Genomic DNA, 72089 nt, shown 5'->3' with positions numbered 1-72089 from the left:
AAATATTGGGTCTTCCTCTAAACTGGTTCATGGGTAGAAGAGCTATCTATTCAGCAATCCACTTACCGTGGTCAGAAACAGCAAGTACAGGTACATTATGCTCGGCAAAAAATTGTAAACATAGGGGGCATGAGAACTACTAAAACCAATAGTCCTCAGTGGGTACCGTCATCGATGACAACAACCGACCGACTAGGTCTAATAGAGGGAAAGTAATACTAAATTGCTAAATGAAAAAGGATACGTAAAACTGCAATAAGAAATTATCACTATTACACCTCTAAACTAGATGTCAAATGAATGCATGCATCATATAGAATGAAACTAAACTGCTAATAATGCTGCTGAAGAATACAATCTACCGACTGACTCGAAGGACCAGTCAAGCCGGCTGTCACAGTCTTAGCGTTTTTGTTTGTAAAACCCATGCGGCGCCCACCTTCCTCCACGAAGATAGATAAGCCTTTATCCATGTTGCTAATCCGGAACTTCACGTCCTACAATTACTTAGAAAAGAGGATTACAACACATACACACTCTTTTATATTTTAGCCTTGGCCACACCCAAAATTTATAGGCCTAGAGATACAATAAATCTAGCCACCATAACTCACCCACTAACTTTCTTATTAACACACATAATGAGTCCTCATAAAAGTTAAGCCCAAGAGTCTCTCTCATGACTCTTGGCAGTTTTTTATAAGGGATAATGGGGCATAATGGCAACAATTTTGCAATCCTTTACTCTCCTAAAGTGGGTCAGATTCGGGTCTCATTAACAACCAGTTTCAACCCATTTCAGCTTGTGGAGTTGGGCCACAGGACCGCGCTACATAGAATTTTTCTAGGTCCCCGACACTCTCCCCCACCAAATGCGCAAGCGTCCTCATCGCGCGCTTCTTCTGGAACTCATCAATTTGTGCTTGGTATTGTCAAAATGTATCCGTCTTATTCCAACTAGCCTCGCCATAGGGGAGATTCTTCCAATTCACCAAGTATTCTAGACTTAGCAGAACTCCACGTCACCTAATGAGCCGAGTGTCAGGATGGACTCAGCTTATTTGTCGAACGAAGTGACCATGGTCGCAAGTGCATGCTGCGAACACGGCAGCTCCGATCCTCCACGTCCTCGTGGTATAATTTCAGTCTACTAACATGGAAGACGAGGTAGATTTTGAGATTCGCAGGTAACTTCAGCTTGTAGGCACCCTTGCCAACACACTTGACGATGGTAAATGGGCCTTCACACTTGCACAGTAGTCCCTTGTGCACCTTGCGCAGGACTTTGAATTGCCACGGCTGAAACTTGACCATCACGCAGTCTCCCTCAGCAAACTTCCGAGGTCGCCGCTTTTCGTCAACCCACTTCTTCATTCATTGAGCCACTTTCTCCAAGTTAGCCCTCACAATTTAACCTTTTTTCCTACAAATTAGAGGTAGATTGAAAAGCAACAGGGCTGCGAAACTGCTCTCCCTCAGCAGCCGTGTGTGGAGTGAGCAGTTGTCGCCTCATCGCTAGCTCAAAAGGGTTGCCGCCTATAGACTCGCTGCGCAGCAAGTTGTAGAAAAACTGGGCAACATCTAGGTGATGCACCCAATCGTTCTAGTTGGCATTCACATAGTGTCGCAAGTACTCCAACAAAGAATTCACTCGCTTTGTTTGCCTGTCCATTTATGGGTGAAAACTGGTGAAAAAGAGCAACTCAGACCCCAAGATTTTGAACACCTTAGTCTAAAATTTGCCAATAAACCTGGGGTCGCGGTCACTCATGATACTCATGGGAATCTCCGAAAGCTTGACAATGTGGCTAACAAAGAGGCGCGCCGCTTCTTCAGTCATGCAATCGGTTGGTGTAGCGATAAAGGTCCCGTGCTTAGAAAAACGATCAACCACCACCAGAATGGACCCAAGCTCCCCTACCTTTGGCAAGGCGGAGATGAAGTCCATAGAGAGACTCTCCCACGAACGGCTAGGCATAGGCAAAGGCTCTAGGACTCCACTAGGTTGCTAGTGCTCAACTTTATCTTGTTGACACACCAAGCAGGTTCGCACATAGGCCTCCATGTCTTCATACATCCGCGGCCAAAAGTAGATAGCCTCGAGCAATGCCAGGGAGTCATGGCACTCTTTGATGAGCTTGTGGCGAAGGTTGCCCCACTTGGGCATGTACACCCATCGCCCCTTAGTGAGGAGCAACCCGTCGCTCAGCCAAAACCTTCGCATTTTGCCTTCCTTGACAGGTTGCACAAATTTTGAGCGATATAGTCCTCATTGGTTCCCGAGCAAAGTCGATTGCGGAGTGTCCCGTGAAGCTGCCACATTGCCGCTAGTTCAACCTTGCGGCTGAGTGTGTCAGTCACACAATTTTCCTTTCCAGGCTTGTATTGCATCTCCATGTCGAACTCCGCCAAGAAATTCTGCTACCTTGCCGCTTAGGCGACAACTTCTTCTATGAATGAAAGTAACTCATGGCGACATTATCAATTCGCACCACAAACTTGCTCCCAAGCAAATAGTGGCCACCAGGTTCGCAAGCAATGCACCACAGCGGTCATCTCCTTCTCCTAGACGGTGTAACACTGCTCGATGTCATTGAGCTTGTGGCTTTCGTAGGCAACGGGTGTCCATCCTACACGAGGACACCACCTATGGCAAAGTCAGAGGCATTAGTGTGTACCTCAAAGGTGCAACCCTAATCAGATAGTCACAGCACTGGATTCTCCGTCACTACTCGCTTAAGGTCCTCGACTGCCTCTGCGCATTGAGGTGTCCAAACCCACGAGTGGTTTTTTTCAGTAGATCCATCAGCGAGGATGCTCTCACGGAGTAGCCCGTAATGAAGCGGCGGTAGTAGTTAATGAGCCCAAGGAAAGACCACAACTCAAACACATCGTTGGGGTCTCCCATTTGCAAATGACTCGAACCTTATACTAGTCTATGCGAATTAGGCCCTGGCCTATCCAATGGCCAAGGAAGTGCACCTCTTCCTTCGCGAATAGGCACTTTTCCTTCTTAAAGAACAGCTGGTTCTCTCGCAGCTTGGAAGACGGTTCGCAAGTACTCGATGTGCTCGTCCAAGGTGTTGCTGTATACGCGATGTCGTCGAGATACACCACCACAAAGTGATCGAGGTAGGGATGGAACAACTTGTTCATGAGCGTGCAGAAGGTCGCTTGCGCGTTCATAAGGCCGAACGGCATGACAAGGAACTCATAGGCCCCATACCTCATCACGCACATGGTCTTTTTCTCGCCTCTTTCTACTTGATAGTACCCGGAGCGAAGGTCGACTTTGGTGAAGTATTTCAAAAACAAGTACTACGCCCAACTAGTCTAAGAGATCTGCAACCAAAGGAATGCAATACTTGGTTTTGACTGTTACTTTGTTGAGCGCCCTGTAGTCGATATAGAGCTGCAGGCTTCCATCGCTCTTTCGCTAGAACAAAACTGGTGCTCCATAGGGTGCTTTGGACGGTTGAATAAAGCCGGCATTGAGGAGATCCTTCAACTGCTTTTGCAGCTCCTCGAGCTCTAGCAGGGCCATTCTATATGGCGCTTTTGCTGGTAGTTTGGCTCTTGGCTCGAGCCCGATGGCATGATCCACCTCCCGCTTAGGTGGAAGTTGCTTAGGCAACTCCTTGGACATGACATCTTGAAAATCTGCCAAGACTGCTTTAATCTCTGTTGGAAGGCCCTCCTCCTCGAGGCCCTCGTCACTCACCTCGTGAATGACCACAAGGTAAGTCATCTCCCCACGGTTCACACCCTTTCGCAATTGCAAAGTAGAGAGGGTCTGGGTGCTTAGGGCCATGCATGGGGCCACCTTCTCCATAATGCTCAAGGCCCTAAGGTGTGGCATTAGGACCGCCTTTGACGAAGCCAAGAAGTCCATACCTAGTATAACTTGGAAGTCGTCGATGGGTGCAGTGGTGAAATTTACAATGCCCCTCGAAGGTCCCACCACAATGGCCACACCCGCAACAGGTCGTGCCTCAGAATTGATGGCCTTGATCCTGCTTGCATCTTTCTCAAGGAGAAGGCCTATCCGCTTGGCCTCTACCTTGGCTATGAAGTTCTGTATGGCTCCTATGTCCACAGCGCTTGTGTGGCCCTGCCGTTGAGGGTCACATCGATGTACAAGAGCTCTTTGTTGAGGGGCTTGCAGCTGCTTGCCAGTCCTTGAACAGTGTTGACTACCCTAAGCACACCTATCTTCATCGGTTTCGCATTGCCTTCGCCCTGCTCAGTCTGGACAGCATTCACCAATTTTTTCTTTGGGCAATCCGGTGGTACAGGACCTCTCTCACGGCCCCTGCGCTCTTCTAGTTGTGGCGGTTTCCTCCACCTTTCCACCTTTGGCCTTACTCGCTTTGGGTGTCTTGCTGCGAAATGGATCCACCCTCTCATACTCTGGCAGTTTCTCCACCAAGGCAATTGTGGAGGCCACATCCTTGACATCGCACCCCACAAGCTCCTTATTCACCCAAGGCTTGAGCCTGTCGAGGAAGAGAAATAAACGATGTTCATCCGCCATGTTGGTGATGGACAATATCAACTTGGAGTATTCTTTGACATACTCCTTGAGCATCGCGGTGTGTTTGAGCCATCGTAGTTGCCTCCTTGCAAGGTATTCGATGTGCTTAGGATAGAACTACGCCTTAAGCTCTCGCCCAAAGTCCTCCCATGTCTTTAGGCTGCATTGGCCTTTCTCGGCCTCTATAGAACATCGACGCCACCATAGCATCGCGTCGTCAGCAAGGTAGATGGACGCGGCTTGAACTTTTTCCTCCTCGTCGTCCAACCGCAGCGCCTTGATGTAGCACTCCATGTGCCACAGAAAGTTGTCGATCTTCTTTTCATCGCAAATACCTCTAAAATTTTCAGGTTCGAAACACATACCTTCGAAGCAAACTCTCTTTGTGGTTCAAGATCACGCGCTATCGCTTTCTCAAGGATCATTACTCGCGTCTTGAGGTCCTCGACCTTGTCAACTCGAGCAACAAGTTCCTCAATCAGCTTCTTTCGCTCCTCGTCACGACAAGTCATATTGTTCTGAAGCTTTTTGAGTTCGCTTCAAAAGGTCGTCATGGCACTAGCGATGCTTTGTTCTATGCTATGGACTTCATCATTAAACGAGTTAAAAGATTCAGCCATTTCGGCGTACCTTTCACCCATTTTCAACAAGATGTCCTTCAACGGCGCAAGGTGATCCTCTAACGGTGCGGCATCCCTCGTGATGGCCCGTGATTCAAAGGGAAGAAAAGAGAGAGATAGAGGTTAACCCAAAAATACTAAATACTCTCAATTACTTAGAAAAGAGGATTACAACACATACACACTCTCTTGTGTTTTGGCCTTGGCCACACCCACTATTTATAGGCCTAGAGATACAATGAATCTAGCCACCATAACTCACACACTATCTCTCTCATTAACACATATGATGAGCCCTTATAAAAATTAAGCCCAAGAGTCTCTTCTATGATTCTTGGCAGTCTTTTCTAAGAGATAATGGGGCATAATGGCAGTAGTTTTGCAACCCTTTACTCTCCCAAAGTGCGTTGGATTCGGGTCTCATTGACAACTCGTTTCAACCTATTTTAGCCTGCGGAGTTGGACCAGGGATCGAGCTATGCAGAATTTTCTAAGTCCCTAACACCACGCTAACCTCATGTCTAATCCCTACTAAAACCAGTGGGTCACCAACGTGAAAATAATAATGCTAAATCAAGCCACCTATCTCTGGAGTGGCACTCGAGGGGAGCAACCCATTCGCGAATCAAAATAACCAGATCAAGTGTAAAATAGGTTATAATTGGTGCAAATGATCAAGTAGATCACACTAACCGCTACTAAAGCGATCTCGGTGCAATCTGATGCATAAATTTACTACCTAGTAACGCCGTCTACTCCGACGGCTAGAGTAATCAAAATGAGTCTAATAATCCGGTACCACCCAAACCCTATACACACAAGATAATCCGCACTATCACTAGTCCATGCCAAACAACCTAAGCAAATGGAACCAACCCAATAGTTACAACAGTTCAACTATCCAAGTTCAGTTTGCATACAATCTGATAGTGCATAAATATTAACATTTGCAAGTTATCAATTACGAAGTTGAGAGAATCCAAACCAAGACTAACCCGTAATTATGCACAATGAATTCTCTATTTAATCAAACATAAACAACCAAATACTGGGTTTCATGCATGTTAATTGATGCTAACGACACATATGGACATAATAGAAAGTTCAACGTATTCGATGCTTTAAACCCACCTCAAAATGCATTCCTATTGAAAGAAGATGAAGTCAGTCTTTCCTCAACTCAGGAATCCAGCAAATATCACCAATTTAAACTCCACAACCTAACAAAGTGCTACAACTAAACCATATCCAGCATTGGAACTAAAATCTGCCATTTCTAGCAAAAAATTAATTTTTTGCAAAACTGGCTAACATACCTGCTCTAAACAGCAATTCAAACCACCAGCACCTTCCATAGCACGAAATCAACTAGAAAAAAAAAAGAAAATCTAGCTCCTAGCAAGAATCTAGCTGGAAATGAAAATCCAATAAAAAAATCTAATGAAAATGTCTTTTGGTGCCAAATATTCAAATTAACATGTAAATGATCTTACTAACCTCTAAACAAGCTACAACCAACTGCAAAACCATGAGGAATGGAGGAAAAACCAGTTAGGACTCAACCAACTCACTGCTAGAAAGAAGCAGAATCAAAACTCCACAAGAAAACTCAAGAACATCAAATTTCAGCTCATAAATTGATATTTCAGCATTTAACCCAATTCTAACCTAAAATTTAGATGACAGCCTCCAAACTCTCATTCAATATCTAATCCACGAATACAATCCAATCTAATAGTAGATAGCATCTATTTAGCTTAAAATCCTAACTAGCTACTATTGGTTCAACTGCTACTTCCAGCCCACAGGGAGTGGATTTCGGAGAAGAAGATAGATTTGGGAGTTAAAAGATGGTAGAAATGAGTTTCCCTATTGAGAAACTCAGATTATGGCGCCCAAAACCAAATCTTAGAGGTCCGGATCCTAATCCTACATCCATAACCCACCAATCGCAACCACGTATCAAGAATGATTGTTAATCATTAGAGAAACTGCCAAACCCAATTCGAGTTCACATCTAGGCACTCGAAAATTGGACTAAAATGACTCCAATAACAAAGACCAAACTGCACATTGGATCTGGGTGCCAAGTTCCAACATCTAGGCGCCAAAAGTGTCAAAACTTCAATTTGGCTTATTTGAGTGCGTCAAGTCCGTTTTCGCATTTATTTTGCGTCAAAACGACTACAACTCATCCCAACGCTCTACAGATATGTCAATCGGTTGCCGACACTATAGTTATTTCAATAACTAACCTCACAAGACACCATATCCTCCCTCATTACAAAAAGTTTCATCCTCAAAACTTATACCATACCTCAAGAAGAACTCTCAAACAAGTAGGACTCCAACATCAAAGCCTCTGGCTCCCAAGTGGCCTTGCGCTTCTCGTGATTGCTTCACACTACTTTTATATAGGGAATGGCCCGGTTGCGCAATTCTTTCACCTCTCGACCAAGAATTCACAGTGGTCTTACCTCATATCTCAAGTCCTCACTGTAAGGAAGTGAATTCTCGAAATCCGAGAGTTGGACTTCGTGCAGGATCAACTAATTGTCGAGTGGGTAGACTTCGGAGGAGCTAAAGATGTCCAAAACACAAAAAGTTCTTTGGAGTCGAGTCCGCGAGAGCAAATGATGCAAAATCTGCACTTGGCAGATTCTGCTCTCGGGGACTGGTCCCTGGCGGCGAGGACCGGTTCCCGTAAGCAGGAATTCTGGCAGAGGGGAGGTCTGCGCAAAACTGCTCTCGGGGATCGGTCCCTAGTGGGAAGGACCGGTTCCCGTAGCTGAGGGTTGCGGCAGGCGCCCGATGCAACCGATCTCTCGAGCAAGGACCGGTCCTCCAGGGTCTGGTCTCTCCAGTAAGGACCGGTTCCCGTACGTGTGTTGCGGGGAATTGCTCTCGGGGACCGGTCCTCCCGTTGAGGGACCAGTCCCTCCGCGCGAAAATTGCCCAAGCAGGGCAGGTTGAGAGAAATAAAGTGGAGGGGCTTTTATGCAAAATGCCATGAGTTGAGGGGTATAGAGGGGCTGAGCCTTCTCCTCTCTCTCATTCTCACGCTCACTCTCACTCTCTCTCTCTCACTAAACTCTTTCTCTCTCTCCCTCTCTTGAGCAAGGTAGAAGGAGAAGAAGAAGATGAAGAAGAAGAAGAAAAAAAAGGTGGAGAAGAAGAAGGAGATCAAGGAGCCCGCGAGGGTGAGCTAACTCCAAAAACCCGTCCTCAGTTCGGATTGCAGGCTGCAACTCACCTGCATGAAGCCAGAGTCGCTAGTAATCGCCGGTCAGCCATACGGCGGTGAATTCGTTCCCGGGCCTTGTACACACCGCCCGTCACACTATGGGAGCTGGCCATGCCCGAAGTCGTTACCTTAACCGCAAGGAGGGGGATGCCGAAGGCGGGGCTAGTGACTGGAGTGAAGTCGTAACAAGGTAGCCGTACTGGAAGGTGCGGCTGGATCACCTCCTTTTCAGGGAGAGCTAATGCTTATGCTTGTTGGGTATTTTGGTTTGACACTGCTTCACACCCAAAAAGAAGCGAGCTACGTCTGAGCTAAGCTTGGATATTGAAGTCTTCTTTCGTTTCTCGACGGTGAAGTGAAGTAAGACCAAGCTCATGAGCTTATTATCCTAGGTCGGAACAAGTTAGTTGATAGGATCCCCTTTTTTACGTCCCCATGTCCCTCCCGTGTGGTGTGGCGACATGGGGACGTAAAAAGGAAAGAGAGGGATGGGGTTTTTCTCGCTTTTGNTTCCTTTACCCAAGAAAAAGTATTTCTATTTTGCATGTCCAATCATGGATCTCGGAATTTCTACAATAAATTAGATAGCGAACTAGTAAAGTTCCCTATGCACGAGTCTGTCATTGTACTGGAATAGTTGTACTGGAATATAGGACGAATACCTTGAACCGGTAGAAATAAAATATAAAGAATTAAGTAAGATTCCAAATGCTTTCTTTATAAAGGAAGAAAGATTCTGATTTATTTGATTGATATCAGGAGATCAAATGAGTTCTTCATTCATTCATTGAATGATAAATGACTACAAGCGAAGGAGATACACGATTTAAATAACGGAAAATCCAATATTTCACAATTGTATCTAGAATAACTGGAAAGGTGGAAACAAGACCAGATATAATTTGATCGTTATGAGCCAATCCAAAATCGTTGTAGAACGAACCAATTATTAGTTCCCAACCATGAGTTGAGTGAAATCCAATCCATAAATCAGTAACTAAAAGAATCGAAAAAGCTTTTATTGTGTCACTTAAGTTATAGAGGAATTCCTGAACCCAAGAATTAAGAATGACAAGTTCCTCATTACCCAAAATAAAATAACCACTTAGAATAGCGAAAGAGATTATATTTGTCGAGAAATGCAAAATGATATGGAGATGATATTCATTGTGTGTTTTGACCAATTGTATCGTTTCCTTGTGTATTCCTATACGAAGTTTTTGTATATGTGTCTCCGGGTACTCCTTTATCATTTCGTCCAACAGAAAGAGTTCTTCTAATTCTATGAATCTTTCTAGAACGTTTTTCTCTTGAATGATATTCAAGAGAGTTTCGGATTGCCCGGTATTCCACCAATTAGTAACCCAAAGCTCCAGACATTTATTAAATGAGAGAGAGACCCACCAGGGCAAAAATACTATAGATACAAGATATGGGAAAGAAGGCAATGCTTTCTTTTTTTTCATTTTTTATCTGTGAATTGAATTGTTAATGAACCTGCTTCATTCGTTGACTCTATATGATATTTCTCTGAAGCACGAGTTCTATAACAAGGTATTGAACCTATGGGTCTATTCTATTCATTCCAATTTTTGTGTAAAAATTGAGTTTAGTTCTTGGATCTAGAAGGAATATAGAAATGGGATAAGGGTCCGTCCTTTTCGGATAAAAATGCAAAATCTATATTATTCCCAGATATCTCAATTGGGCAAATTCGAAGCAATTTCATCCTCATTTGTTCCTTTCTATGAATACTCGAAAACCCACTTAAAATAACGAATCGTATTTCGAAACGAAAACCCCCCTCAGTTAATTATTTCGAAATGTTTCATCGTCTAGCCACAACCAAGGAAAAAGGGTATCATCAAGATTTTGGGCCTAAAAAGATGAGATGAATTACGTATTACGAAATACATGTTCGGATATATTTGATGAATCCCTACTTATTAGATTATCCTTTTTTCTAGTAGAAATCTTCTAGTAGAAAAGAATTGAGTTGGGATCCATACGCATACGAAATACTTTTGGTATACAAATGGTATACAAAAATTTCTTCTTTTCTTAATTATAGTATAGTTTATTATAGTTATTCCATATACGCCCTCCTGCTTTTTTGTTTTATTCTATGGGAGTCGCCACGACAAAGGAAGGAGGAAATAGAATAATCTAACATGTTTTGTTCGAATGAACATTCCAAAAAGACTTCAATTGTATTAAAAAAGGAATTAGCAAGTTCCTCCCCCCATGCCGAGAAAACATTTATTCTTTATTGTGTTCAATTCATTTCAAAATACTTCAATTGGTACGCGCAAGAAATAGGCCAATTCGGCAGCTTTTTGTTCAATTTCTCGTGGAGTAAAATTCTCATCAGTACGAGTCAAGGGAATGGCCCCTTGACCTCTGATTTCCATATAAAGGACACGACGAGGATAAAGACCCTCTTTAACCTCAATTCTGATTGATTGGATATCTCTCATAAGGAAGCGAAGGAAGATGCGACGATTTATTCCAGGAAATCCCCAACGAAAAATGCACACAATTCCTTCTTTTCTATCGAATCGGTCATAACCACTACCTACATTCCACAAAATTGTGCACCACAAATAGGAGCTAACGAATAGACCTGCGATCCCGTAAAAAGACATCACGATTCCTTGTGGAAAAAAAATAATTTGCTGAGATGGAAATACGGATATCAGATTCCTACCAAGATAACTGGAAGTTCCAACCGCTAAGAATCCTAGTGAACCTAAAAAAAGGATACAGGCCCAGCAAAAATTACTTGTTTTTCGAGACCCCCTTATAAGTTCTATCCATATATGTTCTGATCGCCAATTCATACTATACTAGATCCAGTTGCATTCGATTGGAATTGAGAGAATAACCCAAATTTGACTTTACCTTTCTTGATCCCGAAGTAACTTTCATCAACTAGCGCTATTCTGATGTGGAGTAATTGGTTAGATACATTGACTTTCTATTAAAAATATTTACTGATCCTTTTTAACCAGCTATGCCCTGCATATATATACATGCATTTATGCGGATATCATGTATCCGCATGCATAACAGTTCTTTCATTTGTGTGTGGAAAGAGCCACTTGGTTGGTTAATTGGTCACATTTTATTCATGAAAAGGGTTGGATTGGTATTATTCTGGATACGGCAAAATCATTCTATTCGATCTAATAAGTACCTTGCGTCAGAATTGAGAAATTCTATGGCTTGAATCTTTAGTATTCTCTTATTTATCACCTGTGTCTACTATTTAGGCAGAATGATTTTGCCGTAGCGAAAGCGAGTCTTCATATCATTTTTATTTCAATCTGTTATTTCAATGCAAAAGTATGAAAAAAAAAAAAAGAAATATTGTCCGTCCAGAAATAAATAAACCTGCGGTTGTTTTTTCATCCCCAATACCCCTTTGTGGACCGAGGAGAAGGGAGGCTCAGCAGGAAGAGGGTTGTACCATGAGAGAAGCAAGGAGGTCAACCTGCTTCAAATATACAACATGGATTCTGGCAATGCAATGGATCTGGTGAATATCCAACAATAGGTTCCATTGAATGAATAATGGATTCGGATCCCAATTCTTATCGATACTGGAACTCATAGGGAAGAAAATGGATTTATGGATGGAATCAAATATGCAGTATTTAGGCCCGGGAACGAATTCACCGCCATATGGCTGACCGGCGATTACTAGCGATTCCGGCTTCATGCAGGCGAGTTGCAGCCTGCAATCCGAACTGAGGACGAGTTTTTGGAGGTCGCGATCCCCCGAGGACACCTTCACCTCCCTCTCCTCTCCCCTTTGGTGTAGCTTAAGAGGTAAGTTCTTGAACCCTAACAATGGTAGAACCTAGGGTTTTGGATTTCTAGCTTTAGAAATTGGTCAAATGGAACCCTCGCATGATTAGTTGATGCTTTAAGCTAGAATCTAGGGATTTATTAGTGGTTTGCTATTGGTGCAAACCTAGGGCTCCAAATTGGAGTCTTTGATAAATGATGATATTGATCTCATTTGATAGCTTGTAAACCTAATTGATAGGTGTCTAAACGCGGGGGCGAAGTCGGATTTTTGATTCGTCGAGCGGGTGAAAAGCTATCGACGAAATATAGCCGATTGAGCACCGTTTTGGACCAAGGAGGCCGAGACCTCGTCGTAACATTCGTTGGAAAGCGTTTCTAGAACCTTCGTACCATCGAAAGGTGGGGGGTGTCATCCCGAAGCAACCGAGCTCTTTTTTGTCTTAGAAATACATGATTTTCATCTTTTACATGTTGCATTGTAGGATTGCATTATAGTACCTTTTCCTTATGCTTCTAAATGTTAACCTAGTGTGCATGGAATACTTGGTGAAATGGATAGGTAAGGATTGGGTCGGAACATGGATCCTATAGTGCCAAAAGAAAGAGATGAACTCGATGGTTTTTCAGTGACATAGAGAGTGGCATTAACCTAGAGAGTGACATAGATGAGTTCCGACAGAATGTTGGCCCTAGTTCGTAGGGTATCCTCACGTGGAGAGGATAGATCAAGCTCACGGTCTGTTATTCAGGATGGTAAAGCCATCCATATCCTCACATGGAGAGAAATTGTCGTCAAATACTCCGGAGTGTCGGGCGATTAGACAGAATTGATGTCCGCAGACAGTCCCAGGTTCGGGGGAACATAGAGTCTCCTTACCCTATGGGATGGATATGTGAGGCGTAGGCAAACCCAAGGGTTTCGCCACAGATTGGGTAAATGAAAAGTTACTATTGTTATCGAACATTGCTTATCGAACATGGATCGAACTTGTTAGCATGATAGTAAACTTTTATTAAATGATGCATGCATTCATTTCACATGATTATGGGCATAGTAGCATAATTTTCCTATTATGTCTTTACAGCTTTGATATATATATATCTATCTGTTTCGTTGTTACTTTTGCCCACTTGGACCTAGTAGGGAGATCGGTGGAGTCTGCGGCCGGGCCCACTGGGAACTATGGAAGATAGTTCTCACCCCACTTTATTTCCAAGGCTAGGTACAGGTTTGCCGGGCGAGGACCGCGACAAGGGCATCGCACCCGACCAGTGAGGATTATTGGTAGAGTAGTAGCTTTCCTTTTGCATTAGCACACCTATGTATTTGAGAGAGATTCATGTAGGTGAGGACTTTGGAGAGCTATGTACTTGATGAGCATGTATTCATTTTGGAAAAGAAAATGTAATTGTATAAAGAATGCAAATGTGATGTAATAGTTAGTAGTTCTCTCTTTATTTCACTTGTGTATCTTGTGGATTACTTGCTCTTCGTTGTTGGCACTATTTGTGCCCCGTTGATCGTGTATGTATGAATTTAATTTTTCCTGGATAAATTCTTGTACATGATCAGGTTGTGAGCCTTGGGCGGGCAGGGGAGTTGCTGCCCGTTCGACGTTCGTTCGCCGCGCCCAAACCGTGCTAAATTGGTAGGGGTTTCGGGGCGGGGGCGTGACACTCACTCAGCTCTAGTGGGGTGAAGTCAATCACTTGCGAAGGATCAAAAATATATTTCCTCAATGCCGAGACAAGAAAGACATCGTAAATACCAGCTAATTGCGATAGTAGAGCAATCTTGTAGGCCACCAGTCCAACCCTGTCACACCCCGAGACCCGCTACCATTTTGGTCCGGTTCGGGCGCGTCGAACAGACGCCTGACGGACAAGACCTCCCCTGTCCGCCCAAGGCTAAACAACGAGATCATGTACAACAAGTTCCCAGGAAATCACTTGAATACATACACGATCATACAACAACAGCGAGAGCACAACCAGTGCTAAACAATCAAGAGCAAGCATCACAAGTAACAAACGAGTGAACGAAAGAGAGATACTAATCTATTACAAATATTCAACCTTTATACATTTGATTACCTTTGCATTCTTCCAAAATATAAACATAAGTTTACAATCATCTAATACCTCACCTCTATACATCATCTACTCTCAATATATATCAGGTGACTCTAATGCAAAAAGGAAGGCAGGCTACCAACACTAGGGCGCTAAGCCTTACCACGATCCTCACCGGGGGTACTCGAGCTCGGCCCTGCAACAAAGTGGGGTGAGAACTACGAATAGTTCCCAGTGGGTTCGGCCACCGACTCCGCCGATCTCCCCACTAGGTCTAAGCAGGCATAGACAGATAGACAGACAGATAGATAGATAGCTATGTATGAAACAGCAAGAATAGCAAGTAAGTAGAAATGCAAGTATCCTACTATGCCTCAATCAAATGCTATGAATGCATGCACTACATAGTATAAGGCTAGCTACCATGCTACTATGTCCAACAACGATGCTATTCATTAGATCACCCAATCACTCGACTAGCTCGTGGGCTCGCCCTCAATCTCACGTCTCAATCCCACGGCCCCGTTATAGGTGCCACATCCACTCGGTCACACTGGTGAGGATCCGCTCACTCACGCGACTCACAATCTACTCTCTACGGGGAGGATCCGCTCACTCGCCCGACTCACAACATAATTGTAGGTGAGGAACCGCTCACTCAAGGTGAGAATCTACTCACTCACCCGACTCACAACCCAATCATAGGTGAGGAACCGCTCACTCAAGGTGAGAATCTACTCACTCACCCGACTCACAACATAATCATAGGTGAGGAACCGCTCACTCAAGGTGAGAATCTACTCACTCACTCGACTCACAACATAATCATAGGTGAGGAACCGCTCACTCAAGGTGAGAATCTACTTACTCACCCAAGACCGTCTGCGGGGCCCAAAGGCTCACCCTTCGGGACCCAAAAAGGCTATCCCTATCATGTGACAACTTCGGAGCGCACGCTTGTGCGGAGCGACTGCCTACAAGCTCTGAACAGACATGTGAATATGATCAAATCCCCGTCACTGAGGATATCCTGCCACTATAGCCAACATCACTTGGGAACTAGTTCATTCCTAAGTTCGACTTGCAATAGGTATTTCCATCTATACCCTACTTGTCACGCCACTCGTCAAGTTATTAACCTTGTCTAGATGCCACTCGTTCTCGTGTTCAACATTAACTAGATGACACTCGTTCTTGTTTAAGTGTTCCCAATACACTAATTACACATTCACTAGGTTTTCATCTACCTAGGATCAAATTAACATTTATCCTCTCATTATAGGGTTCTAAAGCACTACTTCCCAATCTCATGCATACTAGGTTCAGGTGCCAAACAAGCAACACTACACTACACTACACTAGCATGCAAGAATATGAAACAACCAATTAAGCACCCTATAATGCAAGAGTTCAATATGCACAATATGCAATTCGATCAACAATAATACTTAGACATAGGGAGCAGTTCAACTGCTTCGGGATAGTCACCACCCACCTTTTTATAGCGTTCCGATTGCTCGTCGTCACTCGCAATCAGCCTCCCGCGGCGCACGCCGCTCGGCTTGACCCAATTCACACGCGACCACCGAACAACCTCCGATCCGCGATCCGAAAAATAAAGGTCTTCGATTTCTCGTTACGATACTCAGAATCCGATCCCGTGATTTACGGACACCGCCTCGACCCTCCAAGCAGAAACGAATGTCGGAAGGTCCTTTTTCAGCAATATCTTCTCGTAGGTTCGTCGGATCGCCGAACCGACTTCGCCAACGTGTCAGGAAACCTAACAGTTAGGTTTACAGAGGGTTAATTGAGATCAAACCCTTACATATTGCAAAACCTCTCTAAGCTTGCTCCAAGGTGAAGAAGAAGGAGAAGAAGATGATGATCCTTCTTCAAGCTTCACCCTCCATCAATCCCCCTCCTTGCCTTCCTTCTTGAAGAGAGAGAGAGAGAGAGGTTCTAGAGTGAGAGAGAGAGGTGTTTTGGGTGTTAGGGTTGAGAGGAATGAGATGAGAAGGCCCTCACCCCTTCATATTGCCCCCAACTAATGCAAAATTGCATAAAAACCCCTCACATATCAGCTCTATGCACAGCCCCGAACTGGGCTATTTTCGCTCTCGGGGTCTGGACCTTGGAGGCAAGGTCCAAACCCCGTAGGTCCTCCCAGCCCAGCGAATTAAGGACTTAGCCAAATTTCAGCCTCCGTCCGTTTCTTCTCTGTTTCCACTCATTTTCGCTCGTTTGGCCTCCGATTCATTTCAAATCGCACCGAGATTCTCAAAACATATTTTCGAGCATATTTTCATCATCTTTTCATCAACACTAATGTCAGATTTAGTTCATGGTCCAACATAGCCTTCCGGGTACCATTTTCGCGCCTACGCGCACCTAAAACGCTCGAATGCTTCCGACTTTCACCGGAACCACTCTAATGACTTTCCAAACCAACATACACCGGAACTTCATAATTTTAAAAGTTCGGCACCTCACAAACCCACTCCAAAACCTCTATAGGACCAATATAATGCAGACTTAGCTTTTCACAAACTGTGAATCTTCGAATCCCCCTAGACAACGAGACTTTCAAAAACGCATGGTCTTCAATCTGAAACTTCAAGTCTCGTCCCTATTATCAGCATATCTCCCCTACTGACTTTGGATTGTTTTAATTGTGCAACCATGATCTTTTTCTATCTGTAAAAGAATGTTTGACCCCAAAGTCTTACTTTCATCTACTTCACTCTAATGTAGGGGTGATCGACACTTGCGTCCATATAATGCTTCAAACGGAGCCATCTGAATGCTCGCTTGATAGCTATTGTTGTACGCAAACTCAACCAATCTCAAATGTTTATGCCTCCCTCCTCCAAAGTTTAGGATATAAGCTCTCAACATATCCTCTAGAATCTGAATAATCTATTCTGACTGTCCATCAGTATGTGGGTGAAAGCTGTACTGAAGTGCAACTGAGTATCCAAGGCTGTCTGTAAGCTCCTGCAGAAATGCGAGACAAATCTCAAGTCTTGATCTGGTACTATCGCGGTACATACTCCATGTAACCTCACTACCTCATCCAAATACAACTATGCGAGTCGATCCCAGGACCATGTCGTCTACACCAGTAGAAAATAAGCAGACTTGATCAGTCTGTCTACTATCATCTACACTGTGTCAAATCTATCTTGAGCTTGAGGTAATTCAACAATGAAATCCATCGTGATCTGGTCCTACTTTCACTTTAGAATCAGAAGGGCCTAAGGCTTGCCTGTCGGGCGCTTCCTCTCAAGACTCTGCCCTGACTGTAGTCCTTTCCCTCATGACTGTAGCACCCTGCTCTACCCAAAAAGCCTGCCGAATCACTACATCGAGAGCCCGAAGGTGCTGAGCCTGTAATAATACAAAGATTTTGGGCCTCAAACCTTGCTCAAATAAGCAAATCTTGCGCGTCTTATCCGTCATGACGAATAGTACATACTTCAGCAACCAAATGAACTTTCTAGTGTACTCATGCACCATCTGATTGCCTTTCTACAGGTTCTTCATATTCTTTTCGAGTTTCTTCTCCACATTGTTTGAAAAATAGGCCCCATACAGTAATCCTCAAAAGTCGATCCATGTCATCCGTCGTGCACCCTAAGGTAGAGTCGGTCTAATCCTCCGCCGCCAAGTATGAGCATCACCCTCCAAACAATGTACTGCTAAGTGAACCTAATTCCGCTCTGGAATAAAGATATCCTAAAATATCTTCTCCATAGCTCCAACCCAAGCCTCTACTACCTAGAGCTCGGTGTGACTATCGCCAAATCGAGGTGGATCAAATTGGCGAAAGCTCGCCAACCACTCCCTGATCTGCTCCTGCTCTGCCTCCATCAACGGCTCATCCTCCATCAGTGCCTCCCCATTGGACGATGGTGTTGTCGGTGCTCAAATAGGTTTTTCGCCATCATATCTACCCCCGACCACTTTTACTCGTTAGATCATACTATTTGACTAACCACCTACTCAACCCTTGGGACCACTATCATCATAATCGCACATCCCTTAATCCAAGGATAGTCGAAACCTATAAGCACCAACAACTTGGTGCTTTTAAAAGTATCGGAGCTCAATTATCTATATATAGAGAGAGAGTTCGGCTAGAATACTATCGATAGCACCAAGCGTTTGGTGCTACCGAATTTTCCACCGTTAGATTTAACCCTTTGACTATTTTCACCCGTTAGATTATACTATTCAACCAATAACTCACTCAACACTAGGGGGCCTACATCATCCTAACCGCACATTTTTTCATCCAAAGGCCAAAAACCTGATGGCACCAATAGCTTTGTGCTATTGATAGTATTCGAGCCTAGTTTTATATATATATATATATATATATATATATATATATATATATATATATAGCATAGGTCTTGTATGCTAGTAGGAGCACGGAGGCCTTCATACTTCTAAGCCATTTTCGATGATGGAGTTTTCAAATCGACGATCGGCTCTGTTAGACTTGATCTAGCATATTTGAAATATCTAGAAAATAAATTTTGCGATTTTTCGATATCATTTACGTAGCAATCAAAAAGGTTCAAAATCAACGACTGAAAATAAAAATCTCACAAAAAATTGTGATATAACACTAAAATTTTCAATCAGAGATATTGATCTTGCAGTAAATAATATAAAGAATTTTCTATCAAAAATATTCATCTGATTTGAATATTTCTACACCGTTAAACTTACAAGCAATATATATCAACCATTAAAAATTGTTGATTTTGAATGCTTCAATCACTAGGTAAATGATATCAAAAAATCATAAAATTTATTTTCTGGATACTTTAAATATGTTAAATCAAGTCTAACGGAGTCGATTATCGGTTCGGAAGCTCCATTATCGAAAACGGCTTAAAAATATTGTAATTCCCACGATGCACATGCAAAATATAAGAAAATCAAATAATAGATGGATGTCGAATTTATAGATAACAAAAAGATATAAATGATATTTTCAGTATCCTTTTACTCTCTCTTTCACTCTCTGTAAATATGGCATTCGTATAATCTGATTTGTATCTTTCTGCTCAAAGTTTTGCTCAATTTTCTTTTTTTAAGATTTTATGAGCTACAGTTCAGGTCAAACCAGGCTTACAGTAACGTTTGAATGGAGATAAAAGGAAAACAGAACAAACCTTGCGGAGATAGTTCGGCTTACAACCATGGCGCCCTTCAGTGCGGTGCTACGGCTAAGGAATTGCAGTGCACAAACGCACACAAAGAAAACAAATAATTCAAAAGCATTTTAAGCTCTCTAATCATGTTGTAACATTGGAAGGTGCTTTAAAGAGCTTTGGCCATTCAAAGATGTGATTAACAATGAAATACTATATTACGCTAAAGTGTTGAGTTCGAATAAAACTTCTGAACAAGTTCCGAATACAATGCACTCTCTCTTAAAAGTTGGATAAATTAGTATGTTTACAGTAGCATCCAGAGACAAAATCAAAACTAGCAGCTGCAAGTGAGCTAGCAGGTTGCAGCAACCCATATGTTTGCGGCTCTACAGTTATATACTATCTATAAGCAGCCACCGTTTTTAACTTCTTTGAGAGAGAAAGATAGCATAATATCCGCTTCGTTCCTTCTTTTAGAAATAAGCTTAACTAAAAACATAAAACAACTAAGCTTCGAACTTGAGATCTCAGATACAAACCATTAAGTCCCTTGTCACTTGCACTAGGGACAATAAACAGCCACTTCCAGCATGCAAAGAGACTATGCACACAAAAATTGCAATACAAGCATCCCAAAAATAATCACTTACATGGCAAATCAAGCAATTCAATTGTCAAGCCAGTCCATAATTTCTAGGCCTGTACTAAAAACAATAAAACCTAACTGTAATAAATAACATTTACTTCAAAGAAAAATATTAGGCTCCAAACACCAATGTTCTCTCCTAATTTCTCTTCGGGGGGGTTTTTGGCGGATTCCTAGCTGACCTCACATATAACAACAGGTAAACCTGAACTAACCAAAGGTTCCTCCACATTTCAAGACTCGAGTGAAACAACTTTCAGTTTTTATACACTATTTTCACAAGGATACAACTACATAAGCTCTCAGCATAAGCTACAAGTAGTCAAAACGACTCTTATCTTATATTATCAGATTTAACAAGCTCTTCAATGCAGCTTCTGTACTTGCTAATCAGTTCCCTGATATAAACATTTAAACTGTCAATAGAACTACATTTGGAAGAAGAGTCTTTATCAACCTACTCTCTGAATTTTGGGAGAGGAATTCTTAAAAAAGAAAAACGAACCTTCTTTGGTTGAGCTGTTGCATAGTTTCTTCAACTTTACGCTTTTGTCCTTCAACTGTCTATAGAAAAAGCAATTAGTATATGTAAGAAAGCTACATACACCAGTAAAAGATGAAGCAATCCTAACTTTTATTAGAGATATGTTTAGTGCATCAACCATGCACAAACAACAATGGTAGCACTTTAAACCACAGGAAACCGCCATTGCTCACATTAACATAAAGAAACATATAAAACAAAGATTCTCTACGAATATTAACACTTCTGTCTAGAAAAGATGACAGGATAATTGATGTAGAGTTGAACCACAATCTCATTGAAGGATTGAAAGTTAACACCTCTGAAGAACTTCAACGATTACGAATCAACTGTCATTACTGAAGTGCATATAAACACAAGAACATATTTTCTAGTGATAACAAACCTAACAAAAGAGAAATGACATGGAACTTAAGATATGCTGGCATTGATTGTTAAGACAAAAATAAACCACATGGTTTTCACATTTATACCACATGTATACTACTGAAATATGTATTAAGAGAGGTTCAAAATTTTCATGTTCTTCTCAAATCTTAACCTTTTTCAAATGCCTGCGTCATGCCATGCGCCATTACATTTTATAAGACGAAGAGGACATTGGAGAATATCTGCACTTTTTTTCCCAATGGGCAAAATTTTGTAGGAAATAACTAATAATATGGATCTTATTTGCTATGTCCCATGATTGGAGGTTTTTACAAAATAACCCTCTAGAATCTTGTAATTTGCGAAATAACCCTTTCAAATTTATATTTGGAAAAGTGACCCTCTTTTCGCCACATAGAAGCCAGGTGGACATTTCATTACAAGACGGTGAACGATTCACCGTCTTTGTAATACAAGTTTTGAAGACGGTGAATGGTTCACCGTCTATCCACCCCCCCCCCCAACCTCGACCTCCAAAATTTTCTAAGTTCTGAGAGGAAAATAGAGAATGTGCCTTGAGAAGGCGGTGAACGGGTCACTGCTTTCTAAAAGTGATGAACCGTTCACCGCGTTATGGAAGCAGTAAACCGTTCACCGCCTTCATTAGGCATACCGTCCCGACGCCTCTCTCTCTCTCATGCTTTCTCTCTCTCTCTCTCTCTCTCTCTCTCTCTCTCTCTCTCTCTCTATGTGCCCCTCCCTCTCCCGGACCACTCGCCGGTCCCTGCCAACCGCGCCACCTCCCTCAACAGCCCACATTGCAGGTAGCTCCTGGACTGCGACTGTGTTTTTCGTTGTCGACGTGCGCCGACCTCGCCCTCACTGACATACAGGTAACTCCTGGACTCTTCTATTTAATTTGCTGTTTATTAGCAATATTGGCATTGTGAACACACCACTGTTGGCATTCTAGCAACAGGTTAAAATTGTAAAAGTCTAGGTTTATAATTGGGACCTCAGATACCAACTTTTAAGCCATTAGCCATCGAGTACGAGTTGAGCACATTGGAAGGGTTTAGTTGGAAAATAGATATAACCTAGATAAGCTGATATTTTGTCCTGATAACGACGATTTGAATCGTAGTAAAAGACTTGAGATTGTGCTTCATGTTTAATCAGACATTATGATAAACGATACCAAACAACTAATTTATATGCCAACTCTTTTACTTCTGTTGTGAGTAGTCGTAATCCTATTCAGATGCAACTTTTTGGTAAATATAAGCTCTACCCTGTTAAAACTCCCAATGAATTGAAACTTAAAATGTTAAAAAGTTTTTCTTCTGTTCAGCAATCAATTGGCGAAAAATCCAACAAACTTTCTCAAAAATCTTTGTTGGATTTTTGCGTGGGGTAGGGGAGCCTCCATGTGGTTCCTTTCCTTTTTTATTTATTATTTTTTTCTATTATATTGACTAAATATTTTGAGAGGAGATTTGAAAATTTTTTCCGTATAATTAAAATGGCTAGTCGTCGGATGTCTCTAAGTGTTCATTGGGATGGACAATTAGTTACGGATGAAAATAATCCCCAATATGTCGGCGGTCGAAAGAAATTGATTGCGATTCGTTCAGATACGACATTTACTAATTTTGAGACGAGAATGTATCGTTTAGCAAATTGTAGTAGAGAAGAATTTCATCTCAAATTCACGACGCCTTACGGGAGCGAATGAATATATAGCTTACAAAATAGTAAATGATGAATCATTGGAGGGAATGATTACATTATTTGAATATTACAGATATATGTCGGTATACATCGAGAAAGATTTATATCCGTCGGAAACATAATATCAATCGCAAGGCTATTACACAAGACTGCTTTATAATGATATTGATGTGGGTTTTTTGAATAATCCAACTGGTGACTGCAAAATTGGTAACGAAACAGGCGTCAGGATGACAAGTGAAATCTTTAGATTTCGGTAAATATTTTCTTTAATTATTAAATATTTTGATAATACTAAATTATAAATACTTCAGACAAAGTCTCCACAAACGCAACCCTCGACCTCACGTACACAACCCTCGACCTCACGTGCGCAACCCTCAACGTCACATGCGCATCCCTCAACCTCACGTGCGGAACTCTCAACCTCACGTGAGGAACCCACGATATTCCATGCACTACCGACGACCACCTGTGTAGAACCTATCATGTCTCATATATAATTAGAACCTTATGATTGAGGGTAAAGAAAAATCTATTTTTTTATTAATAATATGTGAAAATGTACTTAACACAATAAAGTTTCGAGACCCATTGCAGGCTATTTATGTTCTATGAACATTGGAATGAAGTTCCTACTAATATTATCGATGAAGGAGGTAATAATGACAGTAATTAGGAGGATGCACCCATCGATAATGATGATCATTATAGCAGAAAGGACGACGATTGGAATGATCTAGCTACAGACATTGATGATGATCAGGATGGTGGGTTAAATTGTCTTGCGAATGTCATTTACAGTGGAAACGACGACCCACATGTAAACAACAAATATGTAGACAACTTGACAAGGAACTTGATTTTATTGACCATCCGAAGCACTATCCTGCAGATAATAATTGAATAAATCAGTATGTTGTGGATTCGACTGAGTTCAATGTTAGACGGACCAATGTCGGTCTACCTAGCATTGACGGGACTTGGATTCGTCGAATCTTTTATGATAAGACATCTTTAGTGGACGCTCTAAATCGATAACACATTGCTCATAATGTTCAGATGAAGGTTTTGAAATCCACGAAAACGAGTTATACAGTAAAATGCACGGTTGAGGGATGTCCTTGGAGATTACATACTTCGGTTTCTAAAGATACAACATACTTCAGAGTTAAGACATATGCAGGTCAATACACATGTAATCCCAATGCTAAATGCGTCACACCATAATTGTACTTCAAGTCTCCTATGTCAAGAAATTCTCCTACTAATGAAGGCAAAATTTAATATGACGCCAAAAGAAATACAGAAAACAATACGATCCAATTTGCATGTTAACATAACTATTGGAAGGCATGGCTAGCACGGAGCAAAGCATTACAAATTATTTATGGAAGCTGGGAACAGTCATACACAGACTTGTCTCGTTATCTTACTATGGTGCAGAGAAATAATCCTGATACTTTATGGCGCCTTGATCATAGATGACCATCAGACGAAATATATCGGTTTGGTCATGTTTTTTGGTCATTTGGTCCTTCTATTCAGGGATTCACACACTGTCAGCCAGTAGTGAGCATTGATGGCACTCAGTTGTATGGCAAATACAAAAGCCATGCATTGATAGCGACAGCTGTAGATGCAAATAATAGCATTTATCCTTTAGCATTTGCAATTTGCAGAGGAGAAGAAGAAAATGGTGGAAGTTGGGATTTGTTTTTACAGAACTTGCATCAATATGTTACACGCAATCATAGGTTTGCTTTATATCTGATCGATTTAGTGGCTTAAACGAAATAGTGGCTGAAATATACCCTTCTCGATAGGAGCATGCACACCGGTAGTGCCTTCAATACATGAAAACCAATATGAATAAACGTTTTAAAAATGAGTCGTTATTGGACAAATTCTATACTATTAATAGTGCTCCAATATCAGTAGAATATTATAAGCTTAAGAAAGGCTTGGAAATAGGTGGATGATCTCGAAAAATACAAAGAGTATTGAGCATTAGCATTTGATGAAGGACAATGCTTCGGGTTGACCACGAATCTGTCAGAAAGTTTAAATAGGGGGTACTTAAGGGAATTCATGCTCTGCCTGTCACGGCTTTTGTCGCGGGGATATTTTACAAACTTAATAGTAATTTCTTACAACGTCGTGAAGATAGTGACAGTATGACAGGCACGTTAGCTCCTACAATACAAAGTCGAATTACAATGAATATGGAAACGACACAGGGACATCGGACACATTGTCCATCGATTTGGGTTTTCTGAATTTGAGGTCAATACCGGAGATTTCAAATACAAGGTTTCCCTGAATGGAACAGATGCGGATTGTTATTGCCGCAAATTCCAGCTAACTGGAATACTTTGCTTGCATCTTTTAACAGTTTGCAGTATTTCGGAGAGAAGAATAGACTTTCATAATTTTTGTTCTCGTTGGTATACTGTTGATTGTTATCGCGAGACATACGTACCACATTTCCATCATGTTCCGGATATGCGACATTGGCCACGACCCCAGGGCCCACCAATTGTACCGCCTCCCGTGAGAAGAAAGGTTTAAAGTGCCGCCCTATGCCATACGTACCGTGCCACTAAGAAGGTAGCACGGTACAGGGGGGGTCTCTCCCTCCGTGCCGCGGCACGCAGCACCATGCCGCACGAGACAAAGCAACACGGCGCAGCGTGCCACGGCGCAGTGCTGTGCCGACACTCTGCTTCTTTTATTTTTGTTTTCTTTTTTTTTTTTTTTGCTTTTTGTTTTTTCTTTTTGTTTTGTTCTTTGGGGTATTCAAAGCATTCTGGGTACCCCACATCCCCCAAAGACATTACAAATCGAAAATTTACTTACTAGGTAAGTCAAAAAAATTATAATTTAATTTTTTTTTGTTTATCAATATACGGACAAAAGATTTGTCCGAGCCCTCCGCTTCCACCATAGACATCAATTTTTTCTTCACAAATTATTTTATCAAAATTTATTGCACCACAATTTTTGGCGAATTAAGGCAACAAATCAAACTCAATAAACAAATTTTGAGCCACATCAAACATAAAATTTTATTTTTGCGCTAGAGATTGAAAATATTCATAAAATTAAAAGCTAAATTAAATCAATTGATACTTAAATTTATTTAATTTATTTGTTATATAATTTATTGCTTAATTTTTTTTGATAGATCTGTTAATTTTTTGAAAAAATTCATTAAAAAATATTTTTTTCAAATACTTTTTAAAATAATTTTTTCAAATAATTTTTAAAATTATTTTTTTGTATTTCATAAAAAAAAGGCTGTAATATGGTCAAAAGTAAAAAAGAAAAAAAGTTGTCTTTGCATTTTAAAAATTCTAACATGTAAAAATTTCTATTCTGCATCTTGTATAATTGTACTTTACATACAAAAAAGCTTACAAGTATGTTAATTAATGAATATAGTAAGCTATACATAGCAAATATTCATAATTATTTGATTAAATCTTTCAAAATAATATTATAAGAGCTTATTGAAACCAAAAAAAAAAAAAAGTCCGTGCCAAAGCGTACCAGTAGGAGGTCATGCGTATCCATCAGCATACAAGCGTACCATGTGTCGGCACGGAAACGTGCCAGTGCCATACCGTGCCAGGCAAACAATGGCACGACCCTCCGTGCCACGACACTTTAAATCTTGGTGAGAAGGAAGAAAGGTCGTCCACGATCTACATGTATTTGTAATATAATGGACGAAATCGTAGGGCGATGAACAAAATGTAGAATTTGTAAACAATAAGCCCATTATAGGAACACCTATCCACAATACAGAAAGAGGACGTCAACGTAAGACTTGTTACCTAATATAATAGTAATTGCAAAACTTTCAATATTTAATGAGTATTTTTATAATATGTTATTAATTGCAAAACCTTTAAAATTACAGATGACAGATCTAGAGAACGCGGAACCGGTTGATTCGTCGGTCCTGACAGAGCAGCATCTCCATAGGACTGGATTTATCAGGAGTGAGGTGAGAGCCAACAATTTTAAGTGAAAGTTTATCATAATATTAATAAATTGAAATGATGATCTAACTATTTTTTTTTAACTGCAGGTGTACCGTGCTATTCAGTTCACAGAGCATGGCCGCAAGTTAAACCAGTGGGATCTTGACCATCCAGCAGTGCTCGAACTTCTATGACAAGCCGGATTCTACTACATATCACGCCTTAGGCGCGTGCAGCTGGATCAAGCTTTATTAGGAGCTATGGTTAAGAGATGGAGACGGGAGACAGATTTTTCACTTCCGCCACAATGAGATGACGATTACACTTCAAGATATCGTAGTTATTTCTAGTCTTCGTGTGGATGGTGAGCCCGTGACTAGTATTACAGTGCACTCGTGGTCGGATATTTGTCAGATGTTTTTAGAAGCTGTGCCGGATGACATCAGAGCTGGTCAGATTAGACTGGATTGGTTATACCAGCATTACCACCACAAAATATTTGGACGCCCCTGTAGTAGTTGCAGATACAACACGCGCCTACATGTTATATCAAATTGGGTGTAACATATTTCAAACCCCATCAAATTTAGAGTTCATCTGAAGTGGCTTCCACTTTTAGAGGATTTTGATGAGTGCGGCGGCTTAGCATGGGGTGCAGCAGCTTTGGCCTATCTTTATCGGGCGTTGGGAGTGGCTTCATTAAAAGGAATGGCAGAATGTTGTTGCTTTGCAACATTATTACAGGTATAATAAGTAATATTATAATTATTATATTAAGCTTCTCGTGTTTAATTTATTGTAATTTATTTATAGACTTGAGTGTGGGACCATATTCATATTGGGCGACCTACTGGCGTTGGAGCTATGCCCGATATAGCAAATTGCCCTTTGGGTTGCCGATATGACATATATATTTGATACATTGCATTTTTCAAATAATTGCAACTAACACGTATACTTCTAAATTTTAAGTAGGCGAATGCTGGTTGATTACGAGTTGGAGCTAATGTCAGGACCACAGATATTAAGTTTTATCGTTATAAGTTAGATCAACAGAGAGAGTCCCAGTTACGTATTAATGCAACCATCTTTTTTAATATTATACAAACATATTAATACATCCAGCTGATTATTAGCTTGTTCATAGATTATATGGAGGCTGTACACAGATACTATTATAGCCGCACTACCGACATTTTGTGTACCGGGCTGTTAGGTCTGGCGATCGAGAACTACGTTGATTTGTTTTCATATTCTAAATATGCATATATCGGATCAAGTCCTACGACAGTTTGGTCTTCTCCAGCATATACCCATTAATGTGGAGACCATCCGTCATGTGACTTCTCAGAGGCGGCCAGATGAGGATTAGGCAATCTTTCACGCACACATAGAGAGATTGGGAGAGAGATTACAGAATATTTGCGACTAACTGTTGATTGCTGGTGATGATCCGATACAGGTAGCCTCTATTTATATGCAGTGGTATTAGACGATAATGAGATGGATTTCTCGTCCAATACAACGTCCTTCGTTGACTTTCCAGCCTCATGGGCAGACCGAGCTTTCGTACAATCACTCATATATTAAATTATTATTTTAATCTTATAATTAATATAATAAATAAAATGAGTTTTTATCTATAATAAAGGTGGAGGCATTACGACAGACTAACTATAGCATCAGACAGCTAGTTGATGATCCCCCTGGAACCCATACGATGCTAGAGACTCTAACGGGCATCTGTGCCCATATTGAGATGGTACTGGAGCATGTTCCTGCTATACCTATTGTCAGAGATGCAGTGGGTCAAGATTATGCTCACTCCTCGACATCGGGTCATCAAATGCGATGGTCTCCGTCTCCTATTCGATCTCATTCGACATCAAGCCAGCAGATGTCACGGTCTCTATCTGCCACTGACGTTAGAGCTATGCCCGACGCCCCTTCGACATTTCCTTCAACGTTTGACTCGCTTCCGCCACCAGTGCCGTGTACATATTTTAGATCCATATATTCTCGTTGTCATGGCTCGTCATCATCACAACACCGCCCAACATCTACACCGGCCGCTATGCCAGAGGAGACTCGGGCGTTTCCGGAGCATCATGAGGGCATTATTATTAAGAATCTCGATCAGATGGCAGGTATCGAGCCACTTGATGACGTACCTCCTGTTAAGCTCGATGTTGATGACGTACCTCCTGTTGAACTCGATATTGATCGTGGGCGTAGACGTGGACATGGGCGTGCACGCGGATGTGGCCGAGGACGTCGAGGGAGAGGAAGATCTCGAGACTGACATTTATATGATTTAGATCGAATGCATTGTATAACATGTGTAATATTATATACCTCTTTATTTAGTTCATAGTTTTATAAACTTTCTGTGTTTTTGTTGATATTCCTACCAAATTGGTTGTATTTTGTTGTTCTTCTTGTCTTATTGTTTTTCTTGTTGAAATTTTTATTCTCGTGAAAATTCTTGCTCCAAACTTGTAAAAATTGTTGTTAAAGGCTAGAGGAAAAAAAGGTTGATCAGTTTGTATTAAAGACGGTGAACCATTCACCGTCTTCAATACTTATATTACGAAGACGGAGAATCGTTCACTGCCTTTAGTAGTTATATTACAAAGACGGAGAATGGTTCATCGTCTTTAGAAGAAATATCTGACATGGCGCCTACATAGCGAAAAGAGAGTTAGTTTTTCAAATATAAATTTTATAGAGTTATTTTGCAAATTACAAAATTTTAGAGGGTTATTTTGTAAAAAGGTCCCCAATGATTGGTTGCAACTGATGGAACCAATATCTCAACTACTAATTATGTTAAATACAAGCTCAATTATATGGTGCACACAAGGATGAAATTTTGTTGGTAAAAATGTACAAGGGCACCATCAGCTATAGGCCATTTTGAAACAGACCCTTAACTAATTTTCTTTTTATTTAAGCCATAAATTTTTTAGTCCTTTGATTTAAAGTTCTTTCCATCAATTATATTGGGGATTTTGTTAAATATAACAATGATTTTACTAGGTTTAACTGTTATGAATGCTTTTCCAAATGGTGGAGCTGCAGATTTTATTAACTGTTAACAGCTAATAACTAATGGGCCATTAATTTTAACAACTCCGATGCAATTCAAATAACTCAAATTAAAGCAACTACAAGCTGATGGTGCAAGTAAATAACACAAATGCGTTGAGAACTAAAGCTCCGCTATTGTTGCTTTTTTGGTCGCATCTATTACCTTTACCAAACTAAGATTAATTTGTAAAGATGTACTAGTATTGACACTAAAACCGAATTAGAATATATATAGACAATGCCTTTCTGGAAAATAAATTTAGCTATCTCAAACATACAGAGATTAATAAACTAATATTATGACAATTACCCTAACCATAATAATCAAGCAAACGTCACTTAAGTTATGATTTGTGAGCTGTTTCATCTCATCAATAATATATACGTATATATATGATTAAACTTACCATAGACTTGCTACTTATTGTTCCTGATATAGAGTTCAGTAGTTGTTGACACCTTGCAAATTGGGTGGTCAAGTCATCAACCTAATATAAGATTAAATCATATTAGTACATCAGTACCAAGAATTAAGGCAAGCAAAATGCAAATCCTTGTTAATAGCTACTTAGCATGACAAACCTATTAGATTAAGACACAAATGTGAAGTATACCAGTAATGCAAGTATTCAACAAAACAGTACATACAAAATATTACAAGGGAAGAGCACTTGAGGACCCATGTACAGAAATGAAGAAGATATAACACATTGTACAATGTGTGAATCAAACTCAAAGAGTCATATTGGAAATGGGGGAAGAAACTATTGCAGTGTGGTCGATAGAGAATCTTATTTAGAGTCATAGAGACCTGCATATGGTGCTAAAGACTAAGAAAAGTAGTACCCACAAATAATCAGATGTGACAAAAAAATAACAATTTTGGAGGCATAACTACATCACTACCAATTTGGATGGTTTGTCGAGAAACTAATACAGGCAACATGGGAAAACAATGGATGTTAGTTGTTGTACATCATATTGATTTGATTAAACAAAGGTTAATGCAAATACTAAGAAGATGAAATTGATGAATGTTCTGATGCACAATAGAGAATGGGCTCCAGCAATTTGGGCAGATGTGCCTAAATTTAAAGGTTATGTATCTCAGCACTCCGTTCTTAAAAGTCAGTTACAGACTTATCTCCTTGTGAATAAGCACATAGGTATTCAACGGGTGCCTAACGAAGCTAAGGGAGAGTGGTTTGTTGAAAAGGAACCCGAAAGGGATTCCTGCTGGGTTTCCCAGAGCGAAAACGGATTAGAAGAAAAGAGGAGAGGAACAAGATCAAAAGGTGGACCTTAAAGAGACCGAGAAACCACAAAACAAGAAAATTAACAAACAAGGTAATCAAGAAGATCAATAAACAAAATAATTAAGTTGTATTCCTACTTTTCTAAAATCTTGGGAAGCGTTCTATGTTCTCCACAGGACCAAGTAGGGGGCCACAAAATTCCATCCATACATAGGAAGCTGCAGCAACTTTGTTAGAGTGTGCATTGCACAGCACCTGTGGACCCACTAAGAATTTTATTTTCTCTTTATATTTTTTTGGCAGCTAGGTGCTACTCAAGATATGAGAGAGAGAGAGTGTGAGGGAAAGTTGATTCGAGCCATACATTCTGATCAAGACTTTGAACAGGCTAAGATTGATCACTAACAAACAGAGACAACAAAGAATCAAATGACTCAAACATTGAGTGGCATAAAAAGGAACTGAGTAACAGCAAACCAACATAGACTTTAGTGAAATACTTGGATATAGATACTAAATAAAGTCTACAACAAATCAAATGCAAACGTTAAGATCTCTATAAAGCCTTACTTGTTTTAGAAAGCTAGAAGTTCTTTATACTAGAGAACATACACTGAACTCAAAAAGATGTCGCATAGAAAAGGGAAGGAAGGGGTAGGGTAAGAGGGATTTCGAACCAATTTATCAAAATTCTGGTCCTTCGTTCCAGTTTCGATTGCATCCGCCAACTTCTCCACCAACTGTGAAAAGGCAAGAAAAATTAGAAAGCAGCATTAAACCTTTTGTTCGACATGGAATGTGTATTTAGAAGTCATGAAATTAGCATTTCTGAACTCCTACTAGAGATCAAAATTATATAATTTGAGATAGCACTCGACTAAAAATTATCCACAAAACAATTAACAATATGTGATTCATACAGTGCTAAACAAAAAACAACCAGAATGAATACATTTCAAGGTAAGTGCGAGTGAAATATAGGAAGGCAAAAAATTTAAAAAAAGAAAAACTACAAAGGCAATATGGAAGAAAGGAAATGGATTAATGCTTGACTTATTGTGATCCTCACAAAAAAAAAAAGCCATGTATTTCATAAAATGTTCAAGACGTAGATAGGGGTGGCAATCCAACTTGCCGTTCACAAGCCAGCTCGTGTTCGGCTCGAAATGAGCTCGAGATCGAATCATTCGTTTAGTAAACGAACCGAACACGAGCTGAATTTTTCAGCTCGTTTAATAAACGAGCCGAACACGAGCTGGGGTCAGCTCGTTCGTGTCCGGCTCGATAACAGCTCGAGTACATATATTTTACATTTATATAATTTATTTAATTTATATTTATATATATAAATAAACAATTATATATATATAATATCTATTATTATTATTTCATTTTTAGCAAAATAGAAATATAAAAGCAAGCTCAATTATAAAAAGGCTCATTTATATGTAAAATTTTAATCATTAAATTAAAGTCTAATGGTTAAGATCTCATAAATTTATTTTTTATATATATCCTTTCTAATAAATTTGTTTTTGAGATATCTCATTTTTGGCTCATTAATAAATGAGCCGGCTTGNAGTACAATTCTAGCTATTTAGGAAATATTACTCACTTCTCTTTTTTTGTAAATGATACCCTTATGTGAGTAGGCATATAGATTTCAAGTGGCAACTTTCGGTTTAATGGCCTGTAAGGTTCCTAAATTGTTTTATTAGAAATGGTTAGATCACGTATATTCTAGAAATCTAAAAGGAAAATAGAGGAAACGCCACTGTTGCATGAAAGATGATTGACAAAATAACTGAAAGGACGTCATCATCATCAGCTCAGTTCCGTTCAAGCATTTTAAACATACAAGCGCATCATGTTAGGTTTGAATATTTTTTAGGCTAAACTTTTGTTATGAAATTTGTAACAAAATTGCCCACTATTATCCATTCTTGGTGCATCATGGCTCCTTCGCATTGGGTTTCCCATTTCTCAATAAAAGTGTGAATTTGAAAGTTTCCATTATATGGTTTTTTTGCCAACTTCTGTACATGTTTTGTAGCAACCAGATCCTTGTTGTTGCTCATATCAGGTTCATGTGGTTGCAGATGCTATTCCATGTATTTAATGAGAATTTTTTACCAAAGTTTCTTGTGGCCTGTTTATTATTTTTTCAGGTATATGGATTCTTACTAATATGACTTCTTTTTTTGTTTAGAATGTTTTGTAATTGCAATTTTTTTAGCAGTTATGCTGCTTCATCTTTTTCTAATTTGGCAGGTGAGATGTCTCTCAACTCTCAAGTAACTGATTAGTTTAGTCATGCTAGCTAGTATTTAGTCAAAAAAGTTGCCATGCAACATTAAAGTGAAGATAACAAGAATTTTATGTTAGTGGAAAAAAGAACTTTGGCATCTTTGAGAAATTAACAAGGAAACCTTTTACCAAATTAACATGCTGAATAGTTTTTTTCTTTTTTCTTGTTCTGTTTGTGTATAGAAATACAAATCTCAATGGCAAACAATATATATAACCTAACTAAAACAGAGCAACAAAGAAATATAATATGCTCCAAAGATAGCATACCAAGTCCAAGATTGTTGTGACATCTGCTGGTATATATTTTAGATGTCCCATGCCATAGCCAGTGATAAATGCATCAGTTGTTCTGCAATTACCCATTTTTAACTTCAATTAATAGATCTTAGGGATTAGCAAATAAAAGCTCAAGGTTCAAATTTCACTCAAGCTGACCTTACTCCCTCTATCCATCCAGGAAATGGTTCCTTGCAAGTACTTGTAACTATGGTTGGGCGCAATATAACAAGGGGAAGGTGCCGCCTTAAGTTGTAGAAAAGCATCTCTCCCATTGCTTTTGTAAATGTGTAAGTGTTAGACCACCCAAATGTTTGAGCCCTAATGTGATGGGAAGGCTCATCATTTAATTTGAAAAAAAAAATATTGACTGAAAAGTTGCCCCAGCTAAAGAACAATTAGTTTCTCCTGTTGTGGCTACAAGTTTGGATTTTTTATTCCTGCTAATCTTGTAAGGTTATAGTATTATCAATAGTATCATGTAGCAGAGTTTTTGTTAAAGGATTTTAACAATCAGCATGTAGCATTTGGGTTATTGTTGCTTAGGAGTACTGACAACTTGTTTGACTGTGCAACTTTAAATTTTGTAAATATTTTATAGTATGTTCAATAGTTATATGTGAGAATGATCAAATTAGCTTCATGTAATCCACTCTCAATAGCTTCTCTTTTCATCGTAGAACCTTTTTCTCTTTAAATGTTAATATGTGAGCTTCAAAGAAACCATGAGCTCCAAATTAAAACTGATGGACTCGTGAATGTATTATTTATGATTCTTCAAGGAAATAATGAACAAACTAAATAAGTTTCTTGTACCTTCTCAGGCCTAATTTTTTCATTGAAAGCCTTACAGTATCTTCTGAAGCTTTATTTTCAGTTAGCTCCTTTAGTTTTTCTTGTACCAGTGCCATCTCCACTTCAATGTCAAAAATAGAGCATCTCTCCCATTTCTCATTTAGCTCCTTTTCATAATCTTATGTGCCTACTTTGTGTGTATCTTGAGTCAAAAGTATATTTCTGTTTTTAAAAAGTATATTTCTGATTTTAAAAATATAATTACTTTGTTCCTTTTCAAAAATTGTCTCATTGTTCTGATTCCTTGTTCAATTTTCTATGTTCTTTTGTAATTGTAAATGTTCAGATTCCAGTCAGCAAAAAGAATAAGAAATAGAGCTACCAAGAAGAGCTAGAAGAGCGTTTTATCTCACTTATTGCATCATTATTTGGTAAGAAGGCAAGTAAATTCTAGATCTTCATTTCTGTTATTTTTAATCTGACTGTAGATTGTTGCATCATTAATGGTATGGTTTTTGGCATTGTTTCTTAGGTGGCATTGTAAGAGGTTCAAGAAGGGATAGATTGTTGAGCAAATTTGTGGAAAACGAATGTGAAAAAATTGCTGGGGTCTTTAAAATAATTCACCCTGCGATTGGGGAAGCAATAAGGTACTTAATTTGGTTAATATGCTTAACTTATCAATAAATTTCAGTTTCAATTAATTATCATTATTTCTTTTGCTCTATTCCAAAGAGATGCCTTTAGCTGAGCTCAAGAATAAGTATCGAAAGGTGTCCTCAATCGAGAAAGCCAGCAAAGGTTGGCAAGATGAGTATGAGGTCTCTTCTAAGCAGGTAAAGTTGTACCTCATACCTCATAATTTTTCTATCGTGGATAAAGATATTGTTTTGGGCGACCTTATTCTTCCTGTTTGGAAAATTATAGAAAAGGTTCTATCCAAGCAGGTGAAGTACTTTTTGGCACCTCTTGCTTTTCCCTGTTTTACTCTCCAAGTGATGCTTTCCTTCCATGTCTGGGCAGTTTCTGGGAATACGCATCGAGTATCCACAATCTTCTTTGAATCTCGATCCATTTCTGAACCATTTCTGCTCATTTCGACTATGTTCACAGGCTCGCCAAATTCATAAGCGGATACGGGTCGTCCATTTGGAGACCACCGACGATAATCAGCGGATAGTCGAGCTTCTGATTCCAAACGGTGCAGTTGAATCTGTGCTGGAAGGTTTGTTTATCATTCACTTTTGAGTCCTATTTTGGTTGATATTGTTTTATTGTTGTTTCCTATTTTGATTTTTTTTTTTTTCCCTTTCCCCCTTTTTTCGGGTTTTGATTTAATCGTAAAGTGGAAAGAGTTGACAGAACAAGATCAATTGTAGACCAGGGAGAAAATTTTGTGCACCCATTTATCATTAGATTCACTTATTGTAATTGAGCAGTTTAGCTTTTTGTCATTAGTTTAGCTTTTTGTCATTTGTCTAATGATTTATCTGATTTACTGTTTTGGAAATTATTTTGTTCTTTGCGTATTAAGGCATTTTGTTGTTTAATTGCATATTATAATGTATAATTTGATTATGCTTTAGATCTATTAATGGTACATTGTAATTGCCCATTTCATGACTATTGTTCCAGATTAATTACTAAGGTTTAGTTGTTGTTTAATTGTTGTTTAGTAAGGTTTTGTGTAGACCAGAATCTTATATATCCTGAGACATCAGAGGAAAGAGAAATATATTCATTGTAATTTAGTCAAACCTCTTGGATTTTAGAGTCACAAAGCTTTGTAAGTAGCATCCGGAGATGCTAGGTACACATAGCTTGATTATGATGTAAACTGAGTTTATGCTTAGTTGTGGAAGGTTGTTAGTTGCATATCTTTTGATTTCCGATAGACGCGTGAATCCCTATATGTAGACATGATTACTCCCCAATTTTGTATTGTTATGTTCAATCTTCCGCTCTTAGAAATGCAAGATTCTATTTTAAGCTTATTAATGATCCTTTCTTAAGTTAATACACATCAAACTTGAAAAAGTGGTAAAATTTGAGTATGTGTCAATCTTCTCCACTAAATATCTTATGACATTATACACATGTTATAGTATCATGTTCTGAAGTATTGTGAGTTTTGTTGTTTAATTATTTACAACCAGAAATAACTTGCTTTGTGTCTTTCCTTGGCAGTGTGGGGAAGTCAACTCTCTTAACCCTATTAACCGGGACGAATTCTGAAGCTGCATCATATGAGTTCACAACACTTTAGTCCCCGAAGTTCTGCCCCTTTTTCTATACAATCCCAAGAGTCTAAGTTAGTCCTTGAAGTTTGACCCCTTTTTCAGTTTCGTCCCTAGAATTTGCCTTAATTTTAATTTCATCCTTTGTGTTGCAATCTGATCATAGCTCTCCCTTACAGGTTATTGCTGTTTCAAAGTCGTCAGGCATTGTGCTGATGGTTCTTGATGCCTCAAAAGTAAGCCACATCTTTCCTTGTAACCCTGTTGTTAATTTCTATCCTTGTATATCTGTGCTAATTAAGTTTGTTTTCCACTGCATCAAATCCAATCCCTTTCCTTTTCTTGCTTTTGTACTATACCTTATATATTTGACAGTTCGATATATCTTACATTAACTAGAACTTCTATTTTTCATTTCTCATATTGGTCATTTTTTACTAGCTATGGCTTGTGTTCTAGTGTAATAATGAAGCAAAATTACACATTTGTAAGTGTTCCATGTTCTGTTATTTGCTCCTTAAACACATCTTGAACCAGTTTGCTTATTTCTTACATACACATATTTGCTATCTTAGTCCTTTAATTTGCTTAACACTTAGATCTGTTGTAATAATGTCCCAAATACACTTCTATGCCATTGTCAATATTAATTCCTATCTTTGAGATTAAGTGGTTATATTTATATACAGATGCATACTAATATTGATCATCTTCTATTAGAAATTGCAATGCAAGTATATCATTAAAACTCCCCAAACTTTCTGATACATTCCCAAAAGGCTTGGTAGTTCATATTTAGAAGTTGTGTGGTTGAGTTTAGAACTTTCTGATCATCTTCTATCTCTCTTTCTCAGAATACTCTTTGGTTTCTGCAGGTTAATTAGAAGCTAAACTTTACCTTTCTTCTTTCATATCCAGTTTTGCTATCATTAACACCTCCATGAACTCGCAAGCGGAAGCTGCGATCCAAAACTTCTCTTAGTATTCTGACAAAATCCCGTTAGCTTAATTTGTGGAGAAGTGGATTAATTATCAGATCCTTTTCCAATATATTAGTTTGCCCTACTATAATAGTATAATAATGGTACCTCTTAAGGAAGTAGCAATATTAGTTGCTTTGGGTGTCCTATACCCCATACCCTAAAATGGCCTCCTCCATGTGAATAATCGTCAGATCCCTTTCTGATTTATTTGTTTGTAGTGCTATAATAGTATAGTTACTACATTCCAGCACAAATAGGGTTAGTTCATAGAAAAACTCTTGGATGGTCATCAAAGTGCACTTGTTTGGACCAGCGAATTTAATCTTAGGACCAATCTATAATTTTAGAAAATTAGTCCAGAGACTGATTTGTAAATCGAGTAACTTTCTCGTTTTGACTCCGTTTCAGATGATTTAAGTGTTACTGAATTCGTTATGAAATTCTTTTTGCTACTATGGGATTCGTTTGATCTACAGAAATTCTAAATTTGAGCTGATTTGCTGGAATTAATAGGAACTAAATTGTAAATTGGGCATAAAATTTTCATTCAGTTTCGATTTTGATAATTCAAATATTGTCAATATCCTTTATCCTTCAATTAATAAGACATCTAGATTATTTTTTAGTTGTTTATTGACCAGTTGAATATTTCATAGCTAATAACTGGATTAAATTTTAGGTTGAGGTATTATAATGTCATCAAAGAGGGTGATTTGACTGTTGCTTGATAATGTATACTATTGCAAACTTTTGGTGCTTTGATTAAATTCGTGCTTTAATTTTATCATTTATTGTTCAACTTTATAAATCATTATCTTTGTAATCCATGTTTATTTTATTACTAATTGCTTATTTTTACTATTAATTATACATGTTATTTTTCAAGCAGGTTCTTTCAGGCCATATCATCGACTTGAGTGGATTTCTGAAGTGGCACAATGGGGCTTAAGGACTTGGAATTTAAGATTTTTAGGTATTTAGTATCATTTAGAATTTGTTATTGTTGAGCTAAAATCAAACAAGTACTTTGTTGTCGGAACTTATGTTTGAAATTTAATTTGAATTCTGAGATTGTAATTTGAGAGTTGAGACTATTTGTTATACAAATTATTAATGCTTTTTGGCTACTAATATTTTTTAATATTTCAATTCATTGTAGTATTTAGTTGTTAATCAAGTATTTTAATATTAATTTAATTGCTGCTATAAGCTTTATTAATCAATCATTTAGTATATTTTTTGCGGCAATTATAATTAATTGTAGCGGCATTTATAATAGTTGTTATTGTATATTATTTAGCGGCATTTATAATAGTTGTTATTGCATACTATTTAGCGGCATTTATAATAGTCGTTATTGTATAATATTTAGCGGTATTTATTTGGATTTTTACCAACCGCCGGAATAAATGCCGCTAAAACTTTTAGCGACGCTGCCAATAGCGGCAATTGTTAAAATTGCCACAAAATATTTTAGCGGCAATTGTAATTGCCGCTAATTTAAAAAATAATCGTCGCTAAAACATAGTTTTGTTGTAGTGTTCTACGACAGGCTGGATTCTACTATATTTCACAACTTAGGAGCGTGCAGCTGGATTAGGTTTTATTCGAAGCCATGGTCGAGGGACGGATACAAGAAACACAGGCTTTTCACTTCCTCCACGGTGAGATGACGATTACATTTCAGGATATAGCGGTTATTGTCGATCTTCGTGTGGATGGAGAGCTTGTGACTGGGACTGTAGTGTACCTATGGGAGGATATTTGTTAGGCGCTTTTAGGAACTGTGCCGGATGAGATCAGAGCCGGTCAGATTAGACTAGGTTGATTATACCAGCACTTCCACCGTATACATTTGAATGCTCCTGCTGGATTAGTTGCAGCCACAGCACGCGCCTACATGGTATATCAGATTGGGTGTAGCCTGCTTTCGAACCCCACCGGATATAGAGTTCACCTGAAGTGGCTGCCACTTTTGGAAGATTTTGATGAGTGTGGCTGGTTAGCATGGGGTGCAGCAGCTTTGGCATATCTTTATTGGACGTTGGGAGCGGCTTCATTAAAAGGAAATGTCGAATGTTGTTGTTTCGCGACATTATTATAGGTATAATAAGTAATATTATATTTGTTATATAAAACTTATCCTGTTTAATTTTTTTTGTTTAATTTATTATAATTTACTTATAGATTTGAGCGTGGGACCATATTCATATCGGGCGACCTACAGGCGTTGAAGCTATTACCGATATAGCAGATTGCCCTTTGGATTGCCGGTATGACATATAAATTTGATACATATTGTATTTCTATATATATTTGCAACTAATACGTATACTTTTCAAACTTTAGACGGGCGAACGCTGGCGTGTTATGATTTGGAGCTAATGTTAGAACCACAGATATTGAGTTTTATCGAGATGAGTTAGATCAGCACAGAGAGTCCCAAGTACGTATTAATGCAACAATCTTTTTCAATATTATACAAACGTATTAATGCATTGAACTGACTATTAGCTTATTCACAAATTATATGGAGGTTGTACATAGATACTATTATAGCCGCGCTACCGATATTTTGTGTACAGGGCAGTGAGGTCTGGCGGTCGAGGACGATGCTGATTTCCTTTTATATTGTTGAGATGCATGTACCGAATCAAGTCCTACGAAAGTTTGATTTTTTTCAGCATATACCCATTAACATGGAGACCATTTGTCGTGTTACTTCTCATGGGCGGCTAGATGAGGATTGGGCAATCTTTCATGCTGCCCACAATGAAAGATGGGAACAGAGATTACAGCACATTTTTGACCAACTACCGATTGTCGGTGATGACCTGATACAGGCGGCCTCCATTTATGTTGATTCGTCGATGGAGGAAACAATGTCACAGCGCCTCCCCGATGGATATCTGAAACCAGATTAAAGAGAAAGAAAAGAAAAGAACACAATATTTGTATGTGGAAGAGTCTGCATATTAATTCTCTCTAAAACTAGAATAATTTACAAAAGCCAGTAGGGCCCCTTATTTATAGCCTTCCGGCTTATAAGAAGATAAGAATAAGCTATTTTGAAAATAACAACTTTATTCTTATTCTAACCAAAGTAGCTGAAACCACCTTGATCTTATCCAAACCGAATTAGTTGGAACCACCTCGATTCATATTTTAATCGAATTAGTTGGAACCATCTCGATCCATATCTTAACCGAATTAGTTGGAACAGCCTCCGCCTTATCTGCAACGATTGAGACTTATCCGGATGGTTTGATCGTCCTGGATCATGGCTCCCCAATTTTGAGAGGAACCAGCACCTGCTGGATCTAGAACTATAAGTGAGGAAACTGAGTTTTTTCAGTTTCCCTTGTGAACCACTCAGCGACACTTGGCTTTTGACCTTTTTGTCCAATTCAAAAGGATTCACGTTTATCTTTGCGTGTCGTCGTGACCTTGCATTCTAGGATAGTATCTTCAGTTAGTCGCTCTTCACGTTCTACCACGAGATCTTCCACGGATGGCAGTACTTCTCCGAGCTCATCGTTTAGCATTGATGGCTCGAAGGACTTTAGGTTTTCGACATTGACGACCGAATACATCCTCATGTATGCGGCAACTCCAATTGATAAGCATTCTCACCAATTCTGCTTAGGATCTTGAAAGGACCATAACGAATGGGTTTAAGGTTCTTACTCTCGCTTTTCAAGCATTCCTTGTTAAGATGAAGCCAGACGAGATCACCCTCTCGGAAGTCGTCTTTCACTCGATGCCGATCATGTCGTTCTTTATACTTCTGCTGAGATTTTTGTAATTGTCGCTCCACCTCGCTATGCACTTTCTGAATGTTCTCCAAGAAACGTTGTGCCTTTGCCATTTCATTTTCCTCCTTGGTGGTTCGTGATTGTTCGACCGTGAATGCAAAATCAAATAGGTTTGGTGGTAAATAACCCAAGCACACCTCAAAAGGAGTCTTATTATAGCTCGATTGAACACGAACTGTAAGTATGGAAGGCTCTCGTCCCAAGTTTTGGAATGTCGAGCGTTATATCCTCGCAGCAGATGTACAACTGTCCGATTGACCACTTCTGTTTGACCATCGGTTTGAGGATGGAAGCCGTGCTCCGTTGTAACTTTGTATCCATCATGGACCACAAAGACCGCCAAAAGTTGCTTAGAAAACGGCTGTCACAGTCAGACACAATCGAGGTTGGGAGTCCAAAATATGTCCAAACGTGTTGGAAGAATAGCCGCTCAGTTTCCTCATTAGTGATTGTCTTCTTGCAAGGCACAAGTACTATGATCTTGGAGAATCGATCGACCACCACATAAAGGTAGTCATGTCCTCGTCGGGACCTCGGGAGGCCTCCTAAGAAGTCCATGGAGATACTTTCCCAAGGACGAGTCGACACCGGAAGAGGGGTATAGGGGCCTACCTTTCGATTTGTGGGTTTGGATGTACAGCACAGGACACATCCCTTCACAAATCGGGCCATATCGTTTTGCATGTGAGGCCAATAGACGTAGCGCTGGAGATTCTGCAAGATTTTGTTCACCCCGAAGTGACCCGCCACCTTCGAGGTATGGGCTTCTCTGATCCATTATACTCGATTGCCATCTTTTGGTACACATAGCAGTGCACCCTTGTACAGTAGACTGCCTTGCAAGACAAACTCAGTAGGTCATTGTCACGCCCCGGCCGAGCGGAAGTCGCCCGACGCGTGCACAGACTTGCCGTGTACACTAAACAACCACAATGCACACAAGGCATCTACTAACAAGAATAAACAAGATCAAGTACTAATAAGGCTATCAGAGCGAGTAATATAAAATCACTAATGTTCTATCACAAAGAGATTCACAAAATATACAAATGTATACGACTAAATCCAAATATCCAACAACAACTTTAAATCAAATACATGATACATCTTTTCCATAGGTACAAAAGGAAACATGACATCGAGTCCAACTATAGTATCTCCGTAGAGGCTCTAACTAGTCGCTAACCCCTTTCCACAATCCCTAACCTCTCCTGTCGCGGAAGGCTCTGAAAAAGACAACAATAAATGGGGGTGAGAACTATTAAACAATAGTTCCCAGTGGGTAAGCCACCGAGAGTGGCGAAATATACCATTTGGTCAACTGAGGCATGCTATAAGGGTATAATTAAGCAATATATGAAAAGTAAGTAATTTAAACATGTTCATATCATAGTCATGCCTCTCCTAAAGAATTAGCTATCATCTATACTCTTATATGAATCCACAATAGAGAAAGCTGATGTGGCATAAGCTCCTTACTTTGAAATTATTTATTTATTTATTTATTTTTTATAGTAACCGTCCATTCTCTCTCTTCTTTTTTTTTATTGCACGTCCTCTCATCTCTCTCCCTCTCTTCTTTCGTACCGCACGCCCTCTCATCTCCCCCACCAACACCTAATGTACCACATCCTCATCTCCCCCACCAACACATACCGCACGCCAACGACGACCCTCCGGAGGCCCCCAAGGACTCCTCCCACGGCCTCTGCCGCTTCCAGCAGCTCGAGCGCCACGTCGAGCGCGCCCGCCGCCGCGAGGACGCCCAGCTCAGGCGCGACAAGCCCCTCATCCTCTCCGCCCTCGCCCTCCAAAACGACCCCCCTCCCTCTCCCCCCTCCTCCTCCTCCTTCGACCCCGATGACCTCTTCGCCGACATCGACCGCGTCATCGCCCAGAAGCGCCGGGAGTTCGTCGACCAAGGCCTCCCCCCCCCCCCAACCTCCTGCCGCAGGCGAAGGAACCCGTCATCGAGGGCCTCGACAAGCTCGCCACCGAGGAGGTCCTCGATCTTGACGAGATCCGCAAGCTCCAGGGCCTCACCATCATCTCCGCCGACGGCAACGGTCCTCCTCAGCCGCCATCACAAGGACGCCGCCAAGATTTTTTTGGTTCTGAAAATTTTTGTTCACAGCAACATGAATTGGATATTTTTGATTCGTACATTAGGTATGCTATTAGATTTGGTGTTGATTTTGGTTTAATTTGATCTGATTTCAATTATCTATACCTAGCTATATATCAATTCAAATGCTCTTTTCGGCTCTTCTCGCAAACGTTTTGATTAATCTATGAGATCATGTGACTTTCGATTCAATCTAGATGGATAAGACCAAGAGTCGCATCGATCTTTAGCCGCGGGTCGCAAGAAGATATGATTCACGCAATTTGGTGATTTATTCGATATTTTTCTCAATTTTTTCACCTTTTTTTTTTTTACTTTTATCAGGGGTTTTAGGGTGTATTAGTATCAAGAATATAGGAAGAATCATAATAAGGGAGTAGTAGCAGCCAAGAACGGAAACCCTAGAGCAAGAATGTCGTGAAAGATTCCGATCCTGACACCAACAATCTGATGAAGATTGCTGAGGAAGAATCTGTTGACGTCAATGCCGCGAGCGCTGGTATCTGTCCATGTTATACGACATGTGGATTCGAGTCATGCTCCTTCCACCGGAGACGAAAGCAATGGAGTCAGAGAAGATAGAAAGAATCTGGAAGAGGCATTCGTCGAGCCTCTGGTTGATAGCATATTCTCGAGATTTGGTATTGAGATAGATTGTGAGGTAATGATTTTAAGTTTCTTATGCTCTGACAAAACTCTTGGAATTGTCCTTCAATTTATTACAGTTATTTTTTAGTCACTATAATTATTTCAATTGTTAATATCAATTATGCAATCTATTTCTGGAGGTTAATAATCACATTCAATATAAGCAGATAAAACCTCAGTGTGCATCCAAAGGTCATACAACTTTTGCCCTGTGATGATGTGATGTGGCACTAAATCCAATTGAATGAAACAATACAATTTGCCTATGTTATAATCTACTTTGTATGGCATAAGGAATTTTACGCGAGCCATCTTTGTTTCATAGATCTTGAAAAATTCTTCGTGTACAAATTAAAACAACCAGCATGTAAATCAAACACAGAGATCGTTCATCAAAATGAAATCAAATATTCCTAATTCAACGAAACCTTCTCAACCAAAAGCTTCAGGGATGAAGAAAGTGAGCGTGGTGATTGTTAAATTTAAAATCAAATGCAAAATTGACTTACTTCTTGATTGTCATGGTATACAGGAATAAACCAGAAAATCAAACGGTAGTAAAAAATGTACAGACTTCAGTTGAGCTACAACTTATTTTTAAGTAAATACACGGACTTTAGATATTTCAATCATAGTGCTTATCTTTAGATTACTCTTTATATTCGAAGTTTGCATCAAAGTTCTAAAACTTGATGGTTTCTATTAAAAAAGTTATAAAACACTTCGTCAAGTAATAGAATATTATGTTAGGTTACAAAATATCCTGTCAAAAAAAGTTAAAGATACTGTTTAAATTTTGCTAGAGAAGCAGCGTATAATTTAATATAATAGAATGCTAGGTATTAAAATCATAATTTTTAAAGTTTAGATAACTACAAAAAATGCAGTTGGAGTGAAGTCTACATAGTTTAGGTAATAAATTAAATCACGCTCTAATTTGTCTCTAAATCAAATGCTTTGTTAGAGACGATATAGTTCTTGAGAGAGGTGGATTGGCTAAAGGAAAGGGTTGTGTATTTGATGCATAATTGTATTCTCATTTGTTAATTGGTAGGTGCAACGCAAAATGCTGAACATTCTTGATTGGCGAAATTCTCTGGCGTGAATTATATCGTTTTGTGATTGTTGTATTATTATCTCTGATCTTTAATATCTCTTCTTTCTACATAGTTTCAGTATATATATATATAAAAGATGCAACATAATAGTAGAGAAGTTTAGTACAAATCCGCACGTGTTAAAGATTGGATGCGTCAAATATCCGCACGTGTTTATAGATTTTTGGCCATTGGATTAAGGAATGTGCGGTTAGGATGATGTGGGACCGCTTGGTTGAATAGTATAATCTAACGAGTGAAAATGATCAAAATGATAAATCTAGCGGTAAAAAATTTGCAAGTACAAGTGCTTGGTGCTTTTACAAGTACAATAGTCGGACTCCATATATATATATATATATATATATATATATATATATATATACACACTTTACGTTTTGTTCCTCTTTAAGATTTGGACTTTAGTTTTGGATTCTTTTTGAAGCAACTTTTGTCTTAAAATACCTATAGCCAATTTAAGTTTAACATATTCATACTGTTGTATTTTGTTTAACCTTCTTTTTTTCCTTCTACCTGTGTATATTTGATTATCTTAATGTACTTTTCCTACTCTGCTAATTTAGGCTTTAATATTTTTACTTTGATAATAGAAAATTGAAAAAAGTATTCTACCTTCCTAGATGCTTTTACATAATATAGGGTTTTAAAATTATATATATCTGATTCTGAAATGATTGAATTTTAGCTTCTCTTTTATTATTTTTTTGGCATATTTATTAGTTAGTTGATTGTCTTTTATAGTATACAATTATTACTATAGATTTTATTTTGTGCATATAGGTGATAGAATATATCTTATGGCATTTTTTTTATTCTATGTCATGTATATTATGACTCATATATTTTTAAATTTAATTTTTTTTATTTGTAAGTCATTTTCTTTCTTGATCAAAAGTGCAATAATTATTTTTATTCACATTTTGCTTCAATAATATCTATTCGCCGCATCGCGCAGGTTCCTACACTAGTGTATATAATGTTCTAATTTCATTTATCCCATTATATGCCAATGTCCGTTTACATGTACAACCAACTATATGCCAATATTAGTTTACATGCATGTTCATGATGTCTATAATGCTACAATGAGTAATTATGCTTTCCTTTACTATTCTAACTATGCAATATGCCAATATTATAGGTATGATATACTACCACTAGAGTGTCAATGCTAAGAATGACTAACATAAAGTCCACAATATGTACTATCATGCAGGTCTACTAATCCAACTAGGATGTACTCTCTAGTAGTAGTTTTCACATTATACTTTAAGTATCATAGTTCAATTCTCGTCATGGATCTACACATGTGTAGTCCGGCTTGCGCCGTGTCAAAAATGGCCCCGTAGTAGTCAACATTCCCACTCTAGGAATGAGCCTCCCCAACGGCATCCCATTTCGGCGCCTAATCCCGCACGGGCAAGCTTGTGTCGCGTAGGCTATCTCCGGAGTGCCGGCTTGTGGAGAGCGACCCTCACAAGCATGTGCGAATGAGCACAATGGCAAGCAAGCATGATCAATAGTATCCAACTCTCGGTCATCATGTCTAAAGCATGGAATAAGTACCAACGACCCAAAGGTCGAATAAAGTATCCCATTGTGAAGGTTTAGTCATTTACTAGTCTAAATGTCACTACATGACGTTCATGTTACTATGTCAAGTATAAGTCACTATTCATAAGTACATAGCACTTGTCATTATCCTATTCAAGATAGTTCACTATTTCAATCAAGTCTCCAACTAGGTTCTTAACATGCAAATACAACAATTGTCAAGAGAAACATTTACTAATACCATATGCAAATAAATTACAATATGACTATAAGTACCACAACGCATGTCATGCATATGTCATTCCGCTAACATCCCCACTATATAGAGCAAAAGTATTATAATGCACATAATTAATTCCACTAGTATTGCATGCAATCATCTCTATTAGGGTTCGCCCCAAAAGCTTTAAATCCACCTTTCCTCATGTCTAAAACATGGAACATAACTATCGATCCCTAGATCGAATATAATGTCACAATGGCCAATACTAGTGAATTAACTAGGTTAAGTGCACCAAGTCATGATGTCACATGTCCAGTTCTAATTGTTCAACTAAGTTAAATACACCAAGCTTAGCTTCAAGATGACCTTATCATGCGCTATATCTCAATGTCACAATTACCTTGCCTACAACAAGTATAATGTCATCATGTAAGTAATGCTAAGTTCCAATCACCTTGTCTATAACAAATGTACTATTGTCATCATGTAAGTTAACTGCTTACTCAACCCATTCACTAGGAACCCCCCAACGAGTTATAACATTATTCATACTCTAGCATGCTTTCTATGGTTTCATAAGAGAGAAACATCAAGTAGTGTCATTTAGTGCCCAAAACCACATGTATGCCTCTACTACATAGAGCATAAATTTTCACTATACATAACATGTACATATTATGTTTTCATAAATTATAGCATGTCATATTAAGCATGAATAAGCATCTAAACATGTCTCAAAACCATAAGGAAGACATAGGGGGAGTTCACCCATTTCGGTGAGGTCAAACCCACCGGAAGCACTTCGAACCCTTTTGTTCCTTCGGACGAAGTTGTTCCCCAAGCTCCTAGCACCCTAAGAGAAATTCTAAAGGGTTAAAAGTTACAAAACGACTACTTCGGAAATCTTCAAAAATTACACAAACAAAGAGTATAAAATATCTTAGGTCAAGTAGAACTTGATCATAGCCCAAATCGAAGCTAGAAAGTTTCAAATCCAACCTACAAGAGTATTCTACACCCATCAATTCTAACCCAAAAGCTTCCAAAAGAAAAGCCCCAAACAAAACCCTAGTTTCTACAAAACTAGGTTTTCATCTCAAAAATTTCATAAAACTTGATCTAATAAAGAGATCAAGACTACTAACCTCTCTTGAAGCTCCAAATCAAGCTTGAAATGAGCTAGGGTTGAAGATCTCTCCTCCAACAAGCTTCAAACAAAGCTCCAAAGCTTCTCCAATGGTAGAAACCCAACATGAAGCAAAGATGAGAGGAATAGAGAGATCAAAACAAGTTAAAACCATGAGAAATAGGAGAAAAACCAAGGAAGAAGGCCCTCACCTGAGTTCTCCACGAATTAGGGCTCAAAAGAGCTCTCCAATGGCTCTGGGGGTGTTATATAGAGTTGTAACAATCTCAAAAAACACCCCTCAACAATACACAGTCTGCACTGCACTGCGTACCGGTGACACGGGCTGGAGTACCAGTACCAGTACCAGGCAGCAGCGCGCGCAAACCCGAGCCTCGGGTAAGCGAGAAAACACACTGTGTACCGATACTCTCGCAATGTCGTACCGGTACCAGCTCCAGTACCGGTACTCTGCTCTGCAGAGCTCAACCAGAGAGCAGCCCAAATTCTTCATTTTAGAGATTTTGGTGCTAAGTTTTCACTCTCGCTCCTCGGGATGCGAGTCATAGGTCGGAACATCGTCGACGACCCTCTAGAAAACCTGAAAAAGCTCGGAACACTGATCAAACATTCGAACCTTACAATTTGCCAAAGTTCAGTGTGTTACAATCGTCTTGCCTCGATGTCAGCCAGTGCTCCTTGAAAATCTGAGTTTTCTGCATATAAGCTTGCATACTCTTGAAATTCGGCTGAACTTGCATAAATATCGACAAGCAAAGTACTGTCACTGGTAGTCGTGATAGCGTATCAGCCAGTTTGTTGTGAGCGCCTTTCTTGTACTTGATCTGCTACAAGTACGTCATCCAGTTCATGTGAAGCGCCTGTTGTAATTTTGATTGCGTTTGGAGGTACTAAAGCGGGCGGTGGTCTATATGCACCACTGTCTCTTTTCCTAGGAGATAGACCCGCCAATGCTTGACCACCTTGTGTAGTGCCAAGAGTTCCTTGTCATAGGTCGGGTAGTTCTTTTGAGCTCCCTGGAACATCTCAGAGTAATATGCAATAGGTCGACCATCTTGCATCAAGACAGCCCCAATGGCGTATCCCGATGCATCCGCCTCCAACTCAAAAGGTCGTTGCAGATTTGGTAGCGCAAGAACAGGTGCCACGCATATCTTTCGTTGCAAAAGTCGAAACGTATCCTCATGTTTCGAACTCCATTCAAACTTTTGGTTGGCCTTCGTTAGTGCATGTGAGGGCAGCAAGGACAGAAAAGTGTCGAATAAACTTCCGGACATATTAGCAAGCACCTATGAAGCTCCGCACCTCCGTCACATTTTTGGGCCTAGGCCACTCCTTGATAGCCTTGACTTTGTTGGGGTCGATCTGAAGCTCGTCGCTGCCTACCACGAACCCGAGATACACCAGGCTTTGCTTGCCGTACTCATACTTTTTAAGGTTTAAGCGGAGTTGGTGTTCCTCGAGTAGCATGAAGACCTTCTTGACATGCACTAGATGCTCCTCCCACGATCGACTGTAGATGAGGATGTCGTCGAGATAAACGATCACGAAGTCATCGAGAAAGGGGCATAAACATCGTTCATCAGTCGCATAAAAGTAGCTGGTGCATTGCAAAGGCCGAATGGCATGACGAGCCATTCAAACAAGCTTTGTCGAGTCTTGAACGCAGCCTTCCAGGTGTCATCCTCTCGGATNAAAGTAGCTGTTGCATTGCAAAGACCGAATAGCATGACGAGCCATTCAAACAAGCCTTGTCAAGTCTTGAACGTGGTCTTCCAGGTGTCATCCTCTCGGATCCGAACCTGATGATAGTCGGACTTCAGATCCAGTTTGGTGAAGTAGCAAGCGTGCTTCAGTTGGTCCAAGAGATCATTGATCTGCGGTAAGGGGTATTGCTTCTTGATGGTGATTTTGTTAAGCGCGCGATAGTCGATACACATTCGCCACCCACCGTCTTTCTTTGGCACCAACACGATCGGGGAGCCACAGGGGGAGCTACTCGGTTTGATAGCACCACTCTCGAGTAACTCAGTCACCGGTCACTTTATCTCCTCATTCTTCACCACCGAGTTTCGGTACATGCGGAGATTCGATAATGGAGCATCGCTGATCAATTGGATCTCATGTTCCACGGCTCGCTTTGGTGGCAGTCCTTGGACTTCTTGAAGCAGATCCTGATGCTCGCCAATCAATTTAGCTATATCATCAGTTCTTTCCTTACATGCTAGGCTCAATACCTTGCTGTTTGCCTCCTCGGATATAACTGGTCGAATAACCAGTAAGGCAAACTTTTGACAAGCGTTGATTATCCTCTTGGCCTGACAAGGAGTCACGAAGTCTACAGTTGTTAACAATGGCTCTGTGGTGAACAAAATTTTTGTCCATCCTTAATAAATTGGTATTGTTGAGGACGACGGAAGAAAGTAGCGTCACAGTCCTATAGGTAGGGACTGTCGAAAATGAGGTTGCAAATATTCAGCGGCACAACCTCGCACAGCATTTCGTCGATGTAGACGCCGGTCACCGCAAACTTCACATTGCACTGGCGATCGATCTTCATCTCGATGTTGCTGTTAATCCACCCTAATGGATATAGGTGTGGATGTGGTGTAGTCGACAAACCCAGTCTTTGAACTAGGTTCTCCGAGATCAAGTTCTTTTGGCTGCCAGGATCGATGATGGCACCGATCACCTCATTTTTGACTTGAACTCGAAAAGTGAACAACTCTTCTCTCTTATCAGTCGGATTTGACCGGCACAGGCTTGTCTCCTTCGGCATAGCCATCAGAGACAAGCTAGTGTCTGCTTGATTAATCCGTCCGATTAAGGTAGGAGCATCACTTGTCAATACTGCCGATGTTGTTGCTGTTGTCATTGTGCGTTTACCACGATCGTCCTTTTTCCTTGGTCTCATCTCTGGATGGAGCTTCCAGCATCGATCCTTGATATGTTCTGTGACTTTATAATGATCACAGTACAAATCAAGATCAGAGGAGCCCTTCTTTTTAGAGCCATTCTTTTTGAACTTTTTCGAGCCCTCAGCAGTCTCTCTAGATGGCTTCTCCCCGCGAGATAGTTTGTTCTTTTGTTCAATCGCCATGGTTGTTTGGCTCGCCGAGGTGATATCACGAACACCGAAGAGACGAAGCTCATCATTGATGCGCTCCTGTAGGCCCGCGGTGTATTTACGAAAAACCTGTGGATCATCGAGGGAGATGCCAAGCGCCAAAGCTTGGCGCCGGAAGTCGGTGGTGTAGTCCTGCACTGTCTAATCACGTCTTTGGCGCAGGACATGCTAGCGCTTCCATCGCTCTTCTTCATATCCCATAGGGTAGAACTCCCGGCAAATCAGTCGTTTAAACTGACTCCAGGTGAACTCCTCATTGGTGGTAGTTTGGAGAGTGGCCTTCCACCAAGTCAAAGCACGACCTACAAGTTTTAATTTTGCGAAAGTTACCTTTTCCGCGGTGCTATAGTTGTAGAGGTCGAAGTACGTCTCCAGTTGGTCAAACCAGGCATCCAGCTTTTCAGCGTCGACAATACCGTCATAGTTGGGGATCTCGATCTTGGCCTCAACCTTAAATAGTTTCGACCTTCCTTCTGCAATCGACGGAGCAATACTTCCGTCATCGTCGGAGTCGTCGTCGTCTCGCACACCCGAGGTATCCTCGGCAGTGCTCTTCATCGGCGTCACATGCGCCTTTGGAGGAGGAGTTCCTGCGAGCCGACCACTCTTCTCCACCGGCATTGCCGATGGTGCTGCAGATTAGGTCTTAATCCAATCTAAAACGGTCTTCATGTTGACGGACAGCGCGGCGACCTTGGCGGCAACGTCGGATGGCGTCGCTATCTGCTCGTCTGCAGACATGGTAGATGTGCTCTTCATTTTCCTCGTTGGTGGCTTGCGGGAGATGTCGAGGATGAAAAGTTGTTCGCCGGTAGCTTTGTAGACGCTTCTGGTTCACACCATGCACCAGGGTCAGATGCTCTGATACCACTTGATTCGTCGGTGGAGGAAACAATGCACCAGGGTCAGATGATCTGATACCACTTGATCCGTCGGTGGAGGAAACAATGTCGCAACGCCTCCCCGATGGATATCTGAGACCAGATTAAAGAGAAAGAAACGAAAAGAACACAATATTTGTATGTGGAAGAGTCTGTATATTAATTCTTTCTAAAACTGGAATGATTTACAAGAGCCAGTAGGGCCCCCTATTTATAGCCTTCCAGCTTACAAGAAGATAAGAACAAAATATTTTGAAAATAACAACTTTATTCTTATTCTAACCGAAGTAGTTGAAACCACCTCGATCTTATCCTAACCGAATTAGTTGGAACCATTTCGATTCATACCTTAACCGAATTAGTTGGAACCACCTCGATTCATATCTTAACCGAATTAGTTGGAACCATCTCGATCCATATCTTAACCGAATTAGTTGGAACCATCTCGATCTATATCTTACGCGACTTTTCCTTTTCACTTAAAGTGAATAGTAACCCGCTTTTTCGAAGAGGGCACGGTGTAGAGTTGGCTTCCGGCGCGTATCGGGCTTTGTTCATAGCAATCCAATAGCTCGTTTTTAATGGTTCTGCTATTCTGGAACCATTGGCGCTAACAGATTTTAGGTTTGACGCACGAATTTTGAGAAACTGGAAATACATGTATTTTATGTATTTGTGAGTAGTTTCGCCATTTGGAGAGAGGATAGGTTTTGTCGCAAATCTGTGGCCAAACGAGGCGAAACGAAATCATAGGTTTGATGTCTCTGTCGTGCTGATCGCACTGGTGCAATCTGTTTGCCAATCTGACGAACGAATCTGTTGATATCGCGTGTTGATCAAGGAGGGGTTTTAATTTGCAAAACAGTAATTTTGCGAAAAGCGCAACATTTTATGTACCGTTTTGCGTGAATTTGAATGTGGAGGTGTATTTGCGTGTTTTACTCGCGTGGTGAGGGGCTCGGTTTAAAATATCCGAGATTGGGGGGACATTTGGGCAAAATGAGTCCTTATATATATAGTCACCTAGGGTTTTTGCACCATACTAACCCTAACCCTAGCCCCCAACTAACCTAGTCGTCCTACCTTCCCCTCACCTCGTGCGTCGTGCGGCCCGGCCGCCGCCGACCCAGCCCCGGCTGGCCAGCCGCGACCATCATCACCGTCTCTTTCCTCTCCTCCCTCTCCACCTCTATCTCTCTCTTTCTCTCGAGTTAGAGAGGAAGTCCGAGGCGGCTTTGCCTCCCTGCTCTTCGTCGGCGTCGTCCTGACCCTGTCAAAGCTTCCCCTGCCGCCTGCCACCGTCGCCGAGTGCGGCCGCCGCGCTGCAACCACCCTGCTGCCAGCTAGGGCAAACTGGGGCCCAGGCCTACTTGCAGCTTCTCCCCCGCATCGCCGCCGCCTAGGGCCACCCCCACGGCAACCCTTCGACCTCAGGTGGTCCGCCGCCACCGCCCCGAGCCGCCCCGAGCGCCGCCACCACGCTGCTTTAGCCCTGCGGGTTGCCTAGGCGGGATCGGGCCGAGCTGAGTCTCAACAGCTAGCCCGCGCGCCGCCGCCGCCTGTGGCCTTTCCTACCGTCTCCCCCGGAGCCCCGATGACCCTCGTCGCAACCTCGAGGCGCCCCGACCGCTACCGAGGCCGGTGTGGCACCTTGACCCGAGCTCGGCCTGTGCGGGCTAGGCTTGCTCCACCGCCATCGCCGCCGCCTCTAGCCGCCGGCCGGTGCGAGCCCCAGCCTCCCCACGTCGATCGCACCTGTCGGCCACCGGCGCGCCCGCCGCAGAGCCGCCGTCGGCTGTGCCCTAGCCCCCTCTGCCCGGTGAGCCTAACTTATTGCTGTTTGTGCATAGTTCTGGTTTCAGCATGCTTTTTCGGCGATCCGAGGCTGTCCCGATGCCTCCGGAGGTGAGCACGGTGATCGCTGATTAGTGCTGATCATGATGCCCACCTCACTTTGGATCAATAGATTCCGGTTCGGCCTTTCGGCATAGTTTTTCCCCGAGTGTACGCTGTTCGTTGAATATTCGGGTCGCTCCCGCGCCTTCCACAGTGAGCCGTTGTGCTCTGGACCATGAGCACGGCCTCCGGCATGTCGAGACCTGTCAGTACGTGTCTCGGCGAACCTCGGAAGTCCTCGGTTTGTGTTAACGAGACACAAAATCGCTTTATTTACATAAAATAATAGATTTTATGTAAATATAGGGACTTTTATGCAATTGTGCATCTTGTGGCTACTGTGGATAGTATGTATGTGTATGTGGTGACCTCTGGACTGATTGTCCAAGGTCTGATAGCCTTCGCGAAAATCGATCGTCGATTTCGGTGCGTTTTTCGGCGAAATTCGCCGGCGGAACGCAGTTTCGGTTCGGATTTCATCCGATGGTGTTTGTTTGCCCCGAGAGTTATCGCTGAGCCTTGTCGGCTAGTCACCATCGTCATATCGTGAGTTCGGAGATGACGGGTGAGCGACGGTGGGTTCCGATGTCGAAATTGACACTTCGGAGAATCCGGATCCAAACAATTATCCGACGATAATTGTTTAGTTGTGTAATCTTGTGTTTGTTGCCAAGACGTCCAAATCGGTGTGTTTTGTGGCAGCGGGTGACTCGTGGCACGAGTTGGTGAGTTTCGGGACACTTAGTGGGTCCCGACGGCGTCCCGATGTGATTTTCGGAACTTTCGGCGAGTTACGGTGATCGGTTTTGGGAAACCGATTTTGGGGACTTGTGTAGGGGTTCGTGACTCGTGTGCTTTGGGTTTGTGGGTTGGATACTGACCCGGTGGATCTTCGTAGGTCCGGTTGATTTGTGTGCACCTAGTTTCTGACGCGATAGTGACAGGTGGGTGCTTCGAGCTGGTAGTCGGTGAGATCGTTTCACCTTCCTCTGTTCTTCTACTTCAGTATTGTACTCTCTATATGTCGGTTGCTTTGTTATCGTTCGTTTATCTATACCTTATTGATTGCATAAGGATTATAGTTGATAGACATGTAGAGCAGGCTTGCATATATATTGTATCTCCATGGACTTTGGGTCCGGCAACACATTGACTCTTTTGTCGTGTGTTTCGATCTGGTTGATCATGGGTCGGCATTGTACGCCCTTGTATCTGGCTTCAACCAAGGCACCGGCTTCAGCCGGCTTTCGCATTGAGCATATCAGCATGACTTAGTCACAGCACTTGGGTGTATTCATGACACTAGGTCGGTTTGGCCATCGACCGGAGGTGTACTTACTTAGAGACGTGAGACTGTGAGCGAACCTTGCGTTCGCCGAGAGATTGGGTAATTGGTTGAATGATTTCATTATTGAGCATGGTAGTATGATAGCCAGCCTTCTCACTATGAGTCCCATGCATGCATCATACTGGATTGAGGCATCGATAGATCATAGTTCATAGTTGCTCATTACTGTTAATGCTTTCAGTTTTACATATCTATCTATCTGCATATCTATCTGTGCCTGCTTAGACCTAGTGGGGAGATCGGCGGAGTCGGCGGCCGAACCCACTGGGAACTATTCGTAGTTCTCACTCCACCATATTGCAGGTCCGAGTTCGAGCGCCCCCGGGGAGTATCGTGGCAAGGGCGTAGCACTCTAGCGGTATATGTATATAGCTAGCTTACCTCCTTTATGCATTAGTTGTACCCTGTACTATTTCGAGAGTAGTTGGAGCATTGTGACAGGCAACGGTTGAGCTCTGTGGACCAATATAGTAGGCACCAGATTGGGTACAGTTTTGGGTTGATTACCTTGAGGCATGCTCAGCATTGTGTTCCTTATAGTAGCCGTTTTATTACTTGCTTCTTATTATATCTTTTATAGCTACTGTAGCTCTTTCGTATCACAGCATCTGTACTTTGTTTACTTTACCTCCTTTGGTTTCTAGTAATTACGACTTGCCTTCGTGGCTCTGTCGTACCTACTGGGAAACCTTAATTGTGGTTTCTCACACCCCATTCCCCAGGTGGCTCGGGCAAGGAGTTGGCATGTGGCGCGACGGAAGAATGTTCTAGCTAGTCTGCAGTAGCGACCGTCACCCGGGTTACTTTTATTTTCGCTTCTAGTAATTTAAATAAATAAATGGTTCAGTTAGATGATTATTATTGATGTTTGAATGTTTGTGAACGGTTTGAGTTGGTTTTCCTACTATGCATGCGATTGGAGTTTATGGATCTTCAGTTTTGGAATTATTTATTTATACTTTGTGGTTTTTTACTCCTTGAAGTAGTCGATTTTCAAAATAGAGTTTCCGAGTGGGAAACAGTTTTAAAAGAATTTTCGAATATTTTTATCAATGATTAAGTAGAATTTAAAAACAAAGCTTCCGAGTGTGGAGCACTTTTAAATAGGATGATTGTTGTAGTGTGCATCGCATCATCCAGCGCCTAAGGAGTGTTTAGAGGCATGCATCATCTCTAAGGATCGCTAGCTGTATGAAAATGGAACGCATGAACTGTTTGTGGATTGGTAAATGTAGGTTATTGTTATGATCCTGATGTTATTACACCATGCAAATACAAAGGAGACTTTGTCCGAGTAGACAGAAGAACTTTGTATTTGTGACGGGTCTGTACGTCACGTGGGCCAGGTTGAAAAAAAAAAAAAATGGCACGTTTTCCGCAACTCTGATTTCAAAGATTGTATTCATTTTAAAAAGGCTTTAAAAATCGGCTCCGGGGCGTGACATCCACATTGTATATGTTGTTTGTGTGAGTGGATGAGTGTGTTGTTGTGTATGTTTTGATGGTACACCATGTAGATACAGGAAAGACTGTCAGTGTGGACAGGGAGATTTTCGTATCAGTGGCGGGTCTGTTACATCTTGGGGATACGTTGTAAAACAAAATACATATGAGCATTTCCACTGACTTTGTTTCAAACTGGCCCCTTTTATTCGAAAAGGCTTTACAAAAGGACCTACGGGCGTGACATTTAGTCGGCAGGGCTTCCGGTGACCGAAAATAGTCCAAAACAGAAAAGTTAAAGTGAATTACTACTGATTAATCTTAATTGAGTCTATTCGTCAAATTTAAGTATAAACCAATTTTTAGAAGGGCTCCAATTGAGTGTGCCCAACCAAAATTAGACTAAATTGAGAGTATTGGTTACTTGTGGACTTATTAGCATATTATTACAATTAGTGGAATTCTACTAAAGCACCTAAGACTTTTGAAGCTCCCCCCCATCTCAAACCAGCACGCATAGAGAGAAAAAGGGAAAAGAAAGAGAAGAAGAAAAAGAATAAGAGAAGGAATTGGTTTTGATGCTTGGCTCGCGCGTGTGATTTTTGGCGTTTCAACACTCAGGTTAGAATTATAATAATTGTTATTTTCTTATTTATGATTTTTGTTAATTTTTAATGGTAAAATCTAGGATGGGAGGTCTTATTGGATTTTTTAATGATTTGAAGTTAAATTGAAGCCGAATTTCTTGCGAATTGGAGTCATTTTTCATGTGCTTTTCACCGCGAAGTTTCTAGTTGTGTTGGCGCATTTGCGAAAGCCGCGAGCAGCAGCGGGGCTGCTGCTGCCGCTGTTGCTACAAATAATAGCATCAGATGCAGTAACAGGTGCGACAATAGTAAATGTAGTCAGTTCGCGGCTGCAGGAACGTGCCTTAGGAGGCTCCAATCAAATCTAATTTTGCCTCAATTTCGAAATTGAATTGATTCGTGGGTGAGATGGTGGTAAGCTTCTAGTCACACCTTATTCCAATTGAAATTAAAGCGGACTAGAATGAAATTGGGTTATTGACCGAAGCAAGCCGGAATTCAAATTTTGATGGATTTTTACTAATTTCTCTATCATTTTCTCCTATTTGAGTTATAGGCATCAAATTGAATTCATGTTGATGTTCTACCAGGAAAGAGAAACTTGTGGACTTGTCTTTACAACTAAATTTCAAGTTAGTAAGTTGAGTCGGAAGACGATTTGAATTTAATTGAAATTGAACTGATTTTGAGCGGTTGTGAGAATTGCATTGATTTCGCCATCCATTTCTTCCAACTGAGTATTACGGGACTTGGCAGAATTGCATTGATTTCGCCATCCATTTCTTCCAACCGAGTATTACGGGACTTGGCAAGGGGAGGGGAGAGGGTGACGTCAAGGGATCAGAGAACAACGACGACATCGAGGCTACGGTGATGGCGGCCGCCGACAAGGTAGGCAACAGCGGCATCGAGGCTGCAGTGACGGCGGCCAACGAGGTCGGCGGTGAATGCGGTGACTGTGTGCTATTGCTTGGGATTTGCGAGAGAGAGAGAGAGAGAGAGAGAGAGAGAGAGATTAAGGATTTAGAGTTTTAGGGCAAGTGAAATTGTTATTTTGTGAAAGAGAGGGAGAGAGAGTGTGTAAATTTAGGATAAGATTTTGCACTTTTGTTGGGTTTGTTTTTTGGGCCAACAACAATGGCCAAATAAACTAAACTCAGTTTACAAATAATTAAAATACATTATATTTACAATATTTTTAATATATATATATAGAGAGAACCAAGCTCCTATAATATCTCTAGTATTGGGGCTCTGGTACTATAGTCTCATTTTCGATCTTAAGATGTTCAAATCAACGATCAACACCGTTAATACTAATATAGGGTTTTTAAAGTTTTTAGAAATAAAATTTTATATTTTTTCGACATAGTTTACTTCATAATAACCCATTTCAAACTTGTCAATTTTCAATAGCTATTACAGTGAGTTTATAGTTTAACGGTGTAAAAGAATTTAAATTTATTCAAATTTTGATAGAAAATATTTTAAATTCATTAAATCAAGGTCAGCATTCTTGATCTTGAATTCAAAAGTTTTACCCACAAATTTTTAAAATTGTTCAATTTTCATATTCATTTTAATATGATTTACTTACTAAGTAAACAATGTTGGAAAAAATTAAAATTTTATTTCTAAGAACTTCATAGATTCTAGATTATATTTAACAGTGTAGATCGTTAATTTGAACACCCTGAGATCGAAAATAAGATTATAATATCGGAGCTCTAGTACTATAGATAGTATAATAGCATTATTCTATATATATATACACACAGACAAGCTTTTCGAGCTAATTGGAGTGAGCCCAGTAATATTTAAGTTCAGTTTAAAATAAATTTCAAGTTTTTTTTTTTTTTTTTTTTTTTTTTTTTTAATGCTCGGCTCATTTAATTTCAAGTCGAGCTCGAGCGAGCCGAATATTAAGCCGCACGCGAGCTAGCTCGCTTATTTGCCAATCTTATACAAGAGCGGGAGGTCCTGAATTCAACTTCTTCTAAAATTTTAACATTATTAAATTTTTTAATTTAATATAATTTTATATTTTGGGTTTATCGAGATGTCTACACTCCCTACCATTTTAATTAAGAATCCCGTTTGGTATGGATATAAGGGGTGGGATAAGGAATTATCTTACCCTTTATACCGAAGCACAAAAAATAAAGGGGCGGGATAGCTATCCCATCCCTTGTGTAGGAATAGAGGTGGGAACATCTATTCCCACCCCTATTTAATTTTTGAAAATTTAAATTTAAATTTTAAACTTTAAAACTTTATAATTCGTAATCTTAAAATTAAAATTTTATAATTTTAAATTGATATTTTAAAATTTTAAAATTTGATATTTGATATTTTAGATTTTTAAATTTTGATTAATTTTAAATTTAAAATTTAAAATTTAGAACTTTGAATTTTAGATTTAAAAATTTAACTTTAATTTTAAAATTTTTAAATTTAAAAGTTATATATTTAAAATTAAAAATTTAAATAATAATTTTAAATTTTAAATTCAAATATAATATAAGGGGCAATATCATTAATTTTTATTTATAATTACCTACTGCTCTTCTTATTTAATTTTATCTATCCAAACGCTATTTTTCTTATTCTCGGGAACAATTCAATTTTCATCCAAACGCAAAATTGATCTATTTCAGACTTATACTTAAATTTATATCTATCTCTAAAATAGATATTTCTTATTTATATCCGAACCAAACGAAGCCAATTACAATCTTACAAATTTAACATGGCAGCATTAATGCTCTAATTTTGTGCTATGTTAAAAATAGATCACTTCCGAAACCCTAGCATTGAGTGGGTTTAGGGTTTATCCCTAAATTTTTCTATAATATATTTTGATAAATTTTTATCCCAATTATATTATATTGTTATAGGTTTTGAAGAAATATATATTTATGATGGCAAAATTGAAATATAAACAGTTGAAAATATTATATTGTTATGATTTATTTCTAAATCTGTATAGATATTATTTGCAATAGTTGCTTATTTTTTCTGCTTGATTTTATATAATTTTTTGACTTTTTTTTTTCTAATTTTTATTTTATTTATATATTTATTTCTGCGAAATAATTCGGCCACGAGGCGAAGGTACTTCACTAGGTTAACATGGTAGCATTGCCCTAAATTTGTACTATGTTAAAATAGATCATTTCCGAAACCCTAGCCTTGCACCGGAGGAGGCCTGCTAACAGCAGGGCGAACGAGTTCTCCTATTTATTTAGATTTGAATCCCTAAAAATTCCTTCGGCCTTCGAGAGGAATCGAATCCTATTCCTACCGGGAGCTAAAGATGTCGAAGGGGGAGAGGAAAAGGGATTTATCCCGCTCTCTCGACTCCCACATCCGCAGCATCGAAGAGACCTTCCAGGTTAGGTCTTGGTTTTCGTCGTTAAACCCCGCAAAACCCCAGTTCTAAATCTCCGACACCTCATCTAAATCTTCTGTTACTTTTTTTATTGCAGATTTTGGATGCTGCAGCGCCTCCTACTCTGGAGAAGGTGGACTGGTCGCAAGTCGCCAAGCTCGGGGATGAAGTCTCCAAACAAGCAACTATTGGTATGATTTTCTTCCTTCAGTAGATCTGAACTGTGACTTAGGTTGTGTCTTCTCCCAATTATTCCTGGCGTTCAAGAAACCCTAATCATGCTTTGTCACACACACTCTTGGGGAAATTGGTGTTTGAGTAGCATCTGTTTGCTCTTTGTTTACATTTTTAAGCTAATTCATGCCTTCCGAATGTTTTTGCTTTGTTGTTTCATGCAATATAGGGATTTAAATATGCATTTCTCACTGCAAAATGAGGCTAAGCTATGCGTTGTCGAATGGTGACGAATTTATGTGAACGGAGTACAATCACATAACTTGATTAATTTGCTCAATATATTTGCATATTTTGATAGCTCTAGTGAAGAAGCAGGTCTCTTTTACATCTATGTTCGATGATTTCCTAAAATTTTTGGGCTATTTGACATAGTGGTGAAGTGCAGAGTTGAAATTGATGCACTTTTTGTGCGAGAGGGCGGTTGAGACACTAGGTAAAGTGCACTGACATTTTCTTTAGTATTTTAGGCTCAAGAATAATACTTAACTCTGAAGAACTTGTTATTGTAGCTGTTCTGTTTAGCTTGTAGGTCAACTGTATTGGTGAGATTCCAAGGGTTTCTCTTCCCTAACTCTAATTCTATTCTTTAGGCACAAAACTATCAAAGTGATTGGCAATACTGTAAAAACCGCGACTCTTGGCTTCGGTGCTTAACGTGTTAGTTCTAACATTTATTACTTTTATACATAAAAATCAGGGTGAATACTTGAATATGTAGTTTCTTCTCATTTAGAGGCACAAGTGTCCCTAACTACAACTTTGAGAGAGAGATCTTGATGATGTGATGAAGTACCTGAATAAGATGTTGGGTTGATGCTTGGGAAAGAGATCTTGAGCTACAAAATCATGATCGCAATTATCAACAACACCATGGGACACTTTAAACGTTTGATCTTATGAAGCCATGCCGTGGATACGCTACATTATGGGGTACATGCCGTGGATAGGTTACTTTATGGAGTATCCCGCTGTGATACATATGCTAATATGCTTTATCACTGTATGTTGTATTTACCTCAAAAGGTGTTGCTAACTACAAGTTTGAGAGCTTGTTCCTGACAAATAAGTTGTCCAATCAAACCAGAGCTGAGATGCATAACAGGTCAAAGTCTAAAAACAATAGATATATTACGAGCCAGGTTACAGTGAATGTGTTGATCATCAATTCATCCTCTCCTCCCTAGGAATTTTTCTGCCACTTGTCTTGAACCTCTTAACTGAATTTGAGATTGTGCTGGAAAGTAAAATCAATTGCGAAGATCATTTGGGCATTAATAGATTTTCTTTCAAATAGTAAATGCCATAGATTGATCATTTTATTGTTTTTCGAATTCCTTTTCGTGATAATGATTTCCATGAGTGCTGATTTGTTTTTGAATCTTTCGTGATAATGATTTCAGTTGGTGCTTAATATGATGCTGTATACTTTGTGGTCTGATCAGTTTATTTTTTTTAAGAGAAAAGGAGAAAGCTTTATTAGTTGAATGGTATATCAACAAAAATACCTGCCACAAATAACAAAAAAAAATGAAAGTGGATGGAGGATCGAAACACCTTTTGAGCACATTATTCTTTTTTATATCTCTTCTTCTGTTTCTCTCAATCGAAAGCCTCTAATTCTCATAGCTATAATGCTGAGGTAACATCATAATCTACCGAACCTATCACTTGAAAGTCTGAACTCTTAAAACCTAAATATTCTCACAGTGATTTAACTGGTAGGGAGCAAGGTTTAAAGTGCCGTGGCACGGGGGCGTGCCGCTGTCTGCCTGGCACGGTACGACACCGGCATGCTTCCGTGCCGACACATGGTACGCTTGCGTGCCAATGGATACGCATGACCTCCTACTGGCACGCATTGGCAGGGACTTATTTCAGTGTTTTTGTTCCAATGAGCTCTTATAATGTTATTTTGAAAGATTTAATCAAATAATTATAAATATTTGCTATATATGGCTTACTATATTTATCAATTAACATATTTGTAAGCTTTTTTGTATGTAAAGTACAATTATACCTGATGCAGAATAGAAATTTTTACAGATTAAAATTTATAAAATGCAAAGACATCTTTTTTTATTTTTTTCTTTTGACCATATTACAGTCTCTCTTTTATAAAATACGAAAAAAATAATTTTAAAAATTATTTGAAAAAAATATTTTAAAAAGTATTTGAAAAAAAAATTTTAATTATTTTTTTCAAAAAAATAGTAGAACTATCAAAAAAATTAAGCAATAAATTATATGACAAATAAATTAAATAAATTTAAGTATCAATTGATTTAATTTAGCTTTTAATTTTATCAGTATTTTCAATTTTTTAGCGCAAAAATAAAATTTTATATTTGATGTGGCTCAAAATTTGTTTATTGAGTTTGATTTTGTTTCCTTAATTCGCCAAAAATTTTGCGGTGCGACAAATTTTGATAAAATAATTTGTTAAGAAAAAATAGATATCTGTAGTGGAATGGACAAATCTTTTGTCCGTATATTGATAAACAAAAAAAAATTAAATTATAATTTTTTGACTTACCTAATAAGTAAATTTTCGATTTGCAATGTCTTTGGGAGGGCGTGGAGTGCCCAGAATTTTTTGGATATCCCAAAGAACAAAAAAAAAAAAAACAAAAAGGAAAAAAAACAAAAAGAAAAAAAAAACAAAAAAAAAAGCACAGTGCCGGCATGGTGCCGTGGCACGCTGTGTCGTGCCGCTCTGTCTCGTGCAGTATGGCGTTGCGTGCCGCGGCACGGAGGGGCGTCTGAGACCCCCCCTGTACCATGCCACCTTCTTGGTGGCACGGTACATGCGGCCCCGTGCCGTATGGCACGGGACAGCACTTTAAACCTTGGCATAAAGTAAGATGAGCCATCAAGTAAGATTTCTTACAATGATTCAATTACAAAGTAGCTGAAAGTCTTCCGACTGCCATTACCAACTAATTAGATCCATCATTGCCTTCTTGATTTTATTCTTCTAACCCTAACATGTTCTCTCAATTCCGATGGAGCTAGGAAAGACACTTGCAAGGTACAGGGGAACTAGTGGGGCAAATATTGAAAGTAATGATGTAATATGCCAGTGGAGATCATGATTTTGTCTTTTGAAAAGAAAAGAAAACGACAACCCTTCTGCACTATGAATTGCTATTTCACATTGAAAATTCCAAGTACGGAAACCTTTTCCAGATAAATGAAGAAGGCTTTAGCATTAATTTCTAAGGTAGGATAATTATAATTATAATTATAAACATTAAGAACCAATATAGGGGATATTGCTAGGAAATTTATGGGAATATGCATCTCAAGCTGCTTTCTTTGGGGACAGGTGGTTTGGGTTTTTACTATTTGCGTGAGCAGAGTAATTTCCATTCTTCAAATAAGCTAGAAAAGAATGTAGTTTATTGGGTAATGAATCAAGATAGGGGTTATCACATAAACTCGTCAAGACCCGGTTGTATAACAAGTCAAGTTGGGTTTCTTAGGTTTTTGAGAAACCTGAACCCTAAATATGCTTTGTAGTGAGGCTTTGTTGCTAATCAGTTTCATGCCTTATTACGCCCTCAATTTATGAGCTGAAATTGCTTACATCCCAAAAAGTAAATGAATGGTGATAGCAAGGCCACATGTGGTTAAGGGAGTCCCTCTTTTTATCATAAAACTTATAAAAGTCTCTATTCCTATAAGAACTTCTACTTCCAATTTATATTTAATAAGCTAGTCATGCCTGGATTCAACTTGGCTTAGTTTTGTGGCTTTCAAACTTGTAATGTAAGTTGGATTTACGTGTTGGGATTAGAGGGTGGCGGAAACTTACAAACTGAATAGCCAACGTATTTAGGAAGGAACCAAAATCTCAGAGTCCTTTTATATGCCCATACTCCAAAACTCTGGGAAAGTAGGTGGGAAACCCAGAGAGAATGTAGGGAGAGAAGAGAGAGGAAAGAGGAAATATCTTTTCTAATTAATTCACGTTTCTCTCACGTCACACCTCTATTTATAGAGAGAAAGGGATCATCTATATATAGATATCAGGATCTCTTAGAATATCCCGATTTTCACATAAAGATTAGTATTTAGAATATCTATTAAGATATTCATTTGAAGATACGTTTCTTAACTAATATGAAACATATAATTTATCCTTATCCTTAACTTATTAGGACAAATCCTAATCCACATCTTATGTGGATTGGGTTGAATTATAACCGGCCAATGTGGACACACCATGTGGTAACATTACGTGATTGTAAAAACTTTTTAACGGTTTATTTCCGGACTGTCAGAAAAATATGATTTCCTTGGGCACTTTATCTATGTTATTATACAAATAGATTCAAGATTGAAACTGATATATTGGGTTTTCATGTCATTATTTCAAGTTGATTCCCTTTTCTTTTTAATTTGAATTGTATTAAAATTTATTTGTTTATACGAAATTTTCAGTGTATGGCAAAATACATGTTGTTTGATGTAGTATTTGATTCGGAAGCGTTCAAATTTTCTACGACTACTATAATTCATTTCTTTTTTAGTGACCTAAGGTAGGAGTTCATTTCTTTTGATGCTGTACAGCTGGAATGCTTTGGGGGGGAGAAGCACCTGATGCAAAAGCACTAACGGAGAACATGAGTGTGTATTTCAATGTACTTCAAGGGTTCCTTTTAATCTGCCATGGTAGTACTGTTGGTGCTGGGCCCACGCTTCATAAATGTATCAATACGTCTGCAAGAAGAGTGGTGGATTGCAGCCTTTCATTCTTCAGAGAAGCCGTCTCCTCCTATGGTATCCAATTTTTTACTCGAAAACTTTTCTTTTCTTGTTTCCTTTCCTCCAAGTTCTTATTGTATAATCCTACGTAGGATGGATATTTTTTCATTACTCACAATGGGATAATGCAACTAATGCATTTCCTTTCAGCCCATATAGAAAGTAGATAATAGGGCCGATTTACGCATTGATTATAAGTGCAAATTACTTTTTTTAGTGCAATAGGGCAGATTAGTCCAGTGATTATAAATATGAATAGAATGATTTAACTTAAGGCATGAGAATTTGATATATGGTGACTTTTGTGCAGAGTCTCAAAATTCTGGTAAAAGACTATCCGTTCCGCAGCTGACGGGGGCAGTTTGGGAGGCGTGTGGTGCTCTCAAGAAGGTCCCAACTACAAATTGCACCGCCATTGGACGAGCCATGACTCAGGTGGCTGTGTGCCTCAAGGATATTCAACGCGAGATGCAAGAACTCGCATCGGTTGACTCTTCTGCCGATTCAGCAGATGGATCTTCCAATGAAGCAGTCGAAACTGCTAGTGGGTCTGATCAAGAGCTTGGCGACGAGCTATCTTCTGAGGAGATCACTATCGTCCGATTAGTTGTCTGTGCAGTGTCTGATGTGCTTACAGTCGTCAAAGAGGTTATTCGGTTCGTCACGGGGCTGCTCAAGTGCTCGAGTCAAAATGGAAGTAAAACAGAGGATGGTGTTGATTCACTGGAAAGATTGCTGATTAACTGCCAAAAGATGGCAGACGAAGTGAATGATTTGGGATGCTGTGTTTATCCCCCGCAGGACATCTCTCAGATGAAATCGATTATCAAAAATATGTATGGTAGAGTGCAAGAAATGCGAGGGGAAGTCGGGATGCTTGGTGGCTCACCTGACGGTGTATTTTCTGCTGTTGTGGGATTTGAGAACTCCCTGAAAGAATTGGAGTCTCGGTTGTGTGGTGATCAACTAGTAAACGAAATGGCACTTCTTTCTGTCTAGTATTTTAAGTGGCTGCGTCTTGGGGAGATCGTAAATGTTTTTGGTCATTTTGAACCACAAGTTTGCTGGTTCTAGTCTCAGGAGCACACTTCATCAAAAGAAAATGTCAAAGGCTAGAACTGTCTCTAAGCACTCATTCCCATGGTGCCAATTTGGTTACTTTTATAAGCTAAGTTGGGGCAAATACTTTGTGAGGTTCTTAGTTTCAAAGAATCCTTCTGTAGTATATCTTGAAGGAGTATGTCCGTTTACTTGTTGTGCCACTGAGAACTATTATGAATATGATCTCTTGTGAGCACACAAAGCAATATGTGAATGTGTGTTTCAGAAAGTTCCAATACGTTTCACTTTTGGAGTGTAAACTAGGGCTAAAAATGGGTCGGATATTGTCAGACTGGATCTCTGTGGCATCTCAGGATTTGGAATAGTCAGTATATATGAGATATAATAGGGACAACTTTTTAATTCGGTTATAGTATTTTGGGCAGTGGTCAACCCCACGAGGTTAAGAAGGCTAAGAGTGTTATGACTAAAGTAGTCTTAGAATGGATGATCTTTGGAAAGTTGAGACTCAGGATTTAAGTGCCGTGGCACAGGATCGTGCCGGAAATTTGCTGACACGGTGCGTGCCGAGCCGTGCGGATACGTGCCGGTCAAAAAAATTCTTGTGTGCCGATATATAATAGCATAAAATATTTATTTTTTTTAGCAACAAAATATTCTAACTATTTATTATGTCTTTTTATCATATCTTTTGAACTTTATTGAAAAAATTATTTACTAATTTAAAAAATAGAGGGTTTTGAGCTGTGCTATCTGCACGGGGTCTGTATCGTGTTGGTATCTTGTTGGCACGATACGGTGGATATGGTCCGTGTCGATGGGCATTTAAAATCTTGGTTGAGACGTCACAATCTTACTTGAATCTAAATTATCGTATGTGGCTTGGATTTTTGATATTCAACTTGGTTTCGCATCTGAATTTTGAGTTAGAAAATTTTTTAGGTTCGGATTTGGGTTCACTATTTTTTTGTTTGGGATTTAGATTCCGATTTTCCGAATCCAAAATTGGTTTTAATATATATTCAATATTTAACGTTCTAGTTAAGTCCATATTTTATATTATTTTATAAGATTTTTTCTATATTTTAAATGTTTTATAAATATTCTTAGAAATTAAGTATTTATTGATATATATATTTTTAGTTTTATTAGTCAATGTGCGTGTGTTGAAAGTTGAAACTGTTAATTAGCATACTAAACAAAAAAATATTAAATTGTTTTTATATTAATTTAAAATTTTGTTTATATATTGCATAACATATTTTTTTTTGAGAGATAAGTAGCACTCTACGTTTATTTCATTTAGAAATAAACTTAGGGCATGTTTGGTTGCTCGAAAGTCGGCGAAGTAAAAAAAATCACATTTACGAAGTTACTTTTACAAAAGTGACTTTTTAGTTCGATTGTTTGGTTGTTATAAAATAAAAAATTAAAACTATAATTTTTTAATTTTTTAATTATTAAATTATATATAAAGAGGTGAAAATATAAACAAACTACTTATACTTACAATTTAAATTAAAAATTTAAATTTAAATTAATATTTAGAATTCAAAGTTATNATTCTAGAATTTAAATTTAAATTCTAATTTTTATTTAAATTTAAATTTAATTTACAATTTGAATTTAAAATTTAAGTTATAACTTATAACTGAAATTAAATTTTAAAATAAAAGTTCAACACAAAAATTAGAATTTAAATTCAAATTCTAGAATCAAATTTAAATTTAAATAAAAATTAGAATTTAAATTTAAATTCTAGAATTCAAATTTAAATAAAAATAAAATTTAAATATTTAAATTTAAATATAAAGTCATAGATTTGAATTTAAAATTTTATATTGAATTTTAATTTACAAATAAAATTTAAAATGTGATCATAATTTTAATTCAAATTTAAAGTAAAATTGAACTTTCAAAATAAATTTAAATATTAAAATTAAGACTGAATATAACCTCTTAGCTAGCTAAACTCTTCAGTTTCGATGACTTCTGAATATTTTGAGCCGAAGTAAAAAAAGTAAGATTTAGTTATAACCATAGTTAGTTAATTCGGATTCGGCAAAAATTCGGCGCGGGTATAATTCGGATAAAATTCGTTTTCCAATTTTTAAATTCGTTGAAAAATACGGCTAAAAAATGGATTCATCAATTATTCGGATACGTGATTTATACGAATATTATACGTTCACCAATTAAAAATTCGGGATAAAAAATTCGGCTATTAAATTAAGTTTTTTTCCTCTCAAAATTTATACTATTAGCATAAATATTCATATTTTTTAAGAATATAAAAATAAATAGCTACAAAATTAAGCTAATTAAGTAAAAAAATCGAAAAGAGTTTTTTTTTTTTTTCCTATTTTGGGCGAGGTGTTTGGAAAGGGTGTTTTTTTGTATTTTCTGTTTTGGGCCAGCCAGCCCGCGAAGCCCGCCAGCCGCAAGCCCGCCAGCCGCGAGTTCGCGAGGGTGCGAGCGAGAGCGCGCGTGGGAGCGCGCGCGGGCGCGGACGGCGCGGGCGCGACGCGTTTTTTTGGCCGAATAATACGGCGCGCGCGTATAATACGCGAACTCATATTTTTTATCAAAAATACGCATTTTTTTTCCGAATTTTTTCGAAAAATACGAATTCGGTCGGTTAATTCATTTCTTCAAAAATTCGCGAATAATTCACTTTATCAGCCTACTTTCGAAAAGTGACTTTCATATCTACTTTCGTAAACCAAACAACCGATAAGACATCACTTTCTAAAAATACCACTTTCGATGCTACACTTTCGGCGAACCAAACATGACTTAGCTGGAAATGTGAATAAACTAGGATTCGAACTTGGGACCTCGGGTACCAGCCACCAAGTCCTTTGCCACTTGCTCTAGGGACGGTCGGTTATATTGCATAATATTAAAATTTATATAATAATAAAATAAATAATAGTTTTTTTCATAACTAAAAGTAATAGTATATTTCGATTTGAAGCTTTTAACTAATTAACAGTTAATAATTATATAAAGTTATTAAATTTGAAAAAAAAAATTAATGTACGAAAATATAAAATTAAAATTTAAAGAATAATAAAATTTGAGGACCTCAGTAAAAAAAACTTGAGGGGCTATTTAGAAATGGCCTTTTCACTGAGGTCCTGGTTCGTCGTAAAACCATCTCAAAAAAAAAAAATCCATGAAAAAATAAGATTCCCAGCGTTTGTTTACTCGTAAAATTTTTTTTTCAGAAAACTTATTTTACGAATCTGAGGAAAATTTGGCGTTTTTGTTTTCCACTCGAAATGTGCGGAAAACGAAAACAGACATCGAAAAATCACGGCGTTGGGAGGGGGCGGCGTTCAGCAGACGCGCGGTCCACGAGGGACGCCCCACCTAGTGGACCGCCAGAGAGTGGACCTCTCTCTCTCCCCCTTCTTTTGTTTATATATTATATATATAATAATATATATATATATATATATATTATAGATTGACTCGAATGACTCTCAAAAGCACCAACCTCGTGTGTTTAGATTTAGCCATTGGATTTACTCCTTGTATTACTAATAACCATGGATCAATACTATCCACCTACCACCATCATCTTCACCCGACATCTCTCCATCCAATGGCTAAAAACTCAAAAGCACCAACCCCCCGCTCTACAAAGTTGTTTCAATGATGAGCTGTCAAATCGAACGATTGCTCCGTTAGACTTGATTTCAGTATTGAAAGTATTTGTAAACTAATTTCATAATTTTTCGGTAATCATTTACTTATCAAACGAGTACGTCTAAAATGAATGCTGAAAATAAAAATCTCATAGAAATGATGATAAAAGACTTGAATTTAAGATCAAGGCATTGATCTTACTCTAATTTTTAAAAAAAATTCTATAAACAATTTCATCAAATTTGGAGTGTTTTACACCGTTCAAATTACAAACCATCACATCTACCATTAAATTGTCAATTTTGAGACATTTTGATCGCACTAGCAAATGATGTCAAAAAAATATGAAATTAGTTTTCAAATATTTTAATGGTGTAAATCAAGTCTAACGAAGCCGATCGTCGATTCGAAAGCCGCATCATGAAAACAACTTGGTAGCACAGAGACCTCGTGCTACCGATAGATATACTAGCCTAGCTCTCTTCTCTCTCTCTCTCTTCTCTGTCGTCTCTCCTCTCGTTCTTATATATATACTATATATATATATATATATTAGTCTGGGGTGGCTACTATATCATATGGGATATAGACACCTTCTGTTCGTAACTTCATAAATTTAACGTTGTATTGATGGATGTGTGTTTAGGATGATGTGTGTCACTCCGACTTAGAATATGTGTCCCTAGGGGTGCAGGAGTGGGTGTTAAATAGTTATGATCTATACGGATGAAAATGATTAATGGAATAATCTAAGGCGTCCGGAAACCTTATGAGTTAAAGGAGCAGATACTCATAAATAGTTATAGGTAGCGGATCCTATATATATATATACTATATATATATTATATAGTATATATATATATATAGGAATTAGGACTACTATACTATCTATAGTAACCGGAGCTCCGTACTATAGTCTTGTTTTCGATTTAGGGTGTTCAATTAACATCCACGACCGCTTAAAATATGATCTAGGTATATGAAGTTTCAGGATAAAATTTAGTTTTTTCGACTCGTTTACTTAAGTTAAATAAATTATCGTCAAAATGGACGATAGAAATTGAATAATCTTAAAATTTGAAGCATAGGGCTTTTAATCGAAGATCAAGAGCTTTTAACATCGTAACAGGAATTTTAAAGCATTTTCGTATCAAAAATTTGAAGAATTAGATTATTTACACCGTTAACTCAAACTCGCCATAAGTATGCCATTGAAAATATGAGCAATTTTGAAAATGTTTGATCGTAAAGTAAACTCGTGTCGAAAAAATATAAAATTTTATTATTGTTAAAAATCTTAAAATCTTAAAATATCCTAATCAGCTTTAACGGTGGATAATGAATTTGAACACTCTAAGATCGAAAACGGGGACATATAGTTACCG

At 39.2% G+C, this 72089-nt stretch overlaps 3 protein-coding genes across 3 annotated transcripts; 1 reads left to right on the top strand and 2 right to left on the bottom strand.

Moving 5' to 3' along the window:
* Nucleotides 20060-31853, bottom strand: LOC109722504 (mediator of RNA polymerase II transcription subunit 9-like; the record flags this gene model as incomplete). Its single annotated transcript, XM_020250594.1, has 4 exons — nt 20060-20499; nt 20607-20665; nt 30232-30312; nt 31758-31853. Coding segments are annotated over 4 exons (300 nt in total), but the record flags the coding sequence as incomplete, so codon positions are not given.
* Nucleotides 33600-34604, bottom strand: LOC109722431 (probable fatty acyl-CoA reductase 4). The gene is made up of 3 exons (XM_020250495.1): nt 34483-34604; nt 33826-33987; nt 33600-33739 (listed from the first exon to the last, which is right to left on the bottom strand). Exons 1-3 carry the CDS (start codon nt 34575-34577, stop codon nt 33610-33612), a joined length of 387 nt encoding a protein of 128 aa, XP_020106084.1. The 5' UTR covers nt 34578-34604; the 3' UTR covers nt 33600-33609.
* LOC109722457 lies at nt 60730-67452 on the top strand. Its single transcript, XM_020250522.1, has 4 exons — nt 60730-60987; nt 61082-61175; nt 65794-66003; nt 66299-67452. The coding sequence occupies exons 1-4, from the start codon at nt 60910-60912 to the stop codon at nt 66985-66987; spliced, it is 1071 nt and encodes a 356-aa protein (XP_020106111.1). The 5' UTR covers nt 60730-60909; the 3' UTR covers nt 66988-67452.

Source organism: Ananas comosus, linkage group 16 (genome assembly GCF_001540865.1).
Source record: "Ananas comosus cultivar F153 linkage group 16, ASM154086v1, whole genome shotgun sequence".
NCBI lineage: Eukaryota > Viridiplantae > Streptophyta > Magnoliopsida > Poales > Bromeliaceae > Ananas > Ananas comosus.
The sequence above is the reverse complement of the archived record's forward strand: the minus strand, read 5'-3'. Positions and strand labels throughout refer to the sequence as shown.

What these genes read in the sequence shown, in the direction of transcription:
- LOC109722431 (XM_020250495.1), bottom strand. Translation starts at nt 34,577, where the DNA reads ATGGCACTGGTACAAGAAAAACTAAAGGAGCTAACTGAAAATAAAGCT. An exon ending in AAAAAATTAGGCCTGAGAAG is followed by an intron (nt 33,988 to 34,482) that starts GTACAAGAAACT and finishes CCATCACATTAG; the next exon opens with GGCTCAAACATTTGGGTGGT. An exon ending in GGATGGATAGAGGGAGTAAG is followed by an intron (nt 33,740 to 33,825) that starts GTCAGCTTGAGT and finishes GGGTAATTGCAG; the next exon opens with AACAACTGATGCATTTATCA.
- LOC109722457 (XM_020250522.1), top strand. Translation starts at nt 60,910, where the DNA reads ATGTCGAAGGGGGAGAGGAAAAGGGATTTATCCCGCTCTCTCGACTCC. An exon ending in GCATCGAAGAGACCTTCCAG is followed by an intron (nt 60,988 to 61,081) that starts GTTAGGTCTTGG and finishes TTTTTATTGCAG; the next exon opens with ATTTTGGATGCTGCAGCGCC. An exon ending in AGAAGCCGTCTCCTCCTATG is followed by an intron (nt 66,004 to 66,298) that starts GTATCCAATTTT and finishes ACTTTTGTGCAG; the next exon opens with AGTCTCAAAATTCTGGTAAA.